At 38.2% G+C, this 72,089-nt stretch overlaps 4 protein-coding genes across 4 annotated transcripts; 3 read left to right on the top strand and 1 right to left on the bottom strand.

The window, feature by feature from the left end:
- On the bottom strand, positions 10,733-14,329 carry LOC109225243 (prohibitin-3, mitochondrial-like). Its single transcript, XM_019389844.1, has 3 exons — positions 13,901-14,329; positions 12,380-12,866; positions 10,733-11,096 (listed from the first exon to the last, which is right to left on the bottom strand). Exons 1-2 carry the CDS (start codon positions 14,252-14,254, stop codon positions 12,384-12,386), a joined length of 837 nt encoding a protein of 278 aa, XP_019245389.1. The 5' UTR covers positions 14,255-14,329; the 3' UTR covers positions 10,733-11,096; positions 12,380-12,383.
- Positions 27,585-29,888, top strand: LOC109225241 (pentatricopeptide repeat-containing protein At1g06145). The gene is made up of 2 exons (XM_019389842.1): positions 27,585-29,435; positions 29,802-29,888. The coding sequence occupies exon 1, from the start codon at positions 27,644-27,646 to the stop codon at positions 29,321-29,323; it is 1,680 nt and encodes a 559-aa protein (XP_019245387.1). The 5' UTR covers positions 27,585-27,643; the 3' UTR covers positions 29,324-29,435; positions 29,802-29,888.
- LOC109225242 (CO(2)-response secreted protease-like) lies at positions 30,287-33,661 on the top strand. Its single transcript, XM_019389843.1, has 4 exons — positions 30,287-30,409; positions 31,313-31,832; positions 32,731-32,941; positions 33,044-33,661. Exons 1-4 carry the CDS (start codon positions 30,405-30,407, stop codon positions 33,370-33,372), a joined length of 1,065 nt encoding a protein of 354 aa, XP_019245388.1. The 5' UTR covers positions 30,287-30,404; the 3' UTR covers positions 33,373-33,661.
- LOC109225240 (tRNA (cytosine(34)-C(5))-methyltransferase-like) lies at positions 34,991-45,182 on the top strand. The gene is made up of 15 exons (XM_019389841.1): positions 34,991-35,317; positions 36,312-36,400; positions 37,790-37,856; positions 37,973-38,088; positions 39,575-39,641; positions 39,737-39,785; positions 39,895-39,980; positions 40,111-40,376; positions 40,486-40,541; positions 41,410-41,495; positions 42,170-42,262; positions 42,969-43,302; positions 43,543-44,102; positions 44,426-44,648; positions 44,729-45,182. Exons 1-15 carry the CDS (start codon positions 35,099-35,101, stop codon positions 44,983-44,985), a joined length of 2,568 nt encoding a protein of 855 aa, XP_019245386.1. The 5' UTR covers positions 34,991-35,098; the 3' UTR covers positions 44,986-45,182.

Below are 72,089 nucleotides of genomic sequence, written 5' to 3'. Positions count from 1 at the left end.
CGGGTACGCATAAAATGCGCAATACCCCGGGCGATGTATCTGTACGACGTCGTTACTTGCGAGAATGAGTTCAACGTGATCAGGAATCCTCCACTTAGCTTTAACCGCAGCAAGCGTCCCATCGTCCATTACGGAAATGACGGGCTCAGGATCAGCGTCGGGTAAGTTCTTGAAATCAGTCCTGGCTTTCCCCGAGCGTGGAACTATCTCATCCACAATGGGAAAATTCTCATCTTCCACAATGGCCGTCCCTTCTTCATGGGAGGTGATGTTTTAAACGTCAATACCACACAAGAGGGGGGTGATTTGTGTGGTGCCCAATTTTTTGCTTAACTGAACTATAGAAGGACATGTTTCTTCTATGTGTTCCAACTACTACTGTTTGCGGAATAAGAATTAAAGAAAATAAATAACACAGAGATTTTTACGTGGAAAACACCTGGCTCAAAAGGTGAAAAAACCACGACCTACTACTCAGTAGGATTTTCCCAAACTTCCACTAAAATCACTGAGCCAAAACAGCATTTACAAAACTCTTTGTAAACCTAAGGATTACCTCTAATCCCGTTGTAGCAACCAACCTCTAACTGTTGCGACAACTTCAAGTTAACTCTAACTTGAATACTCAAAGTACCTATTACAATTGCTTCTAGATAAAGCTGAAAGGTACAATATGAAAACACCTACTACAGTTGAACTAGAAATAAAGAAAGATACATAAAACTCTTATGAGTTGGTTCTCNAGCTGCTGCTGATCTAGCTAAAGATGAAAATTTTCAACTCAAAGATTCCCTAGCTGAAAAGGAGGAAAGACTTTGTTTTCTTGCTCGAGAGATTGGACAAGTAGCCAAGGAAATTTTCGTCAGACCTATTGAGCTGAATCGACAAGAATCGGAAGATTTAGAAGCAAAAATTCAAGATGAGGATCCAGAAAAGGCTGAGGCACCAAAACAGGTATTTCATCATCGGAGAGCATCCTCATCTACCTTCTCAGACGATTTTGGAACACCAAGAACAGAATTCTCCGATTATTCAGATACTGATTGAAGTCATAGTAGGAAGAGAATAGTATTATTTCTAAGAGTTGGTGTCCTCAATATTAGGCCTTCGTTTTTTAGATACAACTTGGAATGGTATAGTTATTTTCAGTTTTGAAGTTTTAATACTATGCATATATTCTTCATTTATCACATGACAAGAAATTGCACACTTACAAGTGTGTTATTTACTCAGTTGTTCTTTTATTCTTCAGTATTAGCTTCACTAAATCTAAGCATGAATGTCAATTCTATGTTATAACACCAAGTGCATGATAATAATTTCACTTAAATAGTTATTTCAAATCTTTTTGAGTATTCTGTTCGCTGAAAGAAATAAATCATAGCGCCTGCATCTTTGTTGCTTCCAAATCAATTGCAGCTTTAAAGCTTACCCTTAATGAGATAATTTCTAGCCACAAATTTCTATGGATTATTTTAGACCACTGGTTTCAAAAGTCTTTATTTCTTAAACTTCATGCCTAGTCAAACATATCCATAGTTCGAGCCATCAAGAGAATGCGGAAAGGAAAATCTGTTTGGTTATTGGGCGAAATGGTTTGTAGGATGGGCTTTACCATATCCAACTTACATCACAGACTAAAGCCAAAACACTATGTAAACATGGTGAACAAGACAATGAAATTGGTAAATTTAAATGGAGAACAAATGCTCAATTGATCATTCCAATCAGGAAAAAGAAGCATCCAAATACTGGAGAGTTGCAGAGATAAACAATGATCTTTGAACTCATGACCCAAAGCAAACAAGTTGAAATCCTATATCAGAACTGAACACAAGTGAAATCGTCCTACTTCCCCATGTTCCTCTCCATACAAACAGAACGCCGGAGATGCACAACACTGGANAATCGCAAGCAAGCAGAGTACCGAAACGATCCTTGCTTGTACCTTGAAATGTGCAAGCACAGTTGTGAGAATGAAACCATAGGGAATGACATGAGTTTTGGTGCCATTGATAACCTTACCAGTAGGTCCGCAAGGGTTTCCTGTTCAGATGGAACAGGTTCATCTATATTTTTCCCAAGTTGAACCAACCCCTCAGCAGCTTCGCCAGACCCACTTCCCCCTGTTTTTCTTACGCTCTCTTCTATTTCAGTAAATTCCTCTCCCCATACAACCATTGCACCATTTTCTTTTGTTAGACCAACAGGAGTGGGTGAAGAATCAACCACTCATTTACCCTTTCCCCTCACATCACTCCTAGCACCCTTGCTCTCTTTTTATTTTCCCTTTTTATTTTTACCATCAACTTCTCCAGATTCTGTAGTCTCAACACCTTCTATAGATCCTACCAGTACAAATCTATTCTCCAAATTTGCATAACTTCAGAAATTATCTCAAGAGTAACTTTAGAATCAGAAGATACCTGTTCAATTTCGGAAGACCTACTTTCTTCCCCCTTAGTAGCTCACTTAAATGAATCTTTAGATTTCTGGAATTCTTCTTCCCTACCTGCTTTTAATTGTTTGTTTATTTTCTTGATTTGCTCTCCTTCAGCGACAATCTTACAAGTCATCATCTTTACTCTACTTTTCTTAGAGATTGGTGTGGTTGAAGGAGTGGTAGAAGGTGTGCAAGTGGTTTCCTGTGGTGGTGATGAAGGATTTTCAGAGGTGTTTGACATATCTGGGCTAGGGTATGGAAGAGAAGAGAATTAGATTGTGTTTGAAAGATGAAAGAAGAATGAGATTTTTGTTTTTTGACGGCTTGAGAGAGATGAGGTAAGGAATACACTAAAGCTGATCAATATACAGAGGAATAATTGATGGGGTAACTACAACTTTTCAGACTCTTAGAAGTTTAATCATGCTGAAATTCAGTTTTGAAGAGACGTTGGAGTGTATCCCTAGAATCTAGGTACTTCCATTCGGTTGGGACTCTTTTGAATGGGACTGGTTCACTTGTAACGGATAAGTCCATAAGGAGTTTGGTATTTGGTAGGACTCTGCTCATGATCCAAATATAGTTATTTCAAATTATGCAGAGTGTAGAAAACATACCGTGTTATCTTGATGAACTAGGTTCTTCACTGATAATTCTCTTGTGTGAGTCTAAATTTGCCAAAATAGAGAAAATATCATTAGAGATTAATGAGTCATTTAGCACATGGTACAAGAGTATACTATGGAAAGTATGAGACTGAGCAAGATTTAATCTAATTATACATAGTTTACAGACTTTCTAACCAAATTTTTTTCAATTTTTTTTTCATTTTTTTGTTTAACCTTGAACTGGTCCTTTTAGTTGATCTTAATCTTCCCTATTTCCAACCCGTTCCTCTCAAAGTGATCTCTAATTAAGGCTTTTCTGAAGATGTCAGCAATTTGCTTGTCAGTAGCACAAAACTCCACAGTGATCAAGCCTTTCTCATAGTTGTCCCTCAAAAAATGGTGTCTAACATCTATGTGCTTAGTTCTCTTATGATGAACCGGATTCTTAGTCATACTAATAGCACTAGTGTTATCACAGAAAATAGGGATGCAACCAAATTCAATACCAAAATCCATCAACGGCTGCTTGATCCACAACAATTGAGCACAATCATGAAGCAGCAACAACATACTCAGCTTCAGCAGTAGATAAGGCCACTGAATTTTGCTTTTTACTAGCCCATGATACAAGACATGAACCAAGGAAGCGTGCCATACCTAAGGTGCTCTTCCTATCCACTAGGAAACCTGAAATCGAGCACAAAGACCTACACTGCACACAATGTCAGGTCTGCTAGAAGTGAGATATAAAAGAGAACCAATCATTCCCCTATACAACTTCTAATCAACAGATGAACCAGGTTCATCTATATCCAAATTTGTGGATGTTGCAATAGGAGTGTCAATTTCTTTGGATGTTCCTTCCTGGTTTTGTTACTGAGGAATAGGTTCATGGACAGGTTCCCTCGAGGTTTGAGGACCAGTTCCTCTCTAGTTAGTTCCCCCTGTCCTGTTGCCCTGGGTGGAAGGACCTGTTCCATCACCTGTTCCTTCCTGTGATGCATCTTCAGGCTGGACTGTGGTTTCACCATTTGAACTTCTTATCGGCCCAATCTCTTCATTATCGTGTTCCTGCCTCTCAGAAAGAATGTTAGTTTTTTAAAAAAATAACATATACATTTTTTCTACACACATAGTTCTTTTATCGTATATCTTATAAGCTTTACTATGTGAAGAATATCCCAAGAATACTCCCTCATCACTTCTGGGATCATACTTACCTAGGGAGTCTTTGTCATTATTGTGCACAAAGCACTTGCATCCAAATGTCCTAAGATGGGATATATTTAGCTTTCTCCCTTTAAGTGACTCATAGGGAATCTTCTTAACAAGAGGTCTAGTCATGCAAATATTTATGATGTAGCATGCAAAAATTCAGCGAACTTAGCATTTTCAAATTCAGTTCCATGATCAGACCTAATTGATGCAAGTTGATTACCTAGTTGTTTCTGAGTTTTTCTAACAAAAGAAGTAAACATGTCAAATGCTTCATCTTTAGATGTTAAAAACAATGTCCAAGTAAACCTAGAGTAATCATCAACAAGCACCATCACATATCTTTTACCACCTCTGCTTAATGTTCTCATTGGACCACAGAGATCCATATGGACCAGTTCCATCATTCTGGTGGTGCTTACCACTTTCTTGCATTTAAAAGAGGATCTTACCTGCTTCCCCTTGCACAAGCCTCACGAACTTTGTCTTCCTTGAACTTGATGTTAGGCAGCCCTATCACCAGATCCTTGGATACTAATTTGTTGAGTTGACTCAGACTTGCATGTCCAAGTCTCTTGTGCCAAAGGCGGGGATCATTGTCCAACACACTTAAGCAAGTGAGTTCATTTTCTGAAAGAGTGGACAGATCTACAATGTAAATATTTGTTTACTCTTTTTCCCTGCAAAACAATCTTGTCAGTGGTAAGATTTATCACAAAACATTTGGTAGAGGTGAATGCTACCAAGTTACCTCTATCACACAATTGTGATACACTGATTAGGCTATATTTTAGGCCATCTATCAAGTAGACATTCTTAATAGAGTGAGAATCAGCCTTACCTACCTTTCCAACCCCAATGATCTCACATTTCTTCTCATTTCCAAAGGAGACATTACCTCCTTTGAAGTCCTCAAGTGAAAGGAACTGGTTCTTGCTTCCTGTCATATGCGTTGAACAGCCACTATCCATGTACCATATTTGGCTGCTCCCTTTCACTTGGACCCGTAAAAAGAAATCAGGGGTTAGTCTTAGGAACCCAAACTAGTTTGGATCCCTTTCTATAGGCAAAAGTGAATCATTCCTTTTAGCCCAACTTGGCAGCCTATTTTCCCTTGAACAAATTCTTTATTCTTTTGACTGACCTTTTTCTTTTGCAATACATTCACTTTTATAGTGACCAGTTTTTACCACAGTGGTGCAAATTTTGTTCTCGGGAAGTGTGAGGTACTTGCTTTTGGGATCCCACTTAGGTGCAGGGGTCCCGTAGCCAAGTCCTCTCTTATTGCTACTATGGGTTCATGTAGCCATGAAAAGTGCATCGGAGGACCTATTCTATTTACAAGTTCGTCTAGCTCGTGCTTAACCTTGCTTAGATCCTCCTTAAGGACTCTTATCTGCTCATCTCTTTGTACAACTCGTTTTCATTTTCCTAGGTTTCTTCTAAAGTGAGTTGTGTGTGATCAGCTTTCTTTTACCAGTTCTAATTTCAATTTTAATTTTCAGATCTAAGCTTCCGTAGGACATGTGGTAAGTTCGTGGAACCTGTTTTTAACTCGCATTTTTACTTAAGTTCCAAATTTTTGCACTTAGCTTTCAAAATCACACACTCCTTAGACAACTGCTTCTTTTCATTGTTTAGATCCTCAGATTCATCAATGAAATCCAAGGAGTATACTCAGATAGCCTTTCTTTAGACAAAAATTTAATCTTGTCTTTTGAGATGAATTATACTTACCTCAGATTCCTCATCGGATTCTCCAATTGGCTAAGATGCTGTTCATCGCTCCATCTTCATCCTCTGAGTCCTCATCTGAACTTTTTCCCTCCGAATGGCAGGCAAACCATCATTAGCCTTTGTTGTATCCTTTTGTTCTTCTTGGGTTTGAACATTCGTTCTTCTTTCTTGTTCCTTCGTTCAGCTCTTTCCTTCTTCCATTCAATTTCCCATTGAGGGCAGTTTTTGATGTGGTGATCAGTCTTCCCACACTTGTAACACCCTTCATTGGTTTGTTTTTCAGGAACCCTTGGTTTGCTGTAGCTTCCACTTCTTGAAGGACCCTTTCCTCTCATCAGGTACTTTTTGAAATCTCTCGTGATCATTGCCATTTCATCATCCTCCAAATCTGAACCTTCAGCAATTCTGAGAGCCAAACTTCTTTCCTTCTTGGGTGTATCCATCTTCATGGTTTGCCTTCTCAGTTCATAGGCAGTAAGATTTCCAATTAGTTCATCCAGCTTGAGTGTAGCAATATTCTTAGATTCCTGAATAGCAGTGATTTTGCTTTCCCATGAGACTGGAAAAACTCTTGTCAAGATTTTCTCAACCTTGTCTTCTTCAAGAATAATCCTTCCAAGAGACTTAAGTTCATTTGTCAGTGTAGTGAACCTAGTATACATCTCTTGGATAGTTTCTCCTTCCTTCATAGTGAAATTCTCATATTGAGAATACAACAGTGTTCCTTTGGACCTCTTCACTTGAGGTGTTCCTTCATGAGCCACTTGCAAAGTGTCCCAGATTTCCTTAGCAGTGGTGCAGCTTTGGATCCTGCTGTACTCATCTGGACCTAGTCCACACACAAGCCATTTCTTGGCCTTAGCATTTTTCTCCCATTTCTTCAGGTCTTCAGCAGTGCAGTCAGCTCTTGTCTTTGGCACATCAACTACTTTAGCATTCTTCTTTGTGGTTGCTAGAGGACCATCAGTGACTATGTCCCAGAGTTCATAGTCTTCCCTTATGATGTGATCCCTCATCCTGTTCTTCCACCAAGAATAATACTGACCATTGAAGAGTGGAGGCCTAGCAGTGGATTGCCCTTCCCAGTTCCCAAGTGGTGCACTCATGTTGATCTTTTCCTAAGGTGTTAGCCTCTTCAAGGATAACCTGCTCTGATACCCATTGATGTTTTAAACGTCAATACCACACAAGGGGGGGGGGGTGATTTGTGTGGTGCCCAATTTTTTGCTTAACTGAACTATAGAAGGACCTGGTTCTTCTATGTGTTCCAACTACTACTGTTTGCGGAATAAGAATTAAAGAAAATAAAGAACACAAAGATTTTTACGTGGAAAACACCTGGCTCAAAAGGTGAAAAAACCACGACCTACTACTCAGTAGGATTTTTCCAAACTTCCACTAAAATCACTGAGCCAAAACAGCATTTACAAAACTCTTTGTAAACCTAAGGATTACCTCTAATCCCGTTGTAGCAACCAGCCTCTAAATGTTGCGACAACTTCAAGTTAACTCTAACTTGAATACTCAAAGTACCTATTACAATTGCTTCTAGATAAAGCTGAAAGGTACAATATGAAAACACTTGCTACAATTGAACTAGAAATAAAGAAAGATACATAAAACTCTTTATGGAGTTGGTTCTTCAATCTGGTTCATGTAGCTTCAGGTTTGCACACTTGAATCACACACCAACTGCTTGTAAAAAGCCTTGCTATTTTGCTCTCAGTTCATGTTTAACTTCTGCGTTTTTGTGCGACACTGTAATGTGAGAACATCCTGCAATTTATAGAGTTAGTAGATGAAGAAATAACTAGAGTTCTGATGCAACTCTTCCTTGGCGGAAGAGTTCTAGTTGATTTCAACTTCTAACTCCTTCCCTATCTTGGATAGTGTTCTCTTTGATTAAGGACTCCTTTTCCTTATCAATTATGCAACCTTTTCGATCAGGAGATATTATATACACCAAGTTAAGCTTATCTCCTTCACGTGCATCCCACATGCTCGAATCTGCCCGTTTTTATGGACCTGAGGGATGGACCTGGTTCATGCTGAGCTTCCTTTGTCAATCTTCAAAACTAACCTTCTCTTGGGCCAACAGGAGGGCACATCCATTTCCGATACAACGGTACCGGCGACTTTATCAGAGGTAGAAGGTGCACTAGCCATGTTTTCGTTGGTTATGTAGATGATAAGTGTTAAGGTAGAGGGAGTAACACTGGCAAGAAACTTCAAAACGAGAGAGGTGGAGACGTAAGAATCTAAAGAAGGAGAAAAGAGAAGCTTGAAAGTTTTTCGAAAAATATATAGGAAACACAGTAACCCCAAATGAGGAGTTCTCTTCTCTATTTATAAGAATACAAACATCTTGAGCAGGAAAACCAAACGCCGCCACGTTACATCCAAAATAGAGGAGGCACAGGAAACGAAGTAATGTATAGGAAACGTGCGTCATAATGACGTATGACAGATTAACATCATTTCAAACTGACATAACGATCAAGTACGGCTCTCGAAACATCGCATCGTTACTCGCTATGAAGGGTCACTCTTCGGCCAATGTGCTCAGATTTCTCAAAAGGTGCAACTGGCGAAGTCCGCCTACCGAGCTCGCCCAAAGGCGACCCCAATGGGCGGAGGGACTAACTGTATAGGTCAAAATCTGATCAAAAGAATTCTACTTAAGGAAGAACGACCAAGAATCAACCAAGCCAAAGTCACGTATAGGAAGCAATGTACCTGCGAATGATTTAGCTACAGTCGAAGTCGAGTACTCAATTTGGCCCGAACGGCTAGTTCAACACTTAGACATTTCAGAGGAATATTCTACGGGATATTCCAAGAATTTAGGCACTCCGGTTAAGGACCGCTGGGTTAGGAAAGTGTTTTGTATAAGTATCATGGGATAGAGTAACAAAAAGGGGGCTGATAGGAACACACACACAAAAACATATACATCTCTCCAAAAGTGAAGATAGGAGTTTAGAATCTCAGTATTCATCTGTAATTCAACATTATCAAATGTACGGAAGTCGGTCTTGCTCAAGAATGGTGACTCTTTTCATTTGTGTATTCTTCATTATCATTTGATATTACCGGAATAATCATCTATTTCTTACATTTGATATTCAGTCGCAACTGTAATCAAGTTTTACGTTCAGTTATGCTTGTTTATTCCTATCTTCTATCTCAGATCTAGAATAAATTATCTCTGGCTAGGATTTGCCCCAAATCTTCTTATTTAATTTAGTTTAACTAAAAAGGCTTTAAACTTTTTGGTCAAACATACGTAAGATAAACTTTTGTTTGGTGAAATAACGTTGGCCTTAGACATAATGGGACTCTCAGTTACTGTGCGAGATGGTATACTAATATGTTCCCCAGCGGTTGTTAGAACGATGGAAACCTGGCCGGTCTTGATTCAAAAAGATAAAAAAACGTATGATTCATTCATATTTTAATTGCATAAATTTTGTGAAAATTTATGCTCTATTTGATGCAGAATAAAATGTGAAATAAACATTTTATCCATCACTATTTGCCCACTAACAATCCTCAGATTATTTTTTACTGCTTAAGCAATTCTTTTATGATAATTTTTGTATTATAATTCTTGTATAACTATCTGTGACCTTCAAATTATATTACTAATAAATAGTATCTATTTATTAATTGGTAATTAGAATTCAAATTCTTAATTTAATTAAAATTATTAAACTAACCGTTAAAGAGAAACACACTTCCTTGCGTTTTCAAATTTCAACTCGAGACACATTAAACCCGTTTGTGGAGTTTAGTCACCGCCCCTCACAATACGGAGATGACATCGCTGAGTTATTCTTGAGCATTCATCGTTCTGAATCGTTTTATCTTTGACAGATACTATGTGGCTTTTTTAATTAGATTTGTTTCTATATGTTGAGGTACGCTGATCAGCAGCTTGAATTAGATAGTCTTTTTTTTCAATCATATATTCTACATTTGTATGTTTGAACTAGATACGTGATCATAGATCAATAGTTTCTGTACCCCAAAATACAAATTGTTGAGTTAGCTATCATCATTCCATTCCTCTGTCGTATATGTTGCGACACCTATCAAATTTTGCTGATCACCAACTAATTAGTTGCTTTCTGAAAAAGAAGGGAAAAAAAGAGAAAGAAAAACTTGCCCTTTCGCCCTATGTGATAAAAGGGATTCCAGCTTTATGAAGGTTTCGAAAAGAACAAAAGGAAAAAAGTTGAAATTTGAAGCTAAATGAATCAAAGGGAGTACATGATGACAAAGTCAGTGATGCAGAAATATTTCAATGTAGTTGCTACAGCTAGAAAGGGAAGCTTCGCTTATCTAGGAGGTACAAGCGAGAAAAGGATTGTGTTCCATACACCAAAAATGTACTGGTCAAGATCAATGAGTTGAACTTTATTGTATGCATACAAAATTCTAAATAATGTTGAGATTTTTATCATACATCAAACTGATGTTCAATGGTCTGTTAGTTGGGAGGAGGAATTAAGAAAAAACTGAAGGTGGATTTTTCAAATTTCCGTATCTGCCCCTATAACACGACTGCATAATTCAGTATTGTTAACTCAGCACATAGAGATCATTTATCGAATGAAGACCTGGTCACACCGAGACTTTTTCCCCAAGTATGTAACCTTTAAGTTCTTGGTCCCCTAACAAATACACTGGTTGTGTTCTTCTGTCAGGGCCATAAAATTCTAAAATCTCAAGCATTGAAATGCAAACTTTACTCGCCTTATCAACAAAACAAAAAAGAAGGCGATGAACGCAAATTGTATACTACTCTAATAGATTTGCAACATTACATGAAAGCCACGCATGAGTAGTGATAATATGTTTCATTAAGCAAACCACGTTCAACTGCCAAGAGGGTTTGGGAGAAGTCTGTGACGTGTAATTTACAGGCTTAATCCTAATAGAGTGATCCAAATAGACTCTCTTCCATGAAAGGTATCATCATGTCCTAAAGCAAGTAAATTCTCTCCAGCAGCAGAGAGCATGTATCTCTTTCACAACGTATCTTAAATTGAAGAAATACAATCCAAAAGAGCACCAACGTGATATCAACCCTGAACATAAATGTTACACACAGATTAATTCCATAGAAAAGATCATAACATTTCCAGAATCATTCAACAGAACAGATCACCATAAAGAAGGTCATTCTCTAGTTCCTCATTCTTAAAACAAAATCAAGTAAAATAATGGTTCCTAAAATGGCGTACGCTCAACTGAGACCCCTCATACATTCATCTATCAGAATGAAGAAAAAATTTATATTGCTTTCCTACACAAAGTCTTAATTTTTAATGCCTTTGAGTTCCACAAAATGCATCAGTGCACTTAAAAGGACTGCAAAAAGAGTTATATCTGGATGAATGCATAAGAGATAGTAGCAAAGTGAAGACACAATCTCTTCTGAGAAAATTGAAAATACGAACAAGCTGTTACAATCTTAAGTTGCTACTGAAGCAAGACGGAAAGTAAAACTCACCAAGTATCCTCCCTAAGTGATTTGCAAATCCACCAGGTATTGTGGAATGAACATTTTTTTAAGCTTACCGGAATTTGCTGGCATACAAAAGATTCTGTTTCCATTAACTATCAATTCTTCCTTTCCCTTCAGATACCTATCTAAAGCTAAAACTAAGAGCTATTCTCCCACTTAGCCATTTTGTAGGTCATAGTAAGTAAAACCAAAAAAACTATGGACAACTGGCACCAGATTGACTAGGTTTTAATGAATTGATGAGGCAGTCACCTTTAAAAAAACTCTGAAAAGCTAAACTAATAAGACAAAACAAGAAGACTATATAACAGTGTTCTGCCACTGTTTTATTCATATTCTATTCCCCCATCATCCTTTGTCATTGCTCTGGCTACAATGATTAAAACATATGAACTAATCTCCATCTTTTGTGCTTATTCTATCTGGCTATTTAACCTAAAAAAATTATATGAATAGCAGTTATACTTCTTCGTAAAGTCAGCTTCATCGGACAGCATTTACAGATGTAACTACAGGCAGACTTTGTATATCAGAAGATAAAAGCACCAAGTTACTAAACAGTGCAACAACCATACTATTGATGGATTGGTTCAAAGATACAACACTCCATACTTTGAAATCAAAAGCGTTTATCGAGATTCTTTCTGAAATGGTAAAAACAAAAGGCAGTTATTTGCCAGTTAGAACTTTTTTTGGCTCTTGATTCCCACCTCTGTTCAGCACAGATTTGTGCGATAACAACTGAAGCAATTAAATTATATCATATCAACTTCACAATATTCAACCTCAGAGAACCATGTATATCGAAACTGGGGGCGAAAGACAGATAGTAAAACTAATTACCTAATCAACGTGCTGCATTCAGTCCCAGTAGCATGTTCTGTTTGGGCAAGTAAGCCACATTGGGAGTCTTAGCTAAGGTCGAAGCAACCTCCCTCGAAGCCTCAATCCTCCTCAGCTCAATCAAACCCATTCCAGCAGCTGCAGTTGCATCAGAAATCAACTTAGCAGACTCACTCTCTCCTTCAGCCCTAATAATAGCCGCCCTCCGTTCTTGTTCAGCCTTCATCACGACAAACTTGGACCGCTCTGCCTCCTGCTGGGCAACCTGCTTCTGCTCCACAGCTTTAGAAAATTCAGCACCATATGATAAATGGGTTATCGCCACATCATCAAGCTCAATGTTGAAATCCTTTGCACGACGAATCAAACTCTCACGAACCAATGCAGACACCTGTGGACGCTCTGTGAGAAGCTGATCCGCATTGAATTGTGCGACGACAGCTTTGAGAACTTCATTGCCGATGGAAGGAAGGACCTTCTCATCATACTGTAATAATAAAATGAAAATAAAAGATCTTATATACTATACACAAAATCCATATATACAATTATATACTAGTAACTATAGAAAAAAGTCAAACATACAAATATGGAAAATATAAATCTTATATATTCCATACAAGCTCTTATAAACACTTACATATGAAATAAAATTAAATTTTTAAGACAAAACCTTTATATACAATAATATACAAAATCCTTTATATACAATTACCTCATCAAAATATCCTTATATACATTATACTTGCATACATGAGTTCAAGTTCTACCACAATAACAATATCAAAGATATTACAATGTCATATCACTTAATAGGCAGTTATAGGCAAATCTCTTGAAAATCATTCATTGGTAGTCCGACAAAATTTAGAACTAATCTGCTATCACATGTTAAAAATTCACTTATAGTGTCAAAAAATCTCTATACGTGTAAAAAACACGCAGCCAGATCACTTAATAGATAATTTCAGGCAAATATCTCGAATATCTTTAATTGATAATCTGATAGAATTGGTAACTAATCTATTATCACAGGTTAAAAATTCACAGATTAGCGTGGAAAGATCTTCACAATGTCAGTATACATAATTTGAACCCTAGTACATAGTACAATAATATGCAGAAATGTTTATATACAAAATATGTAAATACACATTCAGATCACTTAATAAGTAATTACTGAAAAATCTTTTGAAAAGCACTAATTAGTAATCTAATAATAACAGTAACTACTATACTATGACAAGTTAACAATTCACCGATAGTGTCAAACGGAAACCTTATACTGTCAGATTACGTAACATAAACCTACATGAGTCTAAGTTTAATGAACAGACAGTATAAAAATTATTACACAATCAGATTACTTAAAATGTACGTGACTAATTTTTGCTATCAAAACCTAAAAATTCACATATAGTGTCGAAAAATCTTTAGACTGTCAGTGTACATAACTTAAACCCTGCATACAATAATATGTATTAAATGCTTATATATAAAAAATATGTAAAATACACAAACCTCGAGACCTAGAGTTTTGAAAATGTCAGGAAGACGAGAAACTTGAGGGCGAGAGAGAACACGGAGGGTAAGATGGACCATCTGGAGATCTTTTGTACCGGAGAAGGAGGAGAATGTATGAGGCTTCGTGCGAATATCGAAGATGAAAGGTTTTTGAAGCCATGGGATCAAAAAATGAGTTCCTTCACCCACTGTTTCGTCGATGACTCCTCGAAATCGGTCGAAGAGTACGGCGCGTTGGCCGCCGTCAACGGTGTACAGGGAGGAGCTGAGAGCCGTTGCGCCGACGCCGATTCCGAATGCGGCTCCTGCGACGTTTCTCAGAAGTGATAGTACTGCTTGACTGCTACCCATTTTTTACAGAGAGTTTTAGGGTTTTTGGTACGAAGAATGGAAGAAGAAGGGGGATTGCAGGGGTTTTTGGTAGAAAATAGAGTGTTGTACAAGAAAAACCATAAAACTCGAAACGGGTAAACGGATCAAACCGGATCGGATGGGTAGGAGGCCCAACACAAATTACATGGGGCTCCATTTACTTGCAACTTATGGTTGACCATCTATAAGATCCAACGACTTTAATTGACGATAAGAAAATATTTGTGTAGCACTTTTATTGATTTAATTTATAGCCCGTTTTGCCAAGCTGCAAAAATCAGCTTATTTTGAGAAGTGCTTTTTTTCAAAAGTGCTTTTCTCAAAAGTACTTTTGGTGAGAAGCAGTTTGTGTTTGGCTAATTAGTTTGAAAAGCACTTCTGAGCAGCAATTAGTGTTTGGCCAAGCTTTAAAAAACTGCTTCTAAGTGTATTTTTCTCAAAAGTGCTTCTCAAAAAAGTGCTTTTGGAGAGAAGCTACTTTTTTCTGCTTCTCCAAAACTGCTTCTGCTTCTCCTCAAAAGCACTTTTTTTCCTTCCAAAAGCTTGGCCAAACACCTCAATTTTTGGCCAAAAGTGCTTTTGGCAAAAAAAAAAACACTTTTGGCCAAAAAAAAGCTTGGCCAAACAGCCTATTAATCTTAAAGAAGGGTAAGATCATCTTTCAAATATGCACAAGTGACATTACAAAGAGTTTACATAGAATAATTTTTAGCTCTCAGTCAAATAGAATAACTTCATCTCTTTACTTAAAGATACTATTGCACAATAAAGAAATTTAAGGGGTATACAGATTAGAGTGTAAATAAAGAGTTACATTACTAAAATGGAGTATGAAAATATAACCCATTAAACTATGCTTATAATATAAAAATTCAACGTATTTAAATTCTGAATGAATATAAATGAATTCCTTGGAATTTAGAGGTGCGTGCACAAATGACATCAAGGTAATAATATGACTTAAGGGGTCGTTTGATACAATGGTGGGATATCCCATAGGATGGAATATCTCATGGGGTTAGTTATCCCGCCTTCTATATGGGATAACTAATCTCATCATTTTAGTGTAAAAGTTATTTCGAAATTAGCTAATACCTCAAGCTAAACATGGAATAAAATTAATCCCGAGATTATTCTTATCCCGTGTACCAAATAATGCCTAAGAGTGTTGGTATTTTTCTCATGTTTGTTAGTTATATATTTCAATAAAAAAATGTAGAGAACTTGTTGTGCGAGAAGAATTAACTTCTTGTTATAAATAGAATTGTATTTATGGTGAATGTCTATATTTAGAGAGATTTTAAGGTTCATTGCTTGGTGGCTAAGTCACCCTCTCCCTATAAATAGAGGGTTCTATTCCATTGTAATTCATCCAATATCAATAAGAATTCTCTTTCTCTACCTTTCTCTGCAATACTCTTTTTCTTCATTTATTGTTTTATAACATGTTATCAGCACGAGACTCTAACCAATTGAGTAAAGCTTTGGGATTGAGCATAATGATTGTCAATTGTTCCATGAACTTCCTTTATGATTAAATTATGGATTTAAGGTAAGTGTTTTACCGTATTTTTCTCTTTTATTCTATAATTTGATTTTAAATACAAGCAAAGAAAATAAATTTTGATTATAACTCTAATGGAGTTAGTAAGAAATTATAACCACTCGAAGTGGTAAAATTTTTATGTCTTGCCATGATCAAAGTCATGTATGATCGTGAGCACAAGAAGTGAAAACCCGTCCCATTGAATTTGCTTCATTCTCATTCCCTTAAGAGAATATGATAGCAGTGTATGATAAGTCTGAAAGAAGAAAAAATTATTACCGTGAAGGTATCAATGAATTTGGACGTGGCAATAGACGAAATTATCTGTCATCATTGTGGTAATGAGAATAATAAGAATTCTCAAAATAGTCTTTCACTCTGTGAAAGTAATGTTTGTCATCGATTTGACATAAGATTTCGTAAAGCACATACAGATGACTATGGTCAATTCATGTTGTGAATGTGACAACATCTGATTTATGAATACATATGCATTCTTGTAAGAATATGAACGTGCCAGTGGTAGTGAATATACCACACTCACCTCTAGAAAGAGGTTTGAGATGATATAAGAACTTATTGAGTTTCTAAATTATTCGCGAAAGCGGTTGGTTATATTGAGACTATAAATAAAGGAAAGATTTAATATCTTCTATTACTACAACTTGTAGCGGGGTAATATGTATGTGAAAAGTTACCCGCTTTATTCTCCAGTTTGTACTACACAAATAAAAGGATACCACAATAAAGTGGATGTTTATTGATATAAAAATCCATATCATAATAAACTTGGAGTTTATTGATAATTGCACACGTCATGGTGTAAACCTGAACTTTATCAATATTGATAATTTATTCAGTTGGCATAATTGGTTTAGCCATATCAATTTAAGTATGATGTGCAAAAATAATAGAGAATTCACATGGGTAAATATTAAAGAACTAGAAAGTTCTTTACGAATTCTCTTATATTGCTTGTTCTCATTAATTAATATACCAACTAAAATTGGGATTGAATCCCATGAATGCTGAAAATATCAAAGGTGAATGTGGGCCCATTCACCTGCCATGTATACCACATAACATGCATCTATGAGATGGTTACATGTGCGATTATTAAGAACCCGCAACATGGTATTTTGCGAGGTAACTTGCTCAATAATTTAATTTCGAGCATAATTTCCAGATTTTCTATTCAAGAAGTTCATCTTGATAAGTTGGTTTACATCACAGTTGGTTTAGCAAAATAATTTATTGAGTGCCTCCACTTAATAGCTAAACAATTGCTTATGAGAACAAAATTATCTATATCACATTGATATAGGTTATATACGGAAGTATATTATTTTCTCCCTCACAAGTGGTTCAGGGTCAGGAATCAAATAATTTTATCTTATTATTATTGACGTGCGGTGTATATTTTGATTAACACCATAACGCACAAAGATGGGTTCTCAAAGTTGAGGAAACAAGTTAGTTTTTCTAACATGAGGGGGAGACATGATAAACAGTTGAGAAAAAGTTATGTGGAATGAATTGTCATTTGTACATCTAGATCCTCGAATAAGACAATATGAACTTGAGGTTCATAAAAAAGATAATTCATTTGCAATATATTGCAAAGCATGCCAGACGCATTTGCTGACCTAAAGAAAGTAACTAATTCTCGTTGCAAATGCTCCTATTAAGTTCTAGAAGGACAAAGTCTATGGCACGTTTAAAGCATATAGACAAATCGGTTTCAAATAAATTTCTTAATAAAGAAGATGAGCAAATGATCAAAATGATCATAATAAATGAGGCAAGTGATCTAGAAGATCACATGACATAATACTTCATAAAATCTAAGGAGAGGTTTAGGTACCTGAAATGAATGAAGAGATCTCTGTGTTATGTCTTTATTAAAAATGTTGAAACCGATATAAAATGTTCGTCGACGACATCTATGATACCGCTAAATATATATGAGGATCTTAAGTCTGGAGAAACAATTTCGAATAGAATTAGTTTCATATGAAAGACATGTAGTTTTGAACATGTAGTTTAATCACTTGAAAGTATAAAGTCAATGGTATGTGCAATCAGTTTTCGATATCTTATATGTCTAGCATGACATGAAAACTTGATATGCATCGAAGTCTATTGTATGGCTTATATGACTTAACTTATATAACAATCCATGAAGGATTTAAGTTGCTTGAAGCATATACAATTCTTGATCTTGAAGTACCACTTCCTTAGTGCAATTTGTGCACTAATGTATCTTGCTATAACTATAGGCATGATAATATGATAGCAAGAGTTTGACCTCTATGTGAAGATATTAAACTAACGATTCCAACAAGATCATATGAAGACAATACATCTATTAGGGATGATGATTTCAAGGTGAAACAAATTCGTTCAAGTTAATATGGCTGATTTGTTTATCAAATCTCTACCAAAGATCTTTTGAAGATGGTGCACAAGACTGGAATGCAAATGCTTAAGGATGTGAATTGATGCTCTCATCAGGGGGAGCTAATACGCGTTGTACTCTTTTTTCCTTACAAGGTTTTGTCCCACTGGGTTTTCCTTGCAAAGTTTTTAACGAGGCAACCAAAAGACGTATTGTTAGATATGTGTACTGATAGATCTTAAATACTCTTGCCTTATGTTTTGATGATCTAACAAACTTATTGATAAGAACCAGATAAGGAACCTGACCTACTTGGAGCGCTACAAACTTGAACTGATCCCAGTTAAGGATAAACTGCTACAGATTCAGAAGCTAGGAACCAATCAAGAATCTGGTGCTCATATAATTCCTATGTAGCAGTACAGAGTCATTTGGACACAGCTGGAACTGAAGTGACTGCCGGTACTGTTTCTGCCGCACTGCACCACAATGACAGCCCACTCATTCTCTAACCAAACAAAGTACTCACATCATTTCAAGTGATGTGATCAAGTTGTACCAAAGGGGCTTTTATACAAAACATCACAAATAGGTTTCAGTTCCATTCATTCAAGCATCAAGCAAAAACAGAAAAGATCATTCTCTCAAGCTTGAAGAACAAGGTTGAACGCCACTACGGACCAGTTCCTAAACGATTGATTATTGCTGTCCTAATTGAGTTGTAACCTTGTTATTGCACTTTACTATATCTCCTAAATCTCTTGCTTAGAAGTTTTACTGATTAGGAATCCTCTTGTAAATCCTCAGACTCGTTGAGTTTAGGTTGTGGCTAGATTTAGTCATAAAGAAAAGTCTTTGTAATCGTAGGGTTATAAAGTGGCTTATGGTGACAGCACCACAAGTTAGAAAAAGCCTTTGTAACTAGGATAGTCACAAAGTGGCTTGTGGTAAAGGTACCACAAGTTAGTCTGAAGTCTTTGCAATCGGGAGTATTGTAAAGTGGCTTGTAATAAGTAAGATTACAAGTTAGTGAAGTTAAAAGCCTACAAGGTAGGTCGTGGTTTTTTGATCCCCTTGTGCGGGATTTTTCCACGTAAAAAATCCTCTGCCTCATTTACTTACTACTTTATTAAGTACTCTTAGCAGAAACTTGTAGAGGACTCTGAGATTTGGTGGATCCATACAAACTAACAATTGGTATCAGAGCGGGTTTTTCCTATCAGGTTAACACCTAGGAAGGATCCTCATGATGGCTCCACTAAATTTTGAAGAAGGCGAATCCATATACCACCCACCTAAGTTTGATGGAAAACACTATTGCTGGTGGAAAGCTAGAATGCGTGATTTCATCATGGCAAAAGATTGCGAGCTTTGGGATATTATCTGCAATGGTCCGGTTGTTCCAATCAAGACCAGCGTAGAATACACTGAAGCAGACAAGAAAGCAATGAAGAAGAATGCTCGTGCCAAGGAAATACTGGTATATGGTTTGGAACCTAACGAGTACGACAAAATCTCTGCATGTGACACTGCCAAGGAAATATGGAAGGCTTTGCAAATAGCTTATGATGGGACTACACAAGTAAAACAAGACAAATCTAATGTTGTTGATAGTTCTACGATGGCAGTTGAAGGCGAGGAGATTGGATATGACTCAACGCTTGCTTTGACGGCACAATCAGACAATGATGAAGACAATGGCAACGAAGAGGTAAACTTCAGGGATGTTCAGAAAAATCTGAAATCCTACTCTCCAAAAAAACTCATGTGCTTAGCTGATGTTTTAATTACTGCTTTTTGTAGTCTTGCGGAGGATAGGGTTTCCTTGTTCTTGGAACTAGAAGAATCTGAACATACTAGAAAAGACTTAGTGGCACTAATCAAAAGAAAGCCATTGAAACTCTTAGAAAAGAAAAGAGTGATCTCTTGGCAGAAACTGCTGACCAAAGGAAACAAATGATAGAGCCCTTGACTAAGTCAAAACCTGAAAACCCTGAAAGAGGAAAGGAGATAGTTAGTGAGGAATATGTTAGGCTTGAAGATGAGGTGAAGGCCTTGAGATGTAGGATGAGTGCTGAAATTGAGAAAAACGAGCTCCTCCAAGACAATCTAGAAAAAGTAATGAATGATCTTGAGAAGTCTCTAAAGTGGACCTGGTCCGTAGAAGCTACCCCTGCCTTGTTCACTAATGTCATTAAAAAGGGGCGGGGAGCAGAGTTCCCAAGGAGGAAAGCTCTTTACAACCTTCACAGTAAGAGCGCCACTGCATCTGATAAATGGCCTCGTACCCAATGTGGGAACACTGGGCACTCCAAGGAAGGTGTCCAGGCCAAAATCAATTAGTATCAAAAGATAAAGTGGCTGCTGAAACTGTGACTACAAAAGGGGGACCAGGTTCTACTCACAGAAAACTGACTTTACCTGCATGGACTAAGAGAGCTCTTATTCATCCTCTTGGTTACTACAAGGGACCCAAACTTGTTTGGGTTCCTAAAACTAACTCCTAATATCTTGTGCAGGGAATAGTGAAGGGAAGTATTCAACAATGGTTTATGGACAGTGGGTGTTCGAAACACATGACAGGGAACACCGCAGACTTTCTCTCACTAAAAGCCTTGCAAGGAGGGAGTGTATCCTTTGGCAATGGCAAAAAGGGGTACATTCTTGGAGTTGGAAAAGTTGGGAAGTCACTCACTCACTCTATTGAAAATGTGTACTATGTCAATGGACTCAAGTACAGTCTCCTGAGTGTCTCTCAAATTTGCGATAAAGGAAACAAGGTGGAGTTCTTGTCCAAAATATGTACAGTTACTGACCTTGTGACTGGTGAAATAGTTCTGGTGGCCAAAGACCCCTTATGAACTACTAAATGAAAGAAAACCCAAGTTGACCTACCTAAGAACATTTGGATGCAAATACTACGTTCTTAACAATGGAAAGGATCAGCTTGGTAAGTTCGATGCTAAAAGTGACGAAGGGATATTTCTTGGCTACTCTTCTCAAAGCAAGGCTTACAAAATTTATAACAAGCGGACTCAATCTGTTGAAGAAAGTGTCCATGTTATCTTTGATGAATCTCATCCATCATTTGAGAAGAGTGCTGAGGAAGATCAAGACGAAGAACCTTTGCTTGTCCCTGGTGAAGTCATCAACATGACTAGTGGGAAGACAAACTTGATGAGTCAAGTAAAGGAGGCAAGGGAAGATAATGTGGCTTCATCATCAACAGAACCAAGCACGTCAATTACAATCACTGAAGCTGAAGAACAAGAACATCAAGGAAGCCTTATCAAATACAGACTGGATTACATCCATGCAAGACGAGCTGCATCAGCTTGAGAGAAACAGTGTGTGGAACCTGGTACCCAGACCCCCAGATAGAACCATCATAGCGACCAGGTGGGTGTTCAGAAACAAGCTCGATGAACATGGAATTACCACAAGGAAGAAGGCAGGCTAGTGGTCCAAGGATACAATCAAGAGGAAGGGATTAACTATGATGAAACATTTGCTCCAGTGGCTCGCATGGAAGCCATTAGAATTCTGATTGTCTTTGCTTCTCATATGGAATTCACCTTGTTCCAATGGATGTCAAAAGTGCATTTTTAAATGGACTATTTAAGGAAGAAGTCTATGTGAAGAAACCCCCTGGGTTTGAAAGTCATGAGCACTCTGAATATGTGTTCAAATTGGACAAGGCCCTTTACGGGATAAAGCAGGCTCCTCGAGCATGGTATGAAAGATTGTCAAAATTTCTCTTAGAAACGCCTTCAAGAGAGGGAAGATTGACAACACTCTTTTATTAAAGAAACGAGGAAGGAACCTGCTGATCATTCAGGTTTATGTTGATGACATCATTTTCGGAGCAACAACTAACTCTCTGTGTGAAGAATTTGCCAAACTTATGGGGAGTGAGTTTGAAATGAGCATGATGGGGGAATTAAATTTCTTCCTGAGTCTTCAAGTAAAACATTCTACAAAAGGTACTTCCATCTGTCAGCAGAAATACATCAGGGAGCTCTTGAAGAGGTTTGACATGGAAGCATCAAAGGTCGTAGACACTTTCATTGCAACTGCCACTAGACTGGACATGGATGAAACAGGGTCTCTTGTGAATCAAACAATGTATAGAGGCATCATTGCGTCTCTTCTCTATCTCACAGCCAGTCGACCTGATATCATTTTCAGCATGGGATTGTGTGCGAGGTTTCAATCAAATCCTAAGGAATCTCACTTGAAGGCTGCCAAAAGAATACTGAGATATCTCAAAAGCACGCAGGACCTGGTGCTATATTATTCATCAGGTGACAATTTTAATCTGACTGGGTATGCTGATGCAGACTATGCAGGTTATCTTGTGGATAGAAAAAGCACTTCTGGAATGGCTCACTTCCTAGGATCATGCCTTATCTCTTGGGGAACAAGAAAGTCCAGTGGCTCTTTCAACAGCTGAAGCTGAATATATAGCTGCAGCATCCTGCTGCGCTCAGCTTCTGTGGATCAAGCAGCAACTGGAGGATTTTGGAGTACTCACTGAGAGTGTACCCCTCCTATGTGACAATACCAGTGCACTCAACATGGCAAAGAATCCATTTCAGCATAAAAGAACAAAATATATTGATGCGAGGTATCACTTTCTAAGAAATATTGTGGAGAAAGGGTTGATGTGCATGAAGTTCTGTAGCACATAAGATCAGATTGCAGATATTTTTTGCCAAGGCACTAAGTAGGGAACAGTTTGAAAGAAACAGAGTAAAGCTGGGACTGTTGAAGCCCAATTAAGAACCTGATTCCCTTTTGGTTTGGCTCGTGTTATTAAGAAATAATTTGTTCAAAGTGTTTTTTGGCCCTGTCTAACTCACTTCAATACCGTTGCAGGTAAACACGCATGATGAGCATAGAAGCAGTAGATGCAGTACATGACTGATAAAAGAGGATTAATTCTTTTCAAAAAAAGGGGACTTGAAGAAAATGTTTTTCAAGAACCAGGTTCTTGTACTAAAGGTTAGTAGTTCTATGCATCCTTTAATGCACGTCTTAAAAGACACAAAATACAACTGCCATGTCATCAACTTTTCAGATCCGGCTGTCACGTCCTTTCAATTCAAACGTTCCATCTCCCTTTGAAACGTCACAGTTCTCGACGCCCAACCGCCGTCTCAGAACCGGTGCCTATTCTTCTCCCCTCATAATTATCCTCTCCGTTTTAAAAACCCATCTATTCTGCTCCTCTAACCATAAGCCCTAGGTTAGATTAACCCAAAAGAAAGGGATCATCACACCACCTCTTCCAATGGCTGGGAAAACGTCTGATTTCTCTGCCTCAACCGTTCCCACCTCTAACACATCTATGGAACCCCCAGCCTTCACTGAGTCTGTATCACTCCCTAACACTCCTGCTAATATCACGCCTTCCCTAGTTTCCCAGCCTCTTCCCGACTCAAAAGCCATTAATACTATTGTTCCGTCTGTTGTACACTCCAGTCAAACCCTAAATAGCGAACAAGGTCAGACTATTGAGTTTACAAAAGGCACCGCCATCATTGTCGTTGACTCCATGGTTGTGGAAGCACCGGTTGAAGAAGAAAAGACTGTGCTTGTGCTCTCCGCCGATGGGATATTGCATGAAGTTCTTTCTCAGAGACAAGAGTCACAAAGCGTGTGGGTAGAAGGGGCCATTATGGCTGTTGAAGGGGAAGCAGCAGTATACACTACTGGGGCATCACATGAGGAACCTGATCCCTCTTTGGAGGACACAGGTCAGGACTCTCACCCCCACGAAAGTGATGTACCTGCTTTCGATGCGGTGCCCTTGGAAATTCAAGCACTAGAAATTCGATCCAGTGATGAGGAAGACCTGGACAACGTGGCCCTAGACGCATTCATCAGTAAGCAAAGGGTTGTCACCACTCCTGAGTCTGAAATTAAGCGGCCTACTACTAGGATTCAAGTCAAGGTGGCCTATGATTTTGCACTCCAAAAGAGCATGAAAAGTAGTAAGAAGAAAAGAAGAAAGTTGTTAAAAGATGGTGTACCTGTTAATGAGGAAGTCATCCCCGTGGTGGAGGTGGAGGAAGGAACGCCTGAGGAACCTAGTTCCCTTGTCAGGCGGTCCTCGAAAAGAGCTGAGTATGTTTCCATGGAGAAAGGATCTACTTCTAAGTCCAAGATGAAGGAGGCAGTGAGTGATGAGGACATTCTTGTCAAGTCAAAAGGGAAAGGCAAAGTCAGTGGAGAAAAGAATAAGAAATGCAAATGGGAAACAGTTGAAGAACCCGGTTCTGGGAAGAAAGCCAAAAGTGACGTCTGCCTTGGATCTGAGCGACTAAGGCATCAAAAAGTTTTGCTGGGCCACATGTTTGACCTAACAATCTCTAAGATGGCAGGAATGCGTCAGCTTCTAGAAATGGTGGAGTTTCAGCAATGGACGCATCTGTTCTACATTGACGCTCTTAAAGTGTAAGAGGAGGAGGTCAAGAGTTTCTTCTCCAGTCTCTTTCTAGTTGATACTGACCATGTGTGTGCCTTAGTAAATGGGGTGGATATTGTCTTTGATGTGAAATTACTTGGGAAAATTCTGTAGGTTCCTACTGTTGGGGTGTCTAGCGTGAGAGATGTTTGTCAATACAACCTCCGAAATGCAGTCATGAAGGATACTTCTAATCAGAAGGGGGACCAGGTTCATAAGAAAGCACTCCTTCCTGTCTACCAGCTGTTGTTTGAGCTGGTGAACAAAGTCCTGTTGCCACGAGCAGAACGCGGATCTGTTACTTCCAAATCTGATTTATTTTTAATGGAGCAATTGGATGGTTTCAACCCAGTGAATCTGCCTGCCATAATGATTGAGCATATGCAGAAAGTGGCTGATTTTAAGGATGGTAATCACGGGCTTCCCTATGGATTCTTGCTCACGCAAGTGTTCAAATACTTTGAGGTTCCACTGGGAACAGGTAAGGTAGGGACCCAAGCAGACATTTTCATAGACAAACTTAGAAGAGTGCGAGTGTATTGAGAAGTATGGGGGTGTAGGAAGCACTTCAACTGTGTCTCAGCTCATCAATGCCCAAAATAGCGCAGCTGAAGAGATACGTCAACTGAAGGCCAGGAATGCCATCCTGGAAGGCCAGCAAGCTCGAGCGGTTCCCATGTCGAATGATGAGGTGATCCATTTGACTCAAGAAAATGCTAACCTCAGGGCGCAAGTTGAGAACTTGAAAGCCGAACTGCTCAACGAGCAAAAGTCGGGAAATGCCCGAACAGACCTTGTTCTCCAGACACTTGCCGCTACTTCCAAGCCTTTTCCTCCTAGTGCCCCCTAAGTTTCCCCTCTGTGACCAGTTATCTGGATGTGGTCTTTTTCTTTGTTTCTGTTGATGATTGGTGGATGTTTTTGTTGTCTTTTTGTTGTGGTTGGGATGTACTCTTACTACTGCTCCCGTGATCAAGTCCAAATGCTGCCTCTTCTTTTTTTTCTAAGGAAGGGGCATATGAAAACAATTTTTTTTTATAAATCCTCTCTTATTTTGTCCAGTACTTTCTCTTTGCATTCTATTCTTTATCATGATTGTGTGCACATATGTGGCATGAGTTAGCTTAGCTGGACTTCTTTGCATGTTTATTCTTTTTAATGATGCCAAAAGGGGGAAAATATAGTTATGGACTCAGGGGGAATCACATTGGGGAACTGGTTCTTATATGAATTGAAATTGAAAGATTGGTTCTTATATGAATTGAAATTGAAAGATTAAGGCATTGTCTCAGGGGGAACTCACTGACACTGCTAACACTGCTTTCTGCTGCCTTAATTCTGAACTTATAATTGTTTAAGTTTGTCATCATCAAAAAGGGGAAAATTGATAGATCTTAAATACTCTTGCCTTATGTTTTGATGATCTAACAAACTTATTGATAAGAACCAGATAAGGAACCTGACCTACTTGGATTGTTGCAAACTTGAACTGATCCCAGCTAAGGATAAACTGCTACAGATTCAGAAGCTAGGAACCAATCAAGAATCTGGTGCTCATGTGGTTCCTATGTAGCAGTACAGAGTCATTTGGACACAGCTGGAACTGAAGTGACTGCCGGTACTGTTTCTGCCGCACTGCACCACACTGACAGCCCACTCATTCTCTAACCAAACAAAGTACTCACATCATTTCAAGTGATGTGATCATGTTGTACCAAAGGGGATTTTATACAAAACATCACAAATAGGTTTCAGTTCCATTCACTCAAGCATCAAGCAAAAACAAAAAAGATCATTCTCTCAAGCTTGAAGAACAAGGTTGAACGCCACTACGAACCAATTCCTAAACGATTGATTATTGCTATCCTAGTTGAGTTGTAACCTTGTTATTGCACTTACAATATCTCCTAAATCTCTTACTTAGAAGTTTTACTGATTAGGAATCCTCTTGTAAATCCTCAGACTCGTTGAGTTTAGGTTGTGGCTAGATTTAGTCATAAAGAAAAGTCTTTGTAATCGTAGGGTTATAAAGTGGCTTGTGGTGACAACACCACAAGTTAGAAAAAGCCTTTGTAACTAGGATAGTCACAAAGTGGCTTGTGGTAAAGGTACCACAAGTTAGTTTGAAGTCTTTGCAATCGGGAGTATTGTAAAGTGGCCTGTAATAAGTAAGATTACAAGTTAGCGAAGTTAAAAGCCTACAAAGTAGGTCGTGGTTTTTTGATCCCCTTGTGCGGAATTTTTCCACGTAAAAAAATCCTCTGCCTCGTTTACTTACTACTTTATTAAGTATTCTCAGCAGAAACTTGTAGAGGACCAGATACTCTGAGATTTGGTGGATCCATACAAACTAACATGTACTCTTTTTCCTTCTTTAGAATTTTTTTCCCACTGGATTTTATTTTAGGTAAGGTTATAACGAGTCACATTATCTATTGAATAGACATTCAAGGGGGAGTGTTATAAATAGAATTGTATTTATGGCGAATGTCTATATTTAGAGAGATTCTAGGGTTCATTGCTTGGTGGCTAAATCACCCTCTCCCTATAAATAGAGAGTTCTATTCCATTGTAATTCATCAAATGTCAATAAAAATTCTTTCTCCCTACTTTTCTGTGCAATACTCTTCTTTCATTTATTGTTTTATAACACTTCTACAATAGTAGAGTAAAATGGGTATAAATAAAGTGAAAATTCAAAAACAACAATAACAAATTCACTGTAATCCCTCACACCGGGGGTTTGGGAAGGGTAATGTGCAGTCAGACCTTACCCCTACAATAATCAATTTCCGATTATTTGAATTGAGGCGTCATTATCATTTGAGGGTTAATTAGATATATTTATTCAAGACCAAAATTGAACCTTATATCCATTTTGAGTGCACAGTATGAACACAAGTAAAATTCTTGTACTTCTTATTCAAGCTTTTCATATTCACAGCCTGAATATCAATGTCAGCAAAGAACAAAATCCTTTCTATAGTAAACCAACTGAAAATATGTACAAGTTCAAAGCAGCTGGAATCCCTCTACACTTTGATACTAAAAAATGGCGCTGCAACCAAAGACTGTTTCTTGATGAACCAATTCATTGCCACATGTTCTACATTTAATAGCACAGATTTTGCATCCCTTGCATTTTCTCAAATGGAAAATCCCAATGTATTCGTTTACAACGCATTAATAAGAGCTTTTGTTCATTGTCACAGCCCACTTAATGCATTAAAGTTGTATATAGACATGTTAAAAACTCAAAATAGTCCAAATAGCTACACATTTTCGTCAGTAATTAAGGGTTGTGCTTTGATGTGTGCTTTAAGGGTAGGTGAATGTGTACATGGGCAAATTTGGAAATATGGGTTTGGATCCCATGTTTTTGTTCAAACTGGTTTGATTGATTTTTACTCTAATTTAGGTAGAGTTGATTTATCAAGATTAGTGTTTGATGAAATGCCTGAAAGAGATAATTTTGCTTGGGCTGCAACGGTTTCAGCCCATGCTAAGGCTGGTGAGTTGGGTGCTGCTAGAAGTTTGTTTGATGAAATGCCTGAAAAAATTACCCCTGCTTGGAATGCTATGGTTAATGGGTATGCAAGAACCGGGGATGTCGAGTCAGCTGAGTTGTTGTTCAAGGAAATGTCGAGGAAGGATTTGATATCGTGGACTACGATGATAAATTGTTACTCTCAGAACGGGATATATGGACGAGCTATAGAGGTTTTCTGTGACATGAAGAGTAACTTGATCACTCCTGATGAAGTAACAATGACTAGTGTTATTTCTGCTTGTGCACATCTTGGTGTCTTGGATCAAGGACAGGAGATGCATCTTTATGTTATGCAAAAAGGTTTTGATCTTGGTGTACATATTGGGTCTGCATTAATTGACATGTATGCAAAATGCGGGAGCTTGGAGAGATCACTCTTGGTATTCTATAAGTTGAGGGAGAAAAACCTTTTCTGTTGGAATTCTGTTATCGATGGACTGGCTGTTCATGGTTATGCAGAAGAGGCATTAGCTATGTTTAGCAGGATGGAGAAAGAGAAGGTAATGCCGAATGGTGTTACCTTCGTCAGCGTTCTTACAGCTTGTACACATGCAGGACTAGTTGAGGAGGGTCGGAAGAGGTTTCTAACTATGACCGGGTACTATGGTATCGTTCCTGAAATGGAGCACTATGGTTGCATGGTTGACCTATTGTGTAAAGCTGGTTTGCCAGAGGAAGCACTTGAGATTATTAGAAGCATGAGAATGGAGCCAAATGCTGTTGTTTGGGGTGCTTTACTTGGTGGGTGCAAGCTTCAGAAGAACTTGGAAATTGCTCAATTTGCTGTTGGAAAGTTGAGTATTTTGGAGCCAAAGAACAGTGGCTATTACGCCCTCCTAGTGAACATGTATGCTGATGCAAATAGATGGAGTGAAGTAGCCAGGATCAGGGCAATCTTGAGAGAATTAGGAGTAGAAAAAGAATGTCCAGGTTCCAGCTGGATCGAAATAGAGAAAAAGATCCATCAGTTTGCTGCTTGTGATAATTATCATCACTCTTCACAGGAGATTTATTCCTTACTAGATGGATTAGATGGGCAACTTAAGCTGGCTGCGAATGTTCAAGAGCTTGGATTTGTGTTCTAATGACATGCAAAGCCATTGTTGACAGCACAGACTTCATATTCAAAGTGGCTAAATATTTTGTATTCTGTTGCGGTGGATTTAGATCTGGAACTGTACATTCAAAGAGGCAAAGGTAATGCAAATTCATTCGAGTCACTAATCTTGTGCTATGTAAAATCATCGCAGCAACCGTTACATGGACATTTCGTACGGCTAAAGGTTCATAACTACAGCATTCAATTAAGTACAAATTCATTAAGAAGTTCACTCTTGGTAATATTTTTTTTTGTATGTTCGTTCTGTCTTTCTCATTATTATTTGATGCTTTAGTAAAATGATAATGCCAAAGTAAAAACTGGGTGATCAGGCTTGGAGATGAAAATGAGAAAGTTTGGAAATTTCAGAAATCATCTAGGGCGACGGGATATTTGAGATTAAGTTGCACTGTTTTGCCTTAGGTGGTTGGCCCTTAACCTTTTTTCTTCATTCTAATTTCTAGTACTTCTGGAGCTGCACTTAATGCCAAGGCGGGAAGTTACTGTTTGAAGTAAAATCCGAGCTACCACAGAATATGGATTGTATCTAGACAACTCTGAGTTCAAAGTTTTTCCAGTTGAATCAGTGGCTCGGGCGATGAAAGTTCTCTCCTCTGCTTTTTGAGACTCTAACCGGTGGCTATTAGGCACTTCGCAGTTCCTCCTTATCTCTCCAGGGCAGCCAGATTGGTCACCCATCTTTATCATCCCTTCAACAAAGGCCTCAAAGAATTTATCTTGGTTAGTGCTAAACCATCTTACATACTCACTTGTTAGATGGTATTTAAAAAGTGTTTTATCTGACTTTAGAAATCTTCGTCCATTGACTAAGTCTTTGAAGTACTGGTTATCAAATACTTCAGGTGTTGCATCCAGGATCACATTCCCATCTCCACCAAGTGGAGAAAGCCTGTCTAGCTTTTTCCTAAATCTTTGTTCAGTAGCAGGGTGAAGCCGGCCTGAGCCAGACTGGTTATATAGGCGAAAAATGATGTCAAAGCACCTTCCTTTGCCAATGGAACGAGAACCAGAAAGGGCTACAAGAATTAAATCTGCTGAAGAGATCAATGAGGTAGCTTGCATTTGATCTTGGACTTCGCATTATCTTGTCCGAGTCTTCTTGATTTGCTGTTAGGCTATCTAGCCTTCCTTATTTCACTCCCAATTTGGACCTCCACTCTGAGTAAAATAACAAAGCAACTCCTCTCAAAAAACTGTAGCTAAATACAAGTTTAATTTTTCTATGATGAAACCAGAAAAGATGAGAATAACATGGAGCGTTTTCTATTATTATCTTCTTGCTAGATACGTTGCTTCATTATGTTATACAGCTTCTTAGTTTTACGTTCGATTTACTCCTCAAATTGTGATTTACTTCACTAAAAGGAAGAATTAACCGTGACTCTCCTCGACTACTCGACCTTGATCCTCGCTGAAGAATTAACCGTGACTCTCATCGACTCCTCGTCCATGGTTAATATGGCTTCTTGGACCATCTTAAATGAGGGTTTGAGGATCCTTCTCGTAATGTCATTTTGACATGAATATTCAAAAGGCAGATTTTGACCCATACAGTAGGAATCTAATGCAAACTCTACTTGCACTTCGTTTATTCTTATAACACTAGTAAACCACGCATCATGTATTATGTTTAGGAATATGGCCTGAATCAGAGAGTTTCAATGACAAGGGTATGGGTCCAGTCAAGGAACTTGCACCAAAGGTTATGATTTCAATTCTTCCAGCTGCAATAGGTAACGGTCTTTGTTGAGTTATATTTATCCAATAAGGGCTATGTACAATTTCCGAAAGTGGATTACAGAGGTCTTGGGCAACTCTCTTAAGGTTTTGGACGTGGTGCTCATATTTTCTCACTCTGTCTTCAAACATTTGCCTATTCAGCTTATTAAGTACCTTGCTAGGTGTTTCAGTTTGATTAGAAGTTTTACTGTCTACATTCATGGACATGTATCAGGAAACTGATAGGCGCAAGGTTTTACGATGACCCTGGCGACTCTCCAACGCCTGTTACAGGGACACCTAGGGACCACGATGGGCATGGTACTCATGTTGCAGCCACGGCAGCAGGGAGTCCAGTGGCAGATGCATCTTATTATGGGTTAGCAGCAGGAACAGCCAAGGGTGGGTCTCCAGGGTCCAGGATTGCAGTGTACCGTATATGCACGCCTTATGGATGTAGTGGATCGGCTATTATGAAAGCATTTGATTATGCCCTTGCGGATGGGGTTGATATCATAAACTTATCAATTGGTCAACCAGCTGGAGCAGAGTTCGAGTTTTCAAAAAATCCTATTGCCATTGGAGCCTTCCATGCTGTAGAGAAGGGCATTCTTGTTGTCGCCTCTGCTGGAAATGATGGCCCTTTACGAGAAACTGTTGTGAATGTTGTTCCTTGGATTTTCACAGTTGCTGCTACAACTATCGACAGAAACATTGAGACACATATTCCCTTGGGCAGGAACAAGCTGATTAAGGTATTTAAAAAGAAAAACACTGTTATTCTAACCACTAGCTATCTTCAAAAACATCTTTCAATACCCTTGTTGATTCTTAGGGTGGAGGTATTAGCTTTGGTAATCTCAGTAAATCTCCAGTCTATCCATTGCCGGCCAGTGAATCTGCCAACTTAACTATTTATGACGGGGTGGCAGGGTAATTGGAAGATTGAAATATATTAGTTCCCATTTCTAGGTCTCCCTTGGAAATAAAATTGTACATACCTGCAACTAACTTTTGGGAAATTTCAGAGAATGTGAACCAGATTCACTCGACGAACACAAAGTCAAGGGTAAAATTGTTGTTTGTGAATATCACGTTGATGATTATTCAATCGAAGATAGGCTAAACGAAGTGAAGAACAAGGGTGGCATTGGATTTATATTAGTTATTCCTGATGATGAGTTAACTCATAGTGGCACCCAAACTAGGATCCTTTCCAGGTGCAGTAATCACTCAAGGGGATGGCATAAAATTCATCAACTCAACAAGGTACTCACTTTAGTTCTCAGTAAGCACTTGGCGTTACATACTAACTGCACTTCCATATTTTCTCAAGGAACCCCGTGGCAACAATTCTACCAACTGTTAGTGTAGATAATTTCAAACCAGCTCCTGTTGTTGCTTTCTTCTCATCAAGAGGCCCTGCTTATAATACTCCAAACCTCTTAAAAGTAAGCTATCCATATGTTTTTCCCACCAATTTGACCACTGCTCGATTTGTGCCCCTCGTGCACGACCATGCTAGTCTTCTCTCTAATTTTCAATTTTATTGAATATCCGTTGATACATACTTATGTTATAAAGCAGAAGTTATGATCCACGCCAGATTGCCAGTAGATCACATACTGAATGGTTTCTGACATGTACTTGCAGCCGGACATTGTAGCACCAGGGACTGCAATACTTGCAGCTTGGCCAGCAAATGACACAGAAGTGTCTCTGTCCGGCCAAGAACCACCACTATTCAACATCCTCTCAGGGACTTCCTTGTCTTGTCCTCATGTTTCTGCAATTGCTGCAACACTGAAGTCTCAAAATCCCACCTGGAGTCCTTCAGCCATCAGATCAGCTATAATGACCACAGGTAGGAACCTGATAATAGTTGAAGTATGTCAGTGCCACTACTGACGGCTCTTGCAAAAGCAGTCTCATTCTCTTCTTCTTTATTCCCTCTTTTCTTTAATAGCTTTTCAGGAAAGCAACTTGAAGAGTGCAATGTTAATCAATAGTGCATACGGAAAGTACCTTGCCACGCCATATGACTTTGTTGAAGGAGTAGCAACTATGTCTGGACCACTGAAACCAGGTTTGGTTTATGAGACCGAGATCACAGACTACCTGCAATTCCTCTGCTCTACAGGCTATAACATATCAACAATAAAACTCATCTCAAATACACTTCCAAACAATTTCTCATGCCCCACCAACTCAAGTGCTGAATCAGTCTCCAATATGAACTACCCGTCCATAGCCGTTTCTATATCCACAGAAGAAGAAACCAGACCAGAACTCTAACTAACATCAGTGAAGAAGAAGAAGCAGTATATACAGCTATAATAACAACACCAGATGCATTGAGAGTCCGAGTGACTCCAAAAACGTTGAAATTTACAAGTCGAGTGAAGAAACTGAGCTATCAAGTGACTTTCAAAGCTACATCTTCAGAGAGAGAACTTTTTGGATCAATTACATGGTCCAAGGGAGGTACAAGGTTCGAAGTCCATTTGTTGTAACGTAACCTCTTAATACCAAATTGCTTGTAACTTTTTATGCCAATGGATCCATTAAAAAAGAAGTGTTCATTTCTTGGTGCGTACAATACTTGTTCTCTAGCAACAACTCGTAAAAATGCCATGATAGACAATTCAGCTAATCTAAAGGGCAGTCCGGTACACTAAGCTCTTGCTATGCGCAGGGTTCGGAGAAGGGCCGGACCACAAAGTCTATTGTACGCATTCTTACCCTGCAATTCTGCAAAAGGTTGTTTCCAAGGCTCGAACGCATGACCTCCTGGTCACATGACCATAAAGCCACAATTCAGCTATCTATTGATTCTAATTTTTTTGTTTGAAAATATGGGGAGACATTTTAAGAGCTGCAATCACCAAAAAGTGAGAAATTTGTATGTCAATTATAAAGGTGGTGAACATTTTCAAACAAGCTGAAAAACCAGTAATACAGTCACAAAAATTAATGAATACAGTCAACACTATACCTTCTTCGTCCAAAAAAAGAATGACACAGTGTCAAATAGGAGAATCAAATCACCTAATCACCCGGGTGAAACAGGACACAGATAATTTTAGTCACAATCTTTTTTATAATCACAAGTATTAAAAAGTATTTGAATTTGTAGTTAAAGAAAAAAAAGTACTTGACTCTGTAAATAATAATAATGTCATATACAGAGAGAGAGAGAGAGTAACAGTAACAATTCATTCCATTCATTTCTTTTATAATGCGACACTTCTTCTCTCATCAGTTTGTGCCAAAAAAAAGACTGACATCTATCTGTATATGAAAATTTTATTATCTTAACATTTCTAGTTCACTTAATGGAATGACTTGTCGAACATCTCTAGATATTAAATCACATATTATAATATTTAAAATGCATATGTGTCAAATAAATCATTATTTTTTAAATTTCATATATTCAATTAAACAATAGAAAGCTTAGGCCCTTCAACTTGTAGTGGAAATGACACAAGGTAGCCACTTTTAAGCATACTGTTTAAAATATATCCACAATTTTACAATGTATTTAAAGGTTAGCCAATTTCGCTCAAACTTCAGGACACAGCGTCCTAGAGTTTAAACCTCAAAGTTCAAATTTCAGGACATCACGTCCTAAAGTTCGAAAATTGTATCCAGAAGTTCAAATCTTATGTCTTGGATTTTAAATTAGTAGTTTAGAAATTGGGTGAATTGGCTAATATTTAAATACATTGTAAATTATGGATATTTTTAAATAGCGGGCTTAAAAGTGGCTATTGCTGTACTTCGCCCAAAGTTGGATAGTTCTCCAAATTGGGCCCTGACAAAGTTGGATAATTCTTCAAATTGGGCCTTTGACCAGCCCAATAATTTTAAAACCCAGCCTAAACCTTCTTCAGTTTCTGTAACTCCCACTCTGCTTCCCCTTCACCTGTTTTAACACAATCTCAGATTCTCAAATTCTGAGAGGGATCTCTCACCATTCGAACTCGCTGTAGTTAATTAGGAAAAACTAAAGAGCAAAATGGGTTTCAGAGGAAGAAAGTCAAGAACTCAGAGAAAGCACTTCGTTCAAAGCAGAGAAAATAACTGGAAAAGCAGCAACGAAAATGGTGGTTCTGATGAGCAACAACAAAATGCTGCTACCACTGATAATAATAGTAGTAACAATAATAGAGAAAACAGTAACCCTACTTGGCAACGCTTCGCCACCCAAAACCTTGCCTTTGATGAATATTATAAGGTATACTGTCTTTTTCCGAATTTTATCAGACTGTATTTAACTTGACTAGAAGTTAAAATGTTAATTTGCCTTTTATTTTTATTTAATTTTTTTTATAATTGTGGTGTCTGGGCCAGCTTGCACATAGGCAGATGAGAGTAATTTTTTTTATTAGTGAACATGAAAGAAAATAATGAAGTATTGGTGAAAAACTTAAGTTCAATAGAATATGAAGAAAACACCATATCAAAGTTTGAAATTTGGATAATATAATGAATTTGAATCCTTGAAAGTTGTGGAATTTGTGTAGAGATAGATTGGTTTTAAACATTTGAGACATCCAAAATGGATAGATTGTCATTTATTATTATTGTCTTTTTGGTGAGAAAGACGGTATAATATGTTATTAATCTAAATTAGTATCACTACATGCATGGTGTTTCGTCCAGCATTGAAATTGCTCGGACATGCCAAAATATTACCAGTACCAGGAAAAATTGTCGGTTGGTAGGCAGAGAGGCGGATCCAGGATTAAACTCTATCGGTTCAACCTTTAAGGTTCTTAGTATTGAACTCCTTATATTTTAGTGAATTTTTTTACACATAAATTTATGCTCTGCGTTGAAAGGTATGAGTCAATTGAACCCGTCTCTATAATGCTACATCTGCCCCTGGGTGAGCAGGCAAAATAGACATGGGAGGGTAATCTAGGTAAAAGTATTTATAACATCTTCTCTTAAGTCCCTCTTTTGCAAATAGATCAGCTATATCACTCTGTTCTCGGATCTGCAATCATGTAAAATAAGCAGTATATATTGGAGAGTTAGTGTATAACAAATTAGTAATTTCAGTGAAGTGAGTATCCACTTCCAATGGAAACATTATCATCTAAGTTAATATGGTACAAATTGGAACAGGGAGGAGTAATATATTTGTTTGTTTGGTTTTTCGTATACATGCAATGGTATATATAGAATACATGGATTTGGGTGATAGTATGTGCATATCTGTATAGGAGCAAGAGATTGTGCCACCAGAAGAGTGGAATACTTTTATAGACTGTCTTCGAAGCCCGTTGCCTGCTGCTTTCAGGATCAATTCAAGGTCTCTGTCTCTTTTCATTATCATTTGATAAGTTTTCTTTTTAACAGCTAATCAGCAATCAAATAGTTAAGTAACATAGCAAAGATTGTATCAATGTCCTTCATCATATCATGGAAATCTAATTTTTACATTAAGAAGTGTGATTTAAAAGGACTCATGTCTTCACGCATTCTCTCAATTCTTTTTCCCATTTCCTTTATCCTCAGTTTTAATTTTGTAATATTAACAACTGAGTTTGTTTCTTCTGTTGGAAGTAGTTGATTATATATTTCTTATTTTTGGTTCCTCTTATTATGCTTATTTGGATTATTTTAGCAAGACTAGACTTTATATCCTTTCACATGGACTGAGGCTAACTCTGCTATGTGTTACAAAAAATGTACAACAACTGATGTAAACAATAAATTTATTGTGCACTTTTGAGCAACTGTCTATCATGTGAAAAAGCTTTTAGAAGCTTTAAACTTCTCACTTGTTCAAGAACGTTATACTGTTTGTATTCCGGATGGTTTACGTTAGTTACTGCAATAGTAGTATATGCCCATATTTCCTGTTTATTTGCAAGTCAGCCTTGTTCAGAGTAACAGCAGACTGATAGCCCGTTTGGCCAAGCTGCAAAAATCAGCTTATTTTGAGAAGTGTTTTTTTTCAAAAGTGCTTTTCTCAAAAGTACTTTTGGTGAGAAGCAGTTTGTGTTTGGCTTATTAGTTTGAAAAGCACTTCTGAGCAGCAATTAGTGTTTGGCCAAGCTTTAAAAAACTGCTTCTAAGTGTATTTTTCTCAAAAGTGCTTTTAAAAAAAGTGCTTTTGGAGAGAAGCTACTTTTTTCTGCTTCTCCTCAAAAGCACTTTTTTTCCTTCCAAAAGCTTGGCCAAACACCTCAATTTTTTGCCAAAAGTGCTTTTGGCAAAAAAAAAGCACTTTTGGCCAAAAAGAAGCTTGGCCAAACAGGCTATGAATCAACTGCAAGTAGCATATACCTGCTGCAATAACTTAATGTTATCTTCAATCATTATTGTACGAGGTGCAGCTTTAAAATTTCTGATTAAGTTAACAAGGATTCAGAAGAAAACATATTCCTCTGGTGTTGAGGGCTAGCTCACCCGAGCTCCCTGCCTTCCACAATTGAGGTGGAGGGCGTAGCATTACCTTACCCTTTCTCCCTCCGCCTCCCTCCCGTAATGTAATTAAAAAAAATTCAAAAAAAGTAGCCAAAAGAAAGCATATTCCTTTAAACTTCAGATTAAATGAATAAAAACCTATAAGTTCAAGTTCCTAATTGGAAGTGAAAGCCAAATAAACTTGCTTATAGTGAAAAGTTCACATTGCTCTAAGGCGCTTCAAAGAAATGAACTAAATTGAGCTAATTTTTTTTTGTTAATTTTGCAGTAGCCAGTGCTACTTGGAAATTCTATCCAAGTTGGAGAATGATTTTATGAAGTCTCTACAGGAAGAGGTTCATCAACTGATTATGCTTACTTTTTCTTATTGAATTATGAAATTTCTGCAGTATGTATGCAGCTCTTAGCTTAAAGCCTTCAGTGATGTTCCTAAAACTGTTTTGTGATTCAGGGGACAGATGGGAGTGAGGTTGAGGCAATTAGGCCATTGCCCTGGTATCCAGAGAATCTTGCCTGGCAGTCAAATTTTTCTCGCCAGCAGTTGAGGAAAAACCAAATACTTGGGAGGTTAGAGATACAGTTTCTGTTTATGCTGTAACTTTTGAATAGTGTGAATTAATTACAATCTGAAAAAAGATCATACCTAAGTCTATTGCAAATGATAACAAATATGGCTTTTTGGAAAAGACATTTCAAGTTTTCAATACCTTGTTATGAGCCAATTATCTATTTGACCTTTTCAATACTTTACATCAGTTCAAATTGTTGTTGACACTGGTGCTAAGCTTGAGTCTGAAATAAGTTCGCTCTTTGAGTTTCCTTAGTTCCTTTCTCTCTGCTGGTATCACGTGTAGGACTGGGAACAAATCTGTTTTTTTTTTACTTTTTCTGTGTAAAGCGTCTGTGTAGTACTTTCTTTTTAAATTTTTTTAATTTTATTTTTTCATTTGACTCACTTATAGCTTTCTACTGTATGATTTTTGATAATTTCCTCCACGTGATTGTGACATGCATATAATTGTGATCTAAGATGGTTATGACATTATTACCGCGAGGGGAAAGGGCCAAAGATAACCTGAACTATTCGAAATAGGACAACTTTGCCCTCCGTTTCGTTCTTGGCACAAAAATGCCCTTACCGTCAGTCAACTAGCTCAAAAATGAATTCCCCACTACCAAATAGCTCAAACATACCCTTCCCACTAACGGTTGATCAAGAACAAGGGGAAAAGGGTCAATTTTGCCCTTGAACTATTCGAAATGTTGGACTATAATGCTAACATATCCATAAGATAAGACCAGTGCACTCGGAGGTCCTTATGAAAAAAACATAACCAAACCATCACAGGTGATATTCCCTCATCTTTTTCTCTATATTTGCCGCTAACACCTTTTGAAGAATGCGATCATTGCTCTTTACACACATTTTAAAGTTCTGTTTTGGATGTGCTTTGTATCAGCATTTCATTCGTGCTGTTTTTTTTATACCAATTAGTTGGGGTTAAGGTTAGCTGTTATTGGTAATACTTACATTTGGTCCAGTGTTTGATAGAAGTCTCTTAGGTTTTGATTAGAGATTGCTACCTTTTGCTTATAAAAGAAAAGATTTGGTTAGAGATTGCATGATAGTATACGGATAAGTGTGAGATTTAGAGAAAATCTTAATCTCTATTTATAGAGAGTCCTTAATTTCCTCAAAGAGAGACTATTGAATGGTGGAACGAACTGGTCCCATGGAGCAGAATGGATATAGAGGATTCAAATAGTTGGCTTCAACTTACATGGGATTGAGACATGGTTGTCGTATAATTATGTTCAAATGAAAAAAATGCACATCTCACATAGAAAATTTTATATCTAGAAGTCCATGTCCTGTTCCCCTTTCTGGATCAACAATCTTATACCCTTCCTAGTAATTCTCCCCACCTCAATTGAAAATTGTGCAATTCTTTTTCCTGGAATCTGTGGACAGTCAAGAAATTTACGGATTATAATTGAAGACAACTTTTGGTTGTCTCTGGTATTGATTTTTGTCATCACACAAAACATTCAGGTTCCATGAGTTCTTGAAGCTACAAAATGAAATTGGTAACATTACGAGACAGGAGGCTGTGAGCATGGTGGGGCAACTATTGCTATGCTGATTTGTTTGGTATATACAGGTTACGACTGTGCCCTTTATTTATCTTGTGACTGGCTGACTGCTTTGACTCAGGTTCCTCCTCTGTTCCTGGATGTACGACCCGATGATTTCGTTCTCGACAGTAAGCTATTCTTTAATACTCTGTATCTATGTTCATTTTGCATCTCTTCATTAATATATGGATATCAAACTGGATAAATAGAAGCTTTACTTTTCCCTTTATCGTGCAGTGTGTGCAGCTCCTGGTTCAAAAACGTTTCAGTTACTTGAAATGATACACCACTCAGCTGAACCTGGATCATTACCTGGTGGAATGGTCTCCTTCTTTCCTCATTTTTAAAATCGTTGATGTCTATGCAACTCTCTCTGTAGCTCTTTCACCTATTGTTGTTGAGATGCATCCTTGTAACATATTTTTAGTTCTCTTTGAAATGCCCGTTATATAGGTCTTAGCGAATGATGCTGATGTTCAAAGGTGTAATCTTCTCATCCACCAAACAAAGAGAATGTCCACTGCCAACTTGATAGTCACGAATCATGAAGCACAGCACTTTCCTAGCTGTCATTTGAATAGAAGTTATGCAAAAGGTTCTGAGCCTCCAGAAGCAAAGGAACTTGATATTGATCAACTTCTATTTGATCGTGTCTTGTGTGATGTTCCATGTAGTGGTGATGGAACTTTACGCAAGGCTCCTGATATATGGAGGAGATGGTAGTTATTTATGAACTACTATAGTCATTTTCACTCTCATTTTGCATTCTACAATCAATACAATTGTCTTCTGTTCCCTCCTAACCCCCTCTATTTTTCTTTTGTACAGGAATGCAGGAATGGGTAATGGTCTACATGGACTACAGATTCAGATAGCAATGCGAGGTTCATTATACTTTCTCTCTCTCTCTCTCTCTCTCTCTCTCTCTCAATCGTACATTATTGTTCTAACTCAAACAAGCTGACTGTCACTAACCTATCATGGATAAGAATGAGTTTGTTGGCTATTTCGGAGATTTACTATTATGAGTGTAACACACAAACGATAAGATAAGATAAGGTCGTGTGAGATGATTTAACCATGTCTATGTTGACCTTCAGGTTTTGCGGTCCATAGATATGACAATATGATAATTGAAGGTAATAAAAGGGATGAGGTAAACCTAAAATCATAAAGAGGGAAGTTGTCTCAAAGTTTTAAAATCTCTCGAAATCATAGTCTTAGCTAAGAACAGAATATCATGGAAGTAAAGGATCCATATATGCGGTCTAAGGTTAGGAACTACTGTCATGACCTGAATTTAGAAACTGCTTTTATGCCACAGTTGCACCAAACAAATAAGAAAGGAATTTTCATGCACATCAAAGAGAAATTGCATAAACAGGCTATTTTATATGCTTGGTTAAAATTTAAAAGATTCGGCCCTTCCTAAGTAAAGATAGAAAGGAAAATATTCTAGTTGTCCGAACAAGATGGATTGGAAGACCACAAAAGCATGAGATGAATTTTATGTCTTTCAAGAAGCAACATCAGTTAAAGTGTTAAACTATAATTTAGTTGCTTGGATTGTTGTGGAACCCTGGCTATATTTTCCCTGCTAGGGATGTTTATTCCTTGAGCAATATAGAAGAGAGAAGCTTAAGTCTTTAGGAGAAGTTTCTCGAAGAGTCTGAGCTTTGGAGAGATGCTAGTAACTAGAACGACATGAAAGGTTGCTGAACTGACACATGGTTGTTCGTACATATATTTCAGGTATGTCTTTGCTAAAAGTTGGTGGAAGGATGGTTTATTCAACTTGCTCAATGAATCCCATTGAGAATGAGGCTGTGGTTGCCGAGGTAATTTTCAGAAAGAATGCATCACATATTTATTACGATTTTGTTAACTTGTGTAGCTTTTATCACAAAATGAAAATTATGCTCACTTTTTGCTTCCCAGAAAGTCAATGAGTGATACTACCAAAAGTAGAAGGAAAAAGAAAAGAAAATTACTCGATTACGATAGGGAGGAAGAGCTGAAAAAGGAACCCCTCATTGAACTCTCTAGTCATTGCAATGGCTGCAAATTTTTAGCTGATTTTCTTTTTTACAGCGCTCCCTTTATTCTTCCCCCTGTCCCCCTACACCCTGGTTTGTCTGACCTTATATCTACAAATGTGGTGCAAGTATTCTTTCTCTTTGATTTATTTGTATGTTTTCCTTTGCTATGTAACTACGATATCTCATTAATATAATGGACACGATAGTACTTAATTTTTATTATGGATTTCATAGAAATTACTTGGATTTCTCCCTTCAATGTTGAACAAAACTGTAAAAATAGTAGCTGAATGTGCAACCTCTCTGTCCCTAGTATTACACCCATTCTTCATAATTACTTTTTCTGCTGATGTCATAATCATCATAATTCTGCTGAGTGACAGAGATAACAATATTGATATTGCATTGCAACTTTGTAAATTCTAAGTCCACCTTTCCTTCTCGTTAAACCTGGTTGTTCTCTTGTTTCTCAGATTTTAAGGAGGTGTGGGGGATCTGTTGAACTCATTGATGTCTCCAGTGAACTTCCTCAGCTTGTTAGAAGGCCAGGTCTGAAAAAATGGAAGGTTTGTGGTAATTTTTCTTGGTGCTCATTTGCGATCTTTTTCCTGTCTAATATTCGGAGATGACAGATTTTTTTTTGACAATGTAACATTCGGAGATGACAGATTTTGGCTAACTTGCTTTGCACGAGGTTGGGGCATTGACTTTCAATGTTAAGGCTGTTATAGTAACTAAAATGGAGAAGGGAGTTTTACGGAGAGAATTGCTTATCTTGCACAGGGATCTTGCTTTTCAGTTTTTCCAATGTTAGCATGGTTGTGGGATTCATGTCAAATCAAGTTCAAATACTATAAGACTATATCTGGAGTGGGAATACCCTTTCAGTCGAGAATAAATTCCTCAGACCTAATATTAACTACTTGAAATTTACTATCATGTTCACATGTATTAAAAATACAACTAAATAGGCCTTTTTATACAAGGTGAAGAAGGGGCTGTAAGAAACCAAATCCTTTTCAGTTTGCACAAGGTAATTCTTTACCAAATATTGTAACTTTTAGCAAGATGCTGCATAGGTTTGCCTCCTTTACTTTATTCTGTATTCCATCTTCCATGTAGTGTATTCTGTAGTAGCCTTAGATCAGTCAGCTTACTTAAAATCTAGTATCCATCTTTAAATTCTTATTTCCAAATTATACTACACAGGTATGATAGCTTTATGCTGCTTCGTTGAGTTTTAATTTAGTAATCAATCTTCTATGCATGCAGGTTAAAGATAAAGGAATGTGGTTGACTTCTTACAAAGAAGTTAGTAATTCTCGCAGAGCTGCAGTTGTTCCTGGAATGTTCCCCCCTGGCAAAGCCTTTGTGGATGCACCTGAGCATGATGATGATGCGAGTAGAAGTCAATTGCCTGATAATGGGAGTAATAGTAACTCTCAAAATGGTATTGCGGTGGTGCAGGATCCTGCAACTCAAACTACAATCTTGAATGAGGAAGCTTCAACTTTGCCTTTGGAACGTTGTATGAGGATAGTGCCACATGATCAGAACACTGGAGCCTTCTTTATTGCTGTCTTTCACAAGCTTTCTCCTTTGCCAGGTGAGTTTTGGGGCATTTAACATTTAATTATGCATGATATGGCTTAGTTCTGATAGAACATTTGCGCAGCTTAATCTTCTTTTGTGGTCTGGTTGTGCTTGTGCACAAGTGGAGTAGTTTTGTCATTTTCATGCATTAGGCGCAGGATCACATGCCCTTGATATCATAATACAGTTTCCTATCTTACTTTTGAGCTGTACTTATGTAATTATTGAGGTTCTGCTCTTTATGACTTTGCAGTCATACAGAAGAGGCCTTTTGATCAGCCAGGGAAAACTTCCACAGGCAATTTCCAAGCACAAAGTTTTACTGAGGTCAAAGATATAAATACTGATGAAGTTGAGCAAGTGGATTCTGTAGGTAATCAGCTATCTGAAGTGACTACGGATAATGATGATGATGATGATGATATACTTGAAAATGGAAAGGATGAAGCTCCACTGGATACTGACCCCAGTAAAATGGTGAACGAAAAGAGGACGGAGCAGATTGAACCTCCCAGTGATGGAAGATCTGGCCTTGAGTCGGTTAGAGGGGAAAGAAAGTTACAGATGCAAGGAAAATGGAGAGGGATTGACCCAGTAATATTTTACCAGGAGGAGGCAGTTGTGGGTCAGATAAAGGCATTCTATGGTATCAAAGAATCCTTTCCATTCAAAGGTCATTTAATTGTTAGGAATAGTGATATCAACCATGTGAAGAGAGTTTATTATGTATCTAAATCTGTGAAAGAAGTTCTTGAACTCAATATTTTAGCGGGTCAGCAGCTCAAGATAGCTGCCGTTGGGCTCAAGATGTTTGTAAGTCGCTCAAAATTGACACTTGAAATTTCTGTTCTTGTGACTCATCTCATACTGTAGTTTCTTGGTCATGTGTTTGAATGTCCATCATTTGCACAGTTTCTCTTAGAAAAGAACTTAGCAACCTGCACCTTTCCCCCTCCCTCTTCTCTGAGAAAGGAAAGGAGGTCCAGGACAAAGCAAGTCTGCTAATAAGCCCTCTTAAATAAGAAGTAGTAGAATACAAAAAGCACCATTCCGATGACCTTTTTTGTCCTATTTTTCTGTGACTTCTTTCTATTGTACTATTCGGATGACTTCCTGTCTTGTTTCCCATGTTGCAGGAGCGGCAAAAATCGAAAGATGCTGGTGCATTCCGCATAACATCTGAAGGGTTACCATTGATGTTGCCACATATAACCAAACAAATACTGTATGCATCTCCTGTAGATTTCAAACATGTTTTGCAGCACAAGAGCCTTAAATTTGGTGATTTTGAGGATGCTAAATTTCGGGAAAACGCTTCAAAGCTGCAGTTTGGTTGTTGTGTGGTGGTTCTGAACAAAGGTTAGATGTGATCTGGTATCTTCATTTTAGTAAACGCGATTGGTTTGTTCTTGCATAACTTTGCTTTGTATTTCTTTCAGATAAGACCTTGTCAGAACCTCAAGTGGATGCATCAACTATCGCTATAGGATGCTGGAGAGGCCGGAATAGCATCACAGTGATGGTCACTGAACTTGATATCCAAGAACTCCTAGAAAGGATGTTGATGTATATGGAGGAGAATACAGATACCTTCTTGTTGGAAAACAAGCCATTGACTGCTGAGGCAGATAAAATAGTTAAAGCAGATGAAGCTGAATTGAATATATTGAAAAACAATGAGACAAATCATAGGTAAAACTAACAATTTTGGAAGTTGTTATAAGTGTACCATTGCAGGGGCATTTGTGAGATGCTGCTGCTTATTTGTTGGTTTCTTCTGTTTAGGCATTTTTACAACTCTAGATTTCAGATGAAAATGGAGGGAATGATCCCCTTTGTAATCTTACTTTTATTTATTTTAATCAAAATGTTGAAGAACCAACTTAGCAACTGTGGTTGGATGACTAAAAGTCAAATCTCAGTCAATGGTAAAATATGAAATATTATGTTGTGTATAATGCTTTTATAACTCTATATTCCTAAGCCGAGGGTCTTTCGGAAACAGTATTTCTGCCTTCTTGAAGGTAGGGGTAGGGGTAAGGTCTGGTTACATACTACCTTTCCCAGATCCCACTTGTGGGATTGCACTGTGTGTGTTGTTATTGTTGCTGCTTTTATAACTCTACTAGTATCCGTACCCCCACGATGCGCGGGGAATTATAAAATTAAAAAATAATAAGAAATATTACTTGAAATGGTAATGAAAAGTGATCAAAAATAATATGTTATTGGTTAATGAAAGTAACAACCTCTACTTCTTAAACCCTATTTGGAACAAAAAAAAAATAGTCACAATCTTTACTCTACAATATATGTAACAAAATCACTGTCTCTGTTCAATTAGCTTGAATTTATTACATAAAATAAAATAAAATAATGAGCTTTACGAACAAAGCATTCTCGTCGAACTCCATCTTTCTCTGGAATATAAATCTAAGCAAATGCAAACTGAACTCACTTTTCACAACAAATTCCACGAAACTGTTTGCTTTCTCTGGCTAGAAACTTTATCTGACAAATGAATTCATGTAATGATCAAAGATCGAACATCAAAGATTAACCTTTGGATAAACTTGTATGATTTTTGTCTTCCACAACCAAAGTTGTTGTTTCTCGATGTATGACTTTACACTTCCTGAATTGTTAACTCGATGGGAAAAACTAAACAAAAATATTACAACAATGATGAAGACAGAATTTGGCAAAGAAGTACGGGCAATGTTACATTCACATATGTAAGATCATGCCTAAACTAACTGAAAGGGTAATGTTTCTTTGCACTTAGAGTCGCGCAAATTACATATTTTAATCCATGTAGTTTAATCATTCCTAATACTTTATGAGTTTTAATGAGAATACTCCATTTTTAAAAACAACCCCATCTGCTAAGAATAAAGGCTAAACTGATATGAAAGAATTCTAGAAAAAAAAAATCTTCCTTTCACTATTTAAATCGAGGAAACAAACAAAAACTTAAGAAATTCTTTCTTGTGATTTAAAGATTTTAAAGAAGGGAAAAGTTTTATGTATTACGTTGATAAAAACAAAGTATAATACAATAGTATTGAATTTATATAAAAGATAGATCCTAGTAAATTGAATAACTTAGCCTAGTTATAGAGAATTAATTTTAGAAACGAAGAATCAGATCTTTTGGCCGAAAACATTCTTAAGCTGCCAAAATCTATGCAATATCCTTAAGTATCCATGTGGACAAAGGATATCCATAAATCTTATCAAAGTGAACAGATCTTTAATTGCACACTTTAAAAAGCAAATAAAACCCACAATCATTGTGCATGACATCCTACTGTCATACTAAAGATATTAATTGTTTGATCCCTCAAATTTTGTTTATAAACTACATATATACATCAACCTATTTGTGATATTCTTCAACCTATTTGTTATATCAAGTTATATTTCTTTAGATTGTAATGAGCCACTTGACAACATAATGTTAACTCAAACTGAAGCACTTACCTGGAGTAGTTTTGAATGCTAAAATTAGAGTTTTGATGCTTCCTTCAGATTCATGTTCTTATAGCTCTGCCTTCTCAGCAATGTTCAAGAAGACTTTTTAGCATTGTAAGACATATGGATGTCCCATATGCCAAACTCAATTTAACTACTTTCTATCTTAGCAAAGAGCTTCTGATGCAGACGTGCACACATACATACACATGTAAACAGAATATCAGAAATGTTATAATATTAATACGTCTTCTGATTCTCCTTGTCGTGAGGAACAACAAATGCCAAGCATGACTTATCTTCATCTTTTGGTGTGACATCTAAGTCAAGTCAAACAAAAAACTTAAGTTAGGCGCATGAGTTTATTTACAGTAGAAAATATCAAGAAAAAATTCTTGGTAAAAGGACATGTCTGAAGAATTCTTTGACAATCTCAATACATTTCCTGTCTATCATATTACTTGTGGAATTCACATCATCAAGACAGTAAATTATGCCCTTTTATATAACTCCAATTTGATAAAATAAAATATTAACTTCCTTCATAGAATGTGTTGTCAAAATGATTGAGTGCACTTGCCTTATAGCGCCAATAACACTTGCAATGCTATGCCTACTAAAAGTGTCGAAGGCTTCTGTAACCTTAGATTCATTATGATGTTTGACTTTAGAGTTTGCTACATAATTAAGTATGATATCAACGAAAATAGTTTTAGTTTTTGTAAAGATTGAATTGTCACATGATAATGTTATTACTTATTAGTATCTCTTACTTTAATATGTAAAGTATATTGTCCTTGCATAATTTTGTCACAATATGCTTCAGAGTTAAGTCTCAATGTGATAATGTCCCATTCCTACTTTGAGTTAAAAACTTGATAGTGTTAAAAACTTTAATCTGAAAGGCTACCTTCAAAATGTTTATGTGTATCCTGTTTTCAAATGGCGATGAGGACTTCATGAACAAACTGGAGATTGATAGCATGATTTTCCCCACAAAACGCTAATCAAGATTAAATACACTAGTGCCCAGCAAAGTTAGCGCTGACTCGTATCCGTCACTTCCTGATATATATATATATATATATATATATATATATATATATATATATATATATATATATATATATATATATATATATATTCAGCATTCACACATGGAAGGAAAGAGTCAAAAGCAGAAGGAAGTACATCACCTGAGATGCATAATTGCAAACTGATGATTAGATGCTTAGCAATTTACTCATCGAACAACGAAAAATCACAAAGAACGATTTTGGATGAAATTTTTCCCGGCAAATTTTTCGGTGAAAGAAAAAAGGGAACTATACGTTTTTTCTAATCCAATATATGCAAGAGGAGAAATTCAGTTAGTTTTTAAAAGGAAGGGGAGGGGAGGAAATGGGAGTAGTTGGTGATTTTTATTGGTAGTTTCTATTGCTTGAAAAATTTAAAATTTTTGAATTTTGAAAAAAAAGGTGTCTTTCACATCTATTTTTAAATAAATATGAATTTTGAAACTCCAAGAAAGTTGGAGGATTGTCCAAATTTTTTACATGTGTCAATTTAATGTTATGCCACTTGTCATCATAATAGTTCTTTGCCTCTCCTATTATATATTAATAGATAATTTTTGGGCAATGAGGTGGTTCTTGATAATTAGTTTTCGAGAAGGGATTTTCTAGCTTCCGTTTTCTTTCAGACAACCAGTCTCTTAGTTATAAACAGATAATCTAGGAGCGTAAGATTTTTGTACAAACGTCTCAACATATTTTATGTTTTGTTTAATAATTTAAGTACAAAAAATCTAAAAGGAGTGTATATAGCAGCAAACTTCAAACGATTCAGGAACTTACATGTCGTTTATGAAAAAAGAAACTTCCTAGTAGTATTTTTAAAAACTCATTTTAGCTTTTGTTAATGAGATCAACAAGATTTTGAATAGATTGATCAGATAATACAATAGGGTGAGAGGTCTAAAGAGGCAGAAGCTACATTATTTAGGGAATATCCAAGTGAATTTACAATCAGATCACTTATAAGATAATTATTGGTAGATGTTTATGATATACATTAACTGTAACCTACTAAAATTAGTACCAAACAAACGTGTTATCATATGTCAAATTTCATGGATTGTGTAATTTTATTTTAAGTCGTCAGTGTATATACCTATATTTGGATTTAGTCATCTCACCGATAAACAGTTCATTCAATTCAGATGTACATTGACTTAATCCAAAAGTAAATATATTTTGTGTTTTATTCTCCTAGCAAACAACGACGGTCAAGTTATTCCAGCATTTTTTCTCCATAATTTCAAACATGAAAGTAGTCTTAAGTTAATTTAATTCCAAGAAGGTGACATATAATATGTTATGCGTCAAGAAAATGGGACACTACTCCTAATAGTATTGTAATATGTCATGTGCCACACATGTGATTGACTTAGTTAGGTTGTTAGGAGTTAGTTAACGTTGTTAATTGTAAGTTAAGGGTAGATTAGTTGTTAGCTTTCTCCTCACTTTGCTCTTGTATATATTGATGAAGCTCAGATGCAATAGAACAGTAGACTTGCTCATTTTTCAGCTCACAAACTCACTCTAGAATTCTCTTTAGAATGTTCCTCCATTGAAGACCTCGGGCATCTCTCACATTTTAGCATGGTATCAGAGTGGCGTGCCTGGAGCGCACCACATTAGATCTCTGATTTCTGTCTCTCGATTAATCGAAATTTCGTTGAAGCTCGTTCAAATTGTCAATGTCAGATACCGATTCATCAATGTCGGAGATGGCGACAATTGAGCATAATTATCCACTATATTAGACCTTCTGATATTCCTAGCTCAGTCGTGGTGCCTGTAAAGCTCATATGATCGGAGAATTATGGACTATGGAGTAGGTCGATGCGAATTGCACTTTTGGGGAAGAAGAAATTAGGTTTTGTTACTGGCACTTGCAGCAGGAATGCATATGAAGGAGAATTGTTAGAGCAGTGGGAAACATGCAATGCCATTATTCTCTCAGGATTTTGAACAATGGCCCTAGAACTTCTAGGTGGAGATGTGTATGCGTCTGATGCACATCTCGTGTGGGAGGACTTGCGTGCAAGGTTTAACAAGGTAAATCGTGTTAGGATCTTTCAATTGCATCGTGAAATTGCCACCTTATCTCAAGGAACCATTTTTGTTTTAGTATATCTTTCAAAATTAAAGGAATTGTGGCATGAGTATGATGTTTTGGTTCCATTCCCTAATTGCTGTGAAAATCGAAGGATCATGCAGAGAATTTGCGTCAACAAAGAGTTATGCAATTCTTATCTGGTTTAAATATGATTAAGCAAGAAGACAAATCCTCATGAAAATAAATGCACCTAGCCTAAACCAAGCCTATGCTATGATCATTCAAGATGAAAGCCAACAGAAAAGTAGTGTGAAAGTAGTGACTACTGATAAAACAAAGCCACTAGCTATGAAGCAGGAAGAGGAAAAGGAATGGGACAGTCCCTCAATGTGAATTTTTCCATCAAAAAGGACACATTAAAGAAAACTGTTACAAGCTTATTGGTTACCCCGTTGATTTTGTTCCAAGAAGAAGATACAGTGAAGGAGTGAGAATTCAAGGAGATTGGCAGCAGAGCCCTAGTGCTTGGAATCCAAATGGATGGAATGGCACCAATGCTGGCAAACCTGGAAGGAATGATGCTAATGCTGGCAAGCCTGGTGGCAATGGTGCTGGTAAATCAGGTGGTTGGAGAAGAGAACCCATGGACATGATCAATAATGCAGATGTATGTACATCATCTATGCAGGGAGTTGGAGACAATTCTTTTAGAGCTACTGAAAACAAGGGTATCACTACTTTACTGATGATCAGTACAACCAAATTCCGAGTTTATTGAACAAGGAATTTGGGGAGCATCATTCTAATGTGGTAGGTACCGGTGAAGTTAATTGTTTGATGGCCAGCTTCACACAAAAATCACAGGGAAAGGAATGGGTTGTAGACTTAGGTGCTACCCATCACATTACTTCTGACTTTGAATTATTATAAGATGTCAAATGTACAAGGAAAACTGACAGGGATAGGGTACATCTCCCTACTGGTGAACATGCCGACATTACTCATACTGGTAGTGCAACCTTATTAGATAAGAGAACAACTAGAAATGTACTTTATGTTCCAAACTTTAAGTTTAACCTACTCTCAGTAGCAAGACTAACCAAGGAGCTGAACTGTAATGCCAACTTCTTTCTTGATTTTTTTTTTGTCTTTCAGGATCTTTGGGATGGCAAGGTGAAGGGTATCGGTAGAGAAAGAGGAGGCTTATATGTACTTAGAGGACGGCTAGTAGAATAAAGGCACTCAATGCTGTGAGCAAGGCAAGCAAAGAGTCATGTGGAGTATGGCACAACAGCTGGGTCATCCCTCCTTATCAGTAATGAGACATGTAGTAGGATTACATAATAAAGACAGTAAGATGTTGTTGATACCCAATTTTTCCTTCATATATTTTAAAATATGCATGCATATTTTCAAAATATTGTGCATACATGCACAAATGTTTCTACGATTTTTCTATAATTTTAAGGGCCTTAAATCAATTTATTTCTGCATTTTTTATTATATAAATATTCAAAAATCACTCCTCATATTATTTTATGATAATTTAATCATCTACATTCATCATTTAGGCTCATAAAAGTGTTCAAATATTTTAATTGCATTATTTTACAATCACATTTTCATTTTTAGACTTTAATTGCATATTTTGCAACAATAGCCTATACATATGCATAACCACATTACCCATATAAAAATAACTTTTATATTTTTGTAATATTAAGTAACTATTTTAAATCACCTTCATGCATAAAAATCATTTTTTATCATTTAAGTAGCTATTTTTAAATTATTTTATTTAGTAAAAAAGGGGTATTTAACAAATAGCCCCTAATTTATACCCAAAATTGGATCCCCCCAATCCATTTTAATTAAACCCAAGCCCAATTCAAATCAAACCTAGCCCAAATAAATCTAACCCGCCCCAACCCAGAACCAATCGTGACCGTTGATCTCTAAGATCAACGGTCCATAACACCCCTTACCATTTTTAATCCAAACGACCCCCTAACCCTACTCATTTTGTTATCACCCGCCGCCATTCCCTTCTTCTCCGATTCTCTCTGAAGCTAACCCTAACCCTAGCGCCGTCACCTAAATTTTCCCCCGAAATCCTTCGATTATTACCCGTTCCATGGAGTTCCCTGGTGATATGAGGCCCCTACCGGCCTGTTATATCTTCTGGTTGTTCGACTTCATTGATTTATAAGAGAACCTCAAAGATATTCAACTAAGTTTCGTCGAAATCTGACTCACAGGTGTCACGACCCGGATTTCCCACCCTCGGGAGTCGTGATGGCGCCTACTAATGAAAGCTAGGCAAGCCAATTATTCCAATCATTTAACCCTTTTTATCTTTAATCCCTTAACAATGGTGAATTAACATTATATGAACAACAGAACTAACAAAGCGGAAGACTGAAAAATAATAATTTAATAATAATACCGATACCAATCCATAAACATAAGCTACCAAGAACTAGTGTCACAATCTCACAGACCGTCTAAGAATACTACAAATAAGGTCTGAATAGAATTACACGAATCTGTCTCTGGATAAGTAAAAACAGAAGGAAAATGATAGAAGGAGACGCCAAGGCCTGCGGACGCCTGCAGGACTACCTCGGGTCGCCTAATGGTCTGGAAGCAGCAACCTCACTGTGGTCCAAAAGCTGCAGCACCGGGATCTGCACACAGTGCAGAATGTAGTATCAGCACAACCGACCCCATGTGCTGGTAAGTGCCTAGTCTAACCTCGGCAAAGTAGTGACGAGGCTAGGACCAGACTACCAAATAAACCTGTGCAGTTAAATCATATACAACGGAAAGTAAATGCAGAAATTTACAGGTAAAGATAGGAGGGGGAAAACATGCTGCGGGGAAATCAAGTAACAACAGGGAACCAATAAATAAACGTAAAGAACACCATAACTCAATTATCAGCAAGAATCAAGAAATCAAAGACAAGTGCATGGCATCACCCTTCGTGCTTTTACTCTCGTCCTCACCATAGGAATCAATATAATCGGCATGACATCACCCTTCGTGCTTCTACCTCACATAATCATGGCACGGAATTATCCTTCGTGCATTATCACTCATATCATGGCATGGCATTGTACATCGTGCGACACGGCATCACCTTTCGTGCTTTAACCTCACAATATCGGCACGACATCACCCTTCGTGCATTAACACTCTCTCACAAATATCATGCACGACATCTCCCTTCGTGCTTTTACACTCTTCCTTACCCAAGCAAAAATCACAAAGCAAAGCGAGCAAGGGAATCAATAAAATCACAATAGAATCACGGCAAGGGAACAATAACATAACAAAAATATCACGGCAAAGGAAACAATATCATGAGTAATAACATCCCGGCAAGGGAGATAATATCAAAAACAATAACATCCCGTCAAGGGAGATAATATCAAAAGCAATAACATCCCGACAAGGGAGATAATATCAAAAGTAATAACATCCCGGCAAGGGAGATAATATCATAAACCTCTTCTCTTTTCCACAATTACTTCACAACTCAATTCACAACTTGAGCCAACGCTCTACAATGTTCAAATTACCAATAATACTTCCACAACTCAATTCAGAACTTGAGCCAACGCTCTACAATGTTCAATTACCAATAGTACTTCCACAAGCCTTGTTCAACAATATGAATCATCATATAAAGCATGAACATTACAAAATGGAGTCACATTTATCATAGTATAAGACTCACGGGCATGCTTGACACTGACGTATAGATACTCGTTACCATGCCTATAATAGCAAATAAGACACAACTCCTAATCCCTCAAGCTAAGGTTAGACCAAACACTTACCTCGATGCCATGAACACAACTCAAGCCTCAACTATCTCTTTACCTCTTGTTTCCACCACGAATTCGCTTGTATCTAGCCACAATTTACTTAACGATATCAATAAATGCTAAATGAATCAATTCTAATGCATGAAAATAGGTTTTCTAAAGATTTTCCCAAAAAGTCAAAAATCGACCCCGGGCCCACATGGTCAAAACCCGAGGTTCGAACCAAAACCCGATTACTCATTCACCCACGAACTAAAATGTATAATTTGTTTTGAAATCGGACCTCAAATCGAGGTCCAAATCCCCAAAATTTGAAAATCCTAAGTTCTACCCAAGACACCCAATTTCCCCCATGAAAACCCTTGATTTTGAGTTGAAATCATGTGAAAAGATGTTATGGATTGAAGAAAATGAGTTAGAAATGACTTACATTAATTTCGAGAAGGACTTTTCTTTAGAAAATCGGCCAAGAGAGTTTAGGTTTTGAGAAGGTTTGAAAAATTAAGAATTTTTGGCTAAGTTATGATTTACACAGGCGTAGATATCATTCCAGTATGAAGGGGCACACCATTGACGAGTGCCGGATATTGAAAGATAAGATCCAGAAATTGATTGATAACAAGGTCATACAAGCAAAGGAAGCTACACCCAACGTCCACAACAATCCTCTTCCAGATCATAGAGGTGATGGAGTACATGTGATAGAGACGGACGAAGAATGGGATCCTGAGGGATCAATCGGGCTCATTCGGGAAGGCGATGATTTTAAACCCGCAGTCACACTCACTCCTATTGTGGTACATATATAATCGTCAATCAAAGTTGAGGTAACTGCATCAGTCCCATTTGAGGTAGAGGTAGCACCACCTGTAGCCACACCCGTTCCCTTTGAGGTAGAAGTGGCCGCACCCTTCAGAGTGACAGTAGGAACCACACCTCCTTTCAACTCTAACACCATACCGTGGGACTATGTTGCTGAAACCAGGCGAAATGGGAAAGCAAAGATGGAAGAATCTGATGCCGCACAAGGAATGACTAGAACGGGAAAGATTTATACACCCGAACATTTGGGAGGATTGAGCAAGGAGGCTGCTACTAAGCAACCTGTTATTGAAACCGGGCCAGACGATCTCTGGAGGAAAGTAAAGGCGAGGGAATACTCAGTCGTCGATCATTTAAACAAAACTCCCGCCCAGATATCCATCTTGTCGTTACTACAAAATTCGGAAACACATAGGAGTGCCTTGATGAAGGTGCTAAATGAAGCTTACGTGCCCAACAACATCACCAGTGGAGAGATGACCATCATGGTAGGGCAAGTGCTGGAAAGCCATAAGATCACCATCCATGAGGATGAACTGCTGCCTGAAGGGTTAAGCCACAACAGGGCACTACATATCACGGTACAGTTCGAAGACAAATTCATTGCCAGAGTCCTAGTAGATGAGGGCTCGAGTCTCAACATTTGTCCTTTAACTACTCTGAATAGATTAGACAAAGATTTTCACGAGATACGGGCAGGAAGCATGAATGTGAAAGCCTTTGATGGGTCTCAAAGGGCCACGATTGGGGAGATTAACCTTTGCCTGCAGATGGGGCCAACTTGGTTCGATGTTGAATTCCAAGTGCTTGACATATCAGCTACATACAATTTTCTGTTGGGTCGACCTTGGATACATGCTACTGGGGCCGTGGCTTCCACACTACACCATGCTGTGAAGTTCGAGTGGAACCACCAGGAGGTAGTCATTCACGGAGATAGGAGTAACCCCATTTACACCAGTCAAACTATCCCGGCCATCGAGAATAGAAGAAGGCTGGGTGGAGAAACTTATCATCACGTTGAACATGTCAACGCGATTGGAAAGGACAAGTGGTGGAGTAACAAAATAGAAAGCATACTGGCATGGTCTGGGTATGGACGTGGTAAAGGACTGGGAATGGATCTCCAGGGCATTACTAAACCAATATAGCTGAAACATCACGGCACAACTTTCGGGCTGGGGTACCCATATACCTGGCAGGAGTATAATGACTGGTCACCACCATGGCGTGGTCTTTATTACCCTCTTGAGCAACCGGTGCCATATCTGGGTCAGAATTTTCATCAAGCCAATACGATATTGGGGACTGCAGAAGAAGAAGCTTTAGCTGCGCTGAGGTGCTTGTTCCTGGAAGACGAGGATATGGATTGCAGTGTGATAATTGAGGAGGAGGAGGAAGAAGGCCTCACCATTCAGATTGTGGAGAAGGGAGCTGTCCTCAGGAATTGGACTGCCACACCATCCCGGGCCCGCCGAGTCCCTGGGTAGCTTGGCACTTAGCCTAATTTATTTCTATAGCCATGCTAGGCATTTCAAATGTTTTCAGTAATATTGTTTTAGAGACACATTTTGTTTCAAAATAATTGCTCGATTCATCGAGCCGTACTTGTTTTGGGGTATTTTCAAATTTAATCAATACATTGCTATTTATCATTCATTATTATCTTTCATATTTTCTTTCTACATCGTTATTATTACTTTTCCCGACGAACCGATGATTGTGACATGTAATGAGACAACGCAACATAAGTATAGTGACTCAGAAGAAGAGTATGAAATACCTGAAGAAGTTGTCAGCGAGGTTGAGAACTTTGAGAATAAACCTAAGTCCAACCTGGACGAGACCGAAGCAGTAAATTTGGGAGACACTGAAACCGTCAAGGAAACTCACGTAAGCATTCACCTATCACCGTCGGAGAAGGAAGAGTACATTCGCTTCTTGAAGGAATATGAGGATATCTTTGCATGGTCATATGATGACATGATCGGTCTGAGCACATCCATAGTGGCCCACAAATTGCCTACCAATCCAATGTGTCCGCGAGTAAAGCAGAAACTCAGAAAGTTCAAACCAAATATGAGCCTGAAAATCAAGGAGGAAGTCACTAAGCAAATCAAAGCTAAGGTTCTCAGGGTAGTTGAGTACCCAACCTGGCTAGCCAACATTGTACCAGTTTCGAAGAAAGATGGGAAAGTCAGGGTGTGTGTTGATTATCGAGATTTAAAAAGAGCAAGTCCCAAGGACGATTTTCCACTGCCAAATATACATATCCTGATCGACAATTACGCCAAGCATGAACTCCAATCCTTTGTAGACTGCTTTGCGGGGTATCACCAAATCTGGATGGACGAAGAAGACGCAGAGAAAATAGCTTTCATCACACCGTGGGGAGTATATGCTACAAGATGATGCCATTTGGTCTAAAGAACGCTGGGGCTACTTACATGAGGGCCATGACAACCATCTTTCATGATATGATACACAAAGAAATAGAGGTTTATGTCGACGATGTCATCATCAAATCCAAGAGAGCCGCAGATCACATAATAGACTTGAGAATGTTCTTTGACAGGTTAAGGAGGTACAATCTATAATTGAACCCCGCAAACTGTGCATTCGGGGTTCCCGCAAGAAAGTTGTTGGGATTCATTGTCAGCGGTCGAGGAATCGAGTTGGACCCGTCCAAAGCTAAGGCTATCCAAGAGTTACCTCCACCAAAGAGCAAGAAGGACGTGATGAGCTTCCTAGGACGTCTCAACTATATTAGTCGCTTCATAGCACAGTCCACAGTTATATGTGAACCCATCTTCAAAATGTTGAGGAAAGATGCTGAAACGGGTTGGGCCGAAGATTGTGAGAGGGCTTTTGACAAAATCAAGGAATACCTGTCCACACCACCAGTCCTAGTCCCGCCGGAACCTGGGAGACCTTTGCTACTCTATCTGTATGAGACAGGGAGAAAGGAGCAAGCCATATACTACTTGAGTAAGAAGTTCACACCTTACGAAGCACGATACTCTCTGCTGGAATGCACTTGTTGTGCTTTGACCTGGACATCTCAGAAATTGAGACATTACTTCTATGCCTATACCACGTACCTCATATCTAGGATGGACCCTCTGAAGTACATCTTTCAGAAGCCCATGCCAACCGGGAAGTTAGCCAAGTGGCAGATACTGTTAAGTGAGTTTGACATCGCCTATGTAACTCAAAAGGCGGTCAAAGGACAAGCATTGGCAGACCATCTTTCTGAAAACCCTATGGGAGGAGAATACGAACCCTTGAAAATGTATTTTCCTGATGAAGAAGTATTGTTCGTAGGAGAAGACATTGCTGAAGCTTACGACGGTTGGAGAATGTTCTTCGACGGAGCTGCAAACTTCAAAGGAGTGGGCATCAGAGCAGTTTTGGTATCAGAAATAGGTCAACACTACCCTGTATCCGCGAAACTTAGGTTTCCATGCACCAATAATATGGCAGAATATGAGGCTTGCATCATGGGGCTCAATCTGGCCATTGATATGAATATACAAGAGCTGTTGGTAATCGGTGATTCGGATCTTCTAGTACATCAGGTTCAAGGAGAATGGGCTACGAAAAACACCAAGATACTACCATACTTGTATCATGTGCAAGAATTGATGAAGAGGTTCACAAAGATAGAGTTCAAATATGTTCCCAGAATCTAGAACGAGTTCGCAGACGCACTAGCCACCTTGTAATCAATGATACAACACCCAGACAAGAATTTCATTGATCCCCTCCTGGTGAGGATCCACAATCAACCAGCTTACTGTGCTCATGTTGAAGAGGAAACGGATGGAAAACCTTGGTTCCACGATATCACAGAATATTTGGCAAGAGGAGAATATCCAGAGCAAGCAAACCATACTTAGAAACGCACTCTGCGGAGGTTGTCCAATCACTTCTTCCAAATCGGAGGAACCCTGTATAGGAGAACTCCTGACCTGGGGCTGTTAAGGTGCATTGACGCAAAGGAAGCTTCCAGATTGCTCGAGGAGATACATGCCGGAACTTGTGGACCACATATGAACGGTTTTGTTCTAGCCAAGAAAATACTTAGAGCTGGATATTTTTGGATGACCATGGAAACGGATTGCATCCGATATGTTCAAAAATACTACCAATGCCAGGTACATGCAGACATGATAAAGGTGCCACCAAAAGAGCTCAATGCAACAAGTGCCCCTTGGCCTTTTGCCGCCTGGGGAATGGATGTCATCGGTCCGATCGAGCCCACTGCTTCAAACGGGCACCGGTTCATTTTGGTGGCCATCGACTATGTCACAAAATGGGTAGTGGCCGCATCTTACAAAGCTGTGACCAAGAAAGTCATCGCAGACTTTGTCAAGGATCGTATTGTTTACCGATTTAGAGTTCTCGAGTCCATTATCACTGATAATGCCGCCAACCTCAACAGTGACCTGATGAAAGCCATGTGTGAAACCTTCAAAATCAAGCACAAAAACTCTACGGCATACAAGCCTCAAATGAATGGAGCTGTGGAAGCCGCTAACAAGAACATCAAAAAGATACTAAGGAAGATGGTAGAAAACCACAAACAATGGCACGAGAAGTTACCCTTTGCCCTATTTGGGGTACCGGACTATGGTCCGCACATTAACTGGGGCAACCCTCTATCTACTGGTTTATGATACCGAAGCTGTCATTCCAGCTGAGGTAGAAATTCCTTCTTTAAGAATCATACAAGAAGCCGAACTCAGTGATGCATAATGGATAAGGAGCCGCTATGAGCAAATATCCCTTATAGGCGGAAAAAGAATGAACGCAGTATGTCATGGTCAGCTTTATCAGAACAGAATGTCCAGAGCTTTCAACAAAAGGGTCAAACCAAAACAATTCGCACCGGGACAATTAGTGCTGAAGAAGATCTTCCCGCATCAAGATGAAGCCAAAGGGAAATTCTCTCCCAACTGGCAAGGTCCTTACATGGTTCACCGGATGCTAACAGGAGGAGCACTCACACTTGCAAAAATACACAGAGAAGTCTGGCCAAAACCGATCAATTCAGATGCACTCAAGAGATACTATGTTTAGATTGTTTACATTCCTTCATATGATGTAATTGAACTACGCTTGACCTGATTCCCGTTTAAGAGGGGATATGTAGGCAGACCTGTGGGTTCGGTCATAACATATTAAAATCTTCATTGTCCCCCAGCACCAGAAACTGGGGCAGAATTTTGAGGAGGACCCTCAAAATTCTGGAGCAAGTCCAGCCAACGCCATCATATGCCAGACAGTCAACAATCGTTTAAGAAACTGGGGCAGAATTTTGAGAAGGAGAAGTTTCAGCAAGTTTCGTCACCCGCAAAACGGCCGAATGATCATTTACCAAACTGGGTCAGAATTTTGAGGAGGAACCTTAAAATTCTAATACAAGAAAGCTGCAATGTCTCTGAAACGTGTTACAGTCATTGGTTCATTTAAAATTACTCAATATTTCACTAAGCTTTCTAAAATGACTCTATCTTCATCAATAAGTGCATATTTTTGAAAACTCCATTTTCGTAATAGCCTGGTGTTACCCAGGGCGACTCAAACAGGGCCTCCAGAACGGAACGAAGCAAAGCCAGTAGACGAAGGCGCGAACCAACCTCCCCTTACAAAACTTACAATTTTTCTTTAGATGCAGGCATGGTGAACATAACAGAAGTATTCGCAAACATACACATATCAATCAAGCCACCAGACGCAAATATATCTCCAGCTAAGAAACATTCCACTCCTATTCGATACCTATTCACTGCATAAGGCTAATCATTGCCTTCTCTTTGCACGAGACTAAGCCCTGTCTCGAACCTTGAATGAGGCTAAGCCCTGCCTCCATATTTGCATAAGACTAAACATTGCCTTCTCTTTGCACGAGACTAAGCCTTGTCTCGAACCTTGCATGAGGCTAAGCCCTGCCTCCATATCTGCATAAGGCTAAGCATTGCCTTCTCTTTGCACGAGACTAAGCCCTGTCGAACCTTGCATGAGGCTAAGCCCTGCCTCCATATTTGCATAAGGCTAAGCATTGCCTTCTCTTTGCACGAGACTAAGCCCTGTCTCGAACCTTGAAGCCCTGCCTCCATATCTACATAAGGCTAAGCATTGTCTTTTCTTTGCACGAGACTAAGCCTTGTCTCGAACCTTGCATGAGGCTAAGCCCTGCCTCCATATTTGCATAAGGCTAAGCATTGCCTTCTCTTTGCATGAGACTAAGCCCTGTCTCAAATCCTGCATGAGGCTAAGCCTTGCCTCCATATTTGCATAAGGCTAAGCATTGCCTTCTCTTTGCATAAGACTAAGCCATGTCTCAAATATTGCATGAGGCTAAGCCTTGCCTCTGTATTTGCACAAGGCTAAGCACTGCCTTCTCATGGAACTAAGCATTGTCCCTCCCTACATAAATGTTGCTCTATTCTAAACTGGGCACTATCTTCTTCCCTCGGGCTAAGCTCTGCCCCAAACTCCGCACAAGACTAAGCTTTGTCTTGCTATCATTTTTGGTATCATATCTCTGCACTTCATGGGCTGACATATAGCCAACCTGTCCAAAGGCATCATAGTCCGAAGGCATCATCCTCATAGCCTGAAGACACCATGCCATGGCATGAGGATCCCTCAAACTCGCACATCATTATGCAAAGGCGTCATGGTTCAGAGGCACCATCCTCATAGCCCGAGAACATCATTTCATGGCCTGCGAATCTCCTATCTCATAATTCATGGCCCAGGACATCATAGTCTAAAGACGTCATCCTCACTGTCCAAAGACAGTCTTCATGATCCAAAGGGAATTTGCATCATGTTTAATTCTCGCAATACCCTATATATTTGCATGCGTCGTATTTTAAGTTTTGTAGGTAATCCAGGAGGTAACCATTCTTCAAGCAGGAGCAACTTTCGCTCCGGTTTCCGTTCATACCATTTTCACTTTTCCATTATAACCGATTTCCATCAATTACCCACCTTACTCTGTGACCATTCAGATATCTGCCCTATAATACATCCACTACACTCCAAACCCACAATCATAACTCCATCTGACATTACACTTCACAAAAGAACCTTTTCCATCGGCTTCATTCACCGTTGGGTCTAAAACTACACGTGACCTGATTCCTATAAAACCAGAGATATGTAGGCAACTCAGAGACCAGGGTTCGACCTCTATTTCTTTCGAAACACCCATTCGGTCAAAATCGGTCATCATTTCTTTACCCAAAAACTTTTCATCCTTCCCGGGTAAAGAGGGGCAGCTGTTGATACCCAATTTTTTCCTCATATATTTTTAAAATATGCATGTATACTTTCAAAATATTGTGCATACATGCACAAATATTTCTACGATTTTTCTATAATTTTAAGGGCCTTAAATCAATTTATTTCTGCATTTTTTATTATATAAATATTCAAAAATCATCCCTCATATTACTTTATGATGATTTAATTATCTAAATTCATCATTTAGGCTCATAAAAGTGTTCAAGTATTTTAATTGCATTTTTTTACAATCACATTTGCATTTTTAGACTTTAATTGCATATTTTGCAACAATAGCCTATACATATGCATAACTACATTACACATATAAAAAATAACTTTTATATTTTTGTAATATTAAGTAACTATTTTAAATCACCTTCATGCATGAAAATCATTTTTTATCATTTAAGTAGCTATTTTAAATTATTTTATTTAGTAAAAAAGGGGTATTTAACAAATAGCCCCTAATTTATACCCAAAATCGGATCCCCCAATCCATTTTAATTAAACCCAAGCCCAATTCAAATCAAACCTATCCCGAATAAATCCAACCCGCCCCAACCCAGAACCAATCGTGACCGTTGATCTCTAAGATCAACGGTCCATAACACCCCTTACCATTTTTAATCCAAATGACCCCCTAACCCTACTCATTTTTTTACCAGCCGCCTCCTTTGAATCCCCTTCTTATCCGGTTCTCTCCGAAGCTAACCCTAACCCTAGCGCCGTCACCTAAATTTTTCCCCGAAATCCTTCGATTATTACTCGTTCCATGGAGTTCCCTGGTGATTTGAGGCCCCTACCAGCCTGTTACATCTTCTGGTTGTTCGACTTTATTGATTTATGAGAGAACCTCAAAGAGATTCAACCAAGTTTCGTCGAAATCTGACTCACAGGCCTGTCTTATGGCCATCTCCGCTTATGAGTACTATTATCTTGTGTTCATGGCTCAAATCTCTGGTTCCAAACTAGATTTTCTTTTATCTCTGTCACTTTCTCAAAACCCTCATCTCTTAGACTTTGAATCCATTTAGATCCTTGTAGATATGAAATGTTTCGAGTTTATACGCTATCTTTCCTTAAATTTTTTTCTGTTCTCTTTCTCGTCGACTGATTTTAATGTTCCTCCAAATTAAGGTTTTTGATTCTTTATTATTTACTGTAGATTGGAAGTGGTTTCGAGTTTCTATAGCTTTTTTCTTTAAAGGTTTTCTGCTTTCCTTACCATTAATCGATCCTAATGTTTCTCTAAAACTAGGGTTCCACTTTTTCTTGTTTCTGCAAAAAACTTTTTCTAAGGGTTTCTGAGTGTTTGAAGCTGGTAATCTTTACTCTTATGTTCTAGTCCTTTATTTGTTCATTTGTCTCACTGCCCGCTTCAATTTTTCTCGCTATTTTTTAACTCTGTCAATCAAAATAGATTGACTGATTTTTACTTAGGTTTCAGATCATATTTTCCTGTTAAAATTAGTACTTCCCCGTGATTTTACCTATTTTCCTCATTTATAACTTTTAATTGGTACTACCTGGCTTATTTAGATTAATTAGTCTAACCTATGGTCTTTAGACTTATTTCTTACCTTATTTAACTTCAATCATGCTTGCTGACTGATTTCGTATGAGATTCTCCATGATTTAAGTGATATTAATTGATTAGGTTAGCCCTAACTGACTGGTTAATTGATTTGCATACTTTATTTATGTGCTGTTAATTTTCCATGCCTTATTTGTTTACTCCGCTCAAAGCTATATAAGCCTCACTCTTTTTCTTTAAACACACACACAGAGACATAGAAAAGTACAAAAAGTTCTTGCTCTCTTCCTCTATCACAATCTTCTACTCTTTGCTGTTACGTTATCTAGCTGGCTAGAAGCCAAGGCTAGACCTTTGGACCCTGTTTGCTTCACTCTTCTATTCCAAATTCCTAACTGGTATGCCTCCACTTTGCTATCATTCAAACCTCTGTATGATTTAACTTGTGTACTTCCTGTTCTCAGCATGTCTACTTTCATGTTATTGCATCAGTATGTTCTTTGTTATCAGCCTGCCTATTTTTAACTAGACCTATGTGCTTCATGCTAATACTCTTAATCAACATGCCTTACTTACATGTGATTAGACCAAGAGGGTTTCTATTTTAGCATGTCAGCATGCCTGCTTCTGGTAATTAGACCTATGTGTTTTCTTGCTTTCAGCATGTCTACATGTATACCTCTATGCTATTAGACCTATGTCTACTTGCCCTGTTCTAAGTGCTCATGCTTAACAAACCTCTGATTAAGTCATGGTCTCTATGCCCTCAACTCTGCTACAAAGGGCCCAATCATAATAAAAAATAAAGAGTTCTCTTTTTTTTTTCTCCCATGCTGTCTGTTGGTCAACAACCAACCAAAGTGCTCTATACTTCTTCACTACTGCCTAATTGACTGCAAGTTGAATAAGCTATGACCCTCTTTAGATCATTCTGTAATATTCTAGTGGTTGCCGCAAGGAATGACATCATAGCTCCTGCAAAAGTAATAACAATCAAAGCCGTAGGTGGGTATTCATGTTCTACTTGTGGCCACACTCATCGTGGCGAGTGTTGGGGTACATCTCAAAGTTGCTACACTTGCAGAGAGGCTGGTCACATTACGAGGTTTTGCCCTCGAGATAGTGGTATTGTTACCTACTCTTAACGGGCAAAGCGAGCCCCTTTATTCTGAATTCTTTAATTTAGAATCAATCAAATCTCCCCAAGTAGGATTCAAACCTGCTTTTCAACCTTTCCGTATCTCTCTTTGTACTCTTTCCCTTTCTGTCTTTTCAAATCTTTTCTTTCTGTAGTTTCTTTCTTAAGTAGCTTATTAGCTTGAAAGCTTTCCTTGCCTTTAAGGCTTTACCGGAATATGCTGAAAAGTGATCGGAGCAAAAACCTCAACAGCAGCCTTCATTGAACCCCTTCTTCCTATCCTTGCTACCTATGAAACGAGTCCCTCCTTCATTCACTAAAGAAGACGCAGCTGATAGATGGATGAATATACATTTGATGGCCAGTTCTATAAAGAAAAATCTTGAGTTGGAGGCATCGCTGGGAAAAAAGCCAATTGATTCGGTTTTCTCGAAATCAACGAGTGGACTTGAAATCTCAAGTACTGCTACGGTTGGGTCTGATTATAGGTACCATCCATTCTTAACCTTGCCAAAACCTTCATCCATTGTGTATAGGCCGACTGGTCCAATGTTGAAGCATGTATCGAATCTGTATGATTGTAGTCTTAATTTGAATACCGCTGTGGGGATCTCGAAGAATGCACTTTTTCCTACGAGACCTTACAATTTCCCAGCCTTTCTCCGCCTACATGCCCCCTGAAATCAGATTGGCTTTTTCCTTGAGGAAGGTCCATAGATTCAGTCGAAAAGATCGAAGCGAAGTCATCAATTCAACCATTCGAATGGTCTCTCCTAAGATTGACCTCTTTTCCAAATAAACCGAACCTCGATATCACATTCATCAAAAAGAAGCCCCTCCTCAATATGTTTGATCCCTTTCCAAGCCTTCCTCTTCGTCAATGATTATGGGTCGCTCCTGTCCCTTGCTAGTCTTGCCGGACTAGGAGCTCTACTAGGCTTGACCGTGGGAAATGATTTATGAAAGAAAGAATGACGTAGGTAGATAGAAGTAGTAGGAGTTCCCGTCGAAGGGCAAATGATTCATTTAGAAAAGATCCGATACAAAGTGAATGAAGAAATAGGGCCCTGTGAATTAAAGAAAGGAGGAGGTCAATTAAAAAAAAAAAGAGATGTTAATTAATTAAAGGTCCAACTGATCACCACGCCTGTATTGTAAATATGCAGTTAGGAATAATCCAGCCAAAGTAATAGGAATTAGACCTAAGTCGTCATGGGAAAGAAATACAGAAATGAGAAAGAGCACACCCTTCTCAAAGGAACCGTACGTGACACTCTCACGTCATACGGCTCCGTCCCGGAAGTAGATCCCCATTCATTCCTAGATTCCCGTCACTACGGACTGATTGTCCCTACGAAGGCTGCTGTTGAGGTTTTTATTCCAACTAGCGAGGAAAGGCCTCGTTTTGGTCCTGTAGAATGAATGTGAAAAGCAGAATCCTCAGAATCGTATGATTTAGATACCTGACGAAATGAACAGATAAAAGATCGGGATAGCCGGGATGACCTATTTCAAGATCAGATGATCCACCTCTTTGTCCGCTTGGGAGGGCTAACTCGGATAGGTCAGATACGAGGGAAACAACCCATAAAAGAGAGATCGGATGCCCTTTCCGATGCAGTTCATGATGCAGAGCTGCCAACTAGCTAAGCTAGGGTCTGTGAATGAAATGTCCTCTACTCGGTAGTAGTAGGAACAAGATGTAACTGATTCATCCGTGCCAACGAGAAGGGGAGCTTCACCTGATCACTCTGAATCCGTTGATCAGGAAGAGAGAAAGGAAGAGGTTTTTTCTTTAGATAAAGCGGAAGCTCGTTCCTGGCCTTTTTGGCAGTAGCTAATCTGAATTCGTAACCCGCCATCTTTGGGAAGGAGTCGTCAGATCTTGCCCAGGCAATGGAGCGATCGACACTCGCTCCTCCCTATCCGTCTCTTGATCCCTCATTCCACTAATCCGTTGTTACTGATCCATTCAAGGCATAGACTCTCCATTTCTTTGTCTTATTAGTGCAGGTGTTCATCAACGATGAAAGCTTAGAACATGTCTTGATTTAATATTACTATCATGGTCCTATTGAGTCCAAATTATTCCATAAATAGCCAAATTGGCACCTTTTTGCTATAATTGCAATAACTTTGCAATTATAGCCCATGCGTATATTTTTGTATTATTTTACCAGAAATTAGTCATTTGTATTTTTGAATACTAAATAACTATTTTTAAAACATTTCTATGCATGAAATTCATTTTTTATAATTAGTAATTATTTTACAAATTATTTTTTAATCAATTGTTTGGGGTATTTAACAAATAGCCTCTTTTATTTCAATTTATAGCCTAAAATCTACCAGCCCAATACTTTATAAAAGCAGACCCAAAATCTACCCAGCCCAACTACCCCCTACCCGTCCGACCAAAAGCCAGACCCAAGTACCCGGTTAATCTCAACCCGCCCCACCTAACGTTCGATCCTGGCCGTTGATCTCAGAAGATCAACGGCCCTAAATCAACCAACCCTTTTTAATATAGCAAAAACTCATAACCCTACCCATTTCTTCCAAACCCGCCGCCCTCATATGCTCTCACCTCTCATCCTCTCTAACCCTAGCGCCGTCACCTGTTATCTCCTCCGATTCCGACCTAAAATGGAATCAGCCATGGATTCGCTTGCATTACGGTCTCTCTCCACTGCTGGTTACTTGTGTACGACCCTAATTAGTTGCTTCTTAGCATGGCAAAGCAAATTTGGCGAAGCTCGAGCCAGACCTGGTTCAAAATCTTTCATGCCTTGACTATTTATGCTTATGTTCACCCTAATACCTGTGAGCACAAATATCTTCATATTTTAGGGTTTCAAATCTCCGGTTTAAACCAGATTTGGTTCAACCTCTGTTTGTTTTATGAATCTGGCTAATTTTTGGGGAAATCTGTTTAGATCTTCTCAGATCTGAAACAGTTTCATGTTTATTTTGGTATTTCTTCTTTAATTCTTCAGTACTTCCACCTCGATGTCTTCTGATCTTTCCCTACTTTATTCCTAACTAATTTTGGTTTACCCTAAGATTGAGGTTTGGATTTCAACGGGTTTTCTGCAAATATTTAGTTTTTAAAACGTTTTGTCTCCAAAGTACCTGTTAGGGTTTCCTGATTTATTCTTGTTTATCGTATGCTTCTGTATTTCTGCCTAAAAATCTCTTCTAATTATGATTATTTAACTGGTTATTTGCTACTTCTGCCCGTTTGCCTCGAACTCTGTCGACTTATTGATTAATCAATTTTACTTACTTAAATTAGGGCTTGAAATTGGGTTTTCCTTATTAGATTTTACTTTCTTGCCTTATGTGTAGCTATTAATTGATACTACTAGCCTGTTTTTATGCTTTGATTGTGCAGAACTAACTTCTGATTAATTTCGAACTTGATTCTTGCCTTATTTAGCCTAGCCCTTAATTACTGATTGATTCCATATATAACTTTCCTTAAATTAAGTAATACTAGTCTGATTTTGTGGCTAATATGTTCATGACTATTTACACTTGATAGATAGTCTGATTATTTCTTACCTTATTAACCTGGTTTTGATTTACTAAGGGATTCCGTGTGAAACTTCCCTAAATTAAGTACTAGTTATGGGATTTTGGCCCCTTTAATTGATTCAAGACTGATTGTTAATTGATTTTCCATACCTTATGTGCATGTGATTGGCTCATTACCTTATGTGTCCTACTCTATTGCATACTATAAAACTCTCCTCCTTTGTTCTGGTTCTGACACGAACACTTGTTCCTCCACATTCTCACACTCAAAAAAGCTCTCTATTCTGTTTTTTTACTTGCAATTCTCACTAATCCAGCCGGCTATAAGCCAAGGCTGGATATTTGCACCATTTCTGCTCTATACTCTGTATTCTCTCCTTGACTGGTATGTCCTGATTCAATTCACATTCCAAAACTATGTGTTTTCTTTGTTGCTGCAGTTCATTAGTTGTGATTTCCAGTTCTATTTGCTATTATACTGTCATATGCTCGATGTGTAACCAACATGCTTAGATTACACCGCCTAATTACTGTATCACTCAGCATGTTTAAGTTTGTTTTGTTAAAAGCTATAACTAGTATACTGTTTAGCATGCCTAATCCTGCTTTAAATAATTGCATGAATCCTATTTGTTCACTAGTATGTCCAAGCTGCATTATTTGCTTACTGTCACACCCAGCATGTCTACATCCTGCTTGATTTGTATGTGGTTAGTATTTCTAAACTTTGAATGCTTCATGAAGCCTAGTTTGTTCATTTAAGTCTTACCTATTCTAGTTTGACTAACGAGATCCTGTTAAGGTATCTAGCCCTACCAAGTATTCTGATTGTGTGCCTAAGACTTATGTGTTATCAACATGTCTTTATTGTAATCTTTGTAACTAACTTGTCAATTCCACAACCTCATATTTATATCTGTTTGCTTATACACTAGGCTGTATTCTATGTGTCCCCCAATCCCTCTCTCATGAAGAGGCTGCTTGCCCAAAATGTTTCTGAAACTATGTGTTCTGTGACTTGCTCTCTGACCTAAAAAATGTCCTTCTTGTTTCCTCAAACTGTTTTCCACCCTAACTAGTACTGATTTCAGAAAATCTTTTACTCTTAAGGCCCATTTGCTATTGTTTACCAAACTCTTCCAAGTCATTATGCACTCTCACTTACTCTTAGTTCATTAAGTCCTACCCCTCTGGTATGTGTACTGCTTTGAGACCCTTGAGATCTCTCTGAACTCTGGCAAATCAGGGCTGAAACTTCCACACTACACATAAATCAGTTCTTATTTGAGAAAGGTCTAGGTGTGAGCACTACCCGGGATCCTTGAGGTCCTTAGGGAACTCAGACGCACCTAGACATGAATTGGGCTCTGGAACTTTGGGCACTTGAGACTACTGAAGGCTTGGAAACTACTTTGGGCCTACTTCAGGCTCCCTATAGATTAATGTATATTTATATTTATGTAATTTATTCAGTTCTTGGTCTGTAATAATCTTTGTAAACAGATATTGGGGAAATTAGTAAACTGAGAGGGATTATTATACACATTTCGTTGGGGAATGGGTAGATATCCTGCCTATAGAATTTTAAAGGAATGCTTACATTCTTAGAAACCATGCCTGTAGGACGTTACAATATGTTGTCTATATATCATGCCTATAATCTATTACAATGTTTGTTCACTTAGAAATCATGCCTATAGGATTTAAAATCAGCTTTAATAGAAATCATGCCTATAGGAATTTTGCTTTGGTCAAATAAATTCTGCTTGCTTCACTTTGTGTTTAATTAGAAATCATGCCTATAGGATCTAAAATCAGTTTAGTTAGACTTAAAATCAGTTTAATTCACACCTGTAGGTTCTGAATCAGTTTAATTAACTGACCTACTCATCTCTTCAACGATGTGCTAATTAACATCACTAGAAAGCATGCCTATAGGATCCAAATTGCCCGTTTAAAATTGTTTACTATTTTACCGCGTTCCTGATCAATGATTAGATACCATGCTCATAGGACATCACTATTATATGCCTAGGCAAGCCGGTAGGGCGACTAAAATTCAACAATTGTAAAACTATGCCTTGTCATTTGTGACTGCTCATATTCAACAGGTCTAAAATCAGTAGGCAAACTGAATAGGTCTTTGACACTTTGGTCTTAACTCCATACTGCATATTTTCTGCTCACCTAGATGTCCTGTTCTAGAGTTCCACTTAAATATCTGAAAACTGTTGTTTGGACGTGCACTTACTTGTTCTGTTTGTGGAGGTACGATGTGAGCCTTTAATTGTTCCCTCTTTAATGCAGTCCTAATTGTTTTTGGTTGACGCCTAGATTTTTCTCCTTTAAGTACCTTAGGATGGTCTAGAACTACCTAAATTAGAGGTCCTAAATTCCTTCAGGGCCACAAGGAAGGGACGGGTAGTGCACGTATAGGATATCTTTCAAGGTTGCTAGAACGCTTTAGGCTATGACCAATGGTAGGGAATTGGGTAGTAAGGAATGATGACTACGCGCTAATGTCACGTGTAGCCCCTCATTGAGGAGTGATTACCGGGCATTGTGTGGGTATGATCCTGTAGGCTAATCAACCTAGGACTCCCCTTTCCCAATTCCTATGTGTTTTAAATGAACTTCCTTTTCTTTACGTATATATATATGCACATTGTTCAAACCTCTCCCTTCCTTCCATTACCTGAATCATACATGTGTTTAGAATGTGAAAACATGCCTTTCTTTGAGAATATGTGTTGGAATTGTTTGTAAAAGGAATAATTCACATAGTTTAAGTTCGGTCGGGACCCACCGTTGTGGACCGCGAGGGGTGCCTAACACCTTCCCCTCGAGGTTATTTCGAGCCCTTACCCTAATCTCTGGTAATGCAAACTGGTTCATGAGTTAACCGCTCTAGGTGCCCTAATGCACCATAATCCGTTAGGTGGTGAATCTTCAAACACCCAAATCCTAAAAGGAAACGAGTCGATTCCCATGAGTGTCGAAACCTGGACTTTCTCTGCGACGAGGAAAAAAAGGGGGCGCGACAGTAGACATGAAGATTCAGTTTCAAACAACAAGCAGGAAGGTGAAGGTGAAGGTGACAAGAACTCAAGAACTGACAGGAAATCTATAAGGCAAGTTAAGGAGCCAATATGGATGAAAGATTATATAATAACAAAGAAGAACACATGGTGTAATTATCCCATCTCAAACTACCTAACTTATGATCATACCAACAACTAGCTATCAATGCTACTTAGCAAAATTCTCTCAACTAACAGAACCACATACATTCAAAGAAGCTGTGAGGGACAACAGGTGGTAGAAGCTATGAATCAAGAAGTAAAAGCATTAGAAGATAAAAACACATGGGAGATAGTGGATTTACCAGTAGGCAAAAATGTTGCTGGATCCAAATGGGTGTACAAAATCAAGTTCAAAGCAGATGGAGTAATAGAGAGATTTAAGGACAGGTTGGTTTCAAAAGATACAACCAAAGGGAAGGTTTAGACTATCCTGATACATTCTCACCAGTAGCAAAAATGGTCACTGTGAGATCTATTATCTCATTGTCTGAATCAAGAGGTTAGGGCTTGTTTTTGATGGATGTTTATAATGCATTCCTACAAGGAGATTTGAATGAAGAAGTGTATATGGGATTGCTTAAAGGTTTCAGAAGGCAAGGAGAGCAGAAGGTATGCAAATTGTTGAAGTGTTTATATGAACTTAAGCAGGCTTCACGACAGTGGAATATTAAGTTGACTGAAGCTCTATTGAAGGCAGACTTTGTGCAAAGTCATCGTGATTATTCATTATTCACATTGAGAAGTCAAAAAGGAATAGTGGTGTAACGACCCGACCGGTCGTTTTGAGATTTTGCACTTTGATCGCTAGTTCTCGGGCATGACTTGCCCCGTGCAATGTATTATGACTGATGTAGATCGTTGGTTTTGGTTTTCGGGAAAATTTGGAATGAATTTGAAAGAACAGTCTCAGTTGAAAGCTTTGAATTTGAAAGGTTTGACCAAGAGTTGACTTATTTG

The sequence above is a fragment of the Nicotiana attenuata genome, chromosome 5 (genome assembly GCF_001879085.1).
Source record: "Nicotiana attenuata strain UT chromosome 5, NIATTr2, whole genome shotgun sequence".
NCBI lineage: Eukaryota > Viridiplantae > Streptophyta > Magnoliopsida > Solanales > Solanaceae > Nicotiana > Nicotiana attenuata.
The sequence above is the reverse complement of the archived record's forward strand: the minus strand, read 5'-3'. Positions and strand labels throughout refer to the sequence as shown.

What these genes read in the sequence shown, in the direction of transcription:
- LOC109225243 (XM_019389844.1), bottom strand. Translation starts at nt 14,254, where the DNA reads ATGGGTAGCAGTCAAGCAGTACTATCACTTCTGAGAAACGTCGCAGGA. An exon ending in TCAAAACTCTAGGTCTCGAG is followed by an intron (nt 12,867 to 13,900) that starts GTTTGTGTATTT and finishes TTATTATTACAG; the next exon opens with TATGATGAGAAGGTCCTTCC.
- LOC109225241 (XM_019389842.1), top strand. Translation starts at nt 27,644, where the DNA reads ATGTCAGCAAAGAACAAAATCCTTTCTATAGTAAACCAACTGAAAATA.
- LOC109225242 (XM_019389843.1), top strand. An exon ending in GCAGGAACAAGCTGATTAAG is followed by an intron (nt 31,833 to 32,730) that starts GTATTTAAAAAG and finishes ATGTACTTGCAG; the next exon opens with CCGGACATTGTAGCACCAGG. An exon ending in ATCAGCTATAATGACCACAG is followed by an intron (nt 32,942 to 33,043) that starts GTAGGAACCTGA and finishes TTTCTTTAATAG; the next exon opens with CTTTTCAGGAAAGCAACTTG.
- LOC109225240 (XM_019389841.1), top strand. Translation starts at nt 35,099, where the DNA reads ATGGGTTTCAGAGGAAGAAAGTCAAGAACTCAGAGAAAGCACTTCGTT. An exon ending in GATCATTACCTGGTGGAATG is followed by an intron (nt 39,981 to 40,110) that starts GTCTCCTTCTTT and finishes CCCGTTATATAG; the next exon opens with GTCTTAGCGAATGATGCTGA. An exon ending in CCGTTGGGCTCAAGATGTTT is followed by an intron (nt 44,103 to 44,425) that starts GTAAGTCGCTCA and finishes CCCATGTTGCAG; the next exon opens with GAGCGGCAAAAATCGAAAGA.